This window comes from Natator depressus, chromosome 1, assembly GCF_965152275.1.
Source record: "Natator depressus isolate rNatDep1 chromosome 1, rNatDep2.hap1, whole genome shotgun sequence".
In the NCBI taxonomy this organism is placed as follows: domain Eukaryota; kingdom Metazoa; phylum Chordata; order Testudines; family Cheloniidae; genus Natator; species Natator depressus.
The window spans coordinates 145,052,693-145,124,781 of NC_134234.1; the positions used below are offsets into that span (position 1 = coordinate 145,052,693).

A 72,089-nucleotide genomic window follows, 5' to 3' on the forward strand; every position below is an offset into this window, starting at 1 on the left:
ATGGTCCCTGCTCCAAAGAGCTTAAATTCTAAATGGACTACAAAGGATGGTATGGAACAGAAAGCAAGTGGTTTTGCAATAATGTTTAGCTTCTGCATCACTGATTCAATAGTGTTTGCTTGTTCAGTTGTTTTAATAGTCATCATCTGTTTTACGTGCTGGGACAAGAAGGATCTTCCAGGTGTAAGGGACACAGGGAGAAAGATGCAGAATTGAGTGAGAGAAGAATGTTTAGTCACATAGCTTGGGCAGGGAGATAAGAGGAACTAAAATAAATTAGCAGGAAAAAGAGGTAAGGGAAAAATTGTGCAATACTTTGAAGATGACAACAGAGAGCTCAGCCATATTCTATGTACTTTATTCGAAGCAGCCTGGTCTCAGTTTGTGCCCCCACTCCTTACTATTACTGCTAATTATTAGCTATATTAAATGAGGCCCCAATCAGGATTCAGGAGCTGTAGCGGTGCAAGGCTTACCACCATGGCGCCTCCTGCTGGTGGTTCTGGAATTAGCTCAAGTTCTTCCTCAGGGCACCCTCCTCTAGTGGTGTCTCACTTGCCGTTACTCCCGCTTTGCTGTCTCCACCATTCTGGGACCCGCGTCGCTCCCCAGACCACGGTGTCCTTTTCTGGGCACGGTGCTCCTGCTGTGCCCCCACTCCAGTATCAGCAGTCCTTAGTCCCACCACTTGCCTCAGCAGCCAACTGCAGTCCAAGGTCCATCCCCTTGCCTCAGGGGCAACTGCAGTCTTGATACCGGCCACTCTCATCACTGGCAAGTGTGGTGCAAGGGGGAGGGGGGACCCAGGCCCGCCTGCTACTCTGGATCCCAACCCAGGGACCCTATAGCCTGCAGCCACCTACTTTTCTCCTCCAACTTGCTGCCTATTTTCCCTGGGCTACTTCCCCCATAGCCCTAGCACCCTCTCAGCCACTGTAGCAAGGCCCCAGCCTGGCAGTGGTCAGCCAGCAGCTCACCCTTGCACTCTGCTGCCCCTGCCCAGCACTGCTCTATCTAGGGCACTTCTTCAGGCAGCCAGTCCTCCTCCCTTCCCTTCAGGGAGAGACTTCTCTCTAGAATCATAGAATCATAGAATATCAGGGTTGGAAGGGACCTCAGGAGGTCATCTAGTCCAACCCCCTGCTCAAAGCAGGACCAATCCCCAATCAAATCATCCCAGCCAAGGCTTTGTCAAGCCTGACCTTAAAAACTTCCAAGGAAGGAGATTCTACCACCTCCCTAGGTAACGCATTCCAGTGTTTCACCACCCTCCTGGTGAAAAAGTTTTTCCTAATATCCAACCTAAACCTCCCCCACTGCAACTTGAGACCATTACTCCTTGTCCTGTCCTCTTTTACCACTGAGAATAGTCTAGAACCATCCTCTCTGGAACCACCTCTCAGGTAGTTGAAAGCAGCTATCAAATCCCCCCTCATTCTTCTCTTCTGCAGACTAAACAATCCCAGTTCCCTCAGCCTCTCCTCATAAGTCATGTGTTCCAGACCCCTAATCATTTTTGTTGCCCTTCGCTGGACTCTCTCCAATTTATCCACATCCTTCTTGTAGTGTGGGGCCCAAAACTGGACACAGTACTCCAGATGAGGCCTCACCAATGTCGAATAGAGGGGAACGATCACGTCCCTCGATCTGCTCGCTATGCCCCTACTTATACATCCCAAAATGCCATTGGCCTTCTTGGCAACAAGGGCACACTGCTGACTCATATCCAGCTTCTCGTCCACTGTAACCCCTAGGTCCTTTTCCACAGAACTGCTGCCTAGCCATTCGATCCCTAGTCTGTAGCTGTGCATTGGGTTCTTCCGTCCTAAGTGCAGGACCCTGCACTTATCCTTATTGAACCTCATCAGGTTTCTTTTGGCCCAATCCTCCAATTTGTCTAGGTCCCTCTGTATCCTATCTCTGCCCTCCAGCGTATCTACCACTCCTCCCAGTTTAGTATCATCCGCAAATTTGCTGAGAGTGCAATCCACACCATCCTCCAGATCATTTATGAAGATATTGAACAAAACCGGCCCCAGGACCGACCCCTGGGGCACTCCACTTGACACCGGCTGCCAACTAGACATGGAGCCATTGGTCACTACCCGTTGAGCCTGACAATCTAGCCAAATTTCTACCCACCTTATAGTACATTCATCCAGCCCATACTTCTTTAACTTGCTGACAAGAATACTGTGGGAGCCTGTGTCAAAAGCTTTGCTAAAGTCAAGAAACAATACATCCACTGCTTTCCCTTCATCCACAGAATCAGTAATCTCATCATAGAAGGCGATTAGATTAGTCAGGCATGACCTTCCCTTGGTGAATCCATGCTGACTGTTCCTGATCACTTTCCTCTCGTGTAAGTGCTTCAGGATTGATTCCCTGAGGACCTGCTCCATGATTTTTCCGGGAACTGAGGTGAGGCTGACTGGCCTGTAGTTCCCAGGATCCTCCTTCTTCCCTTTTTTAAAGATTGGCACTACATTAGCCTTTTTCCAGTCATCTGGGACTTCCCCCGTTCGCCACGAGTTTTCAAAGATAATGGCCAATGGCTCTGCAATCACATCCGCCAATTCCTTTAGCACTCTCGGATGCAACTCGTCCGGCCCCATGGACTTGTGCTGAGCAGCCCTTTATATATGTGTGACGTTCCACTGTGTTATCTGGACTGGTGATCTGCTAGGTCACTCCAATCCTTGACTCTGGGAGCCAGCCTTACCCTGCTGTGCTGTGAGAACCCCCACTCCCGGGCTGTTCACGCACAACCTCTAGCCTGTAAGCTGATCCCAGCTACATGAATGATCACTTTTGGCCAGCCACTATGTGGATTGTGCAACCGAATGACACTAGCCAATATCTCCGGTCCCAGACACAACCCTAGGAACCTCCGTCTTGCAGTGTTCAGTTATGCCTACTGGATGCAGCAAGCTTATATGGGTTTTTCAATTTAACAAAGAAATTGATATGTACCAGGCTTGTTGTGCCAAGGGGAGTCTCTTACACTCTCCAGACCAAATGCACTGCTTTAGGTAGAATAAACACACAAATTTATTAACTACAAAAGATAGATTTAAGTGATTATAAGTCAAAGCACAACAAGTCAGATTTGGTCAAATGAAATAAAAGCAAAATGCATTCTAAGCTGATCTTAACACTTTCAGTGCCCTTACAAATTTAGATGCTTCTCACCACTGGCTGGCTGGTTGCCCTTCAACCCCTCTGAGGCTCTCCCCTTTGGTCAGCACTTCAGTCGCCTGGTGGTGGTGTCTGTAGATGGAGGTGGAGGAGAGAGAGAGAGCATGGCAAACGTCTCTCCCTTTTATCATATTCTTTCTTCCCTCTTGGCTTTCCCCCCCTTCAGAATCAGGTGAGCATTACCTGATCGTAGTCCCAAACTGATGGAGGGAAGGGGAGTGACTCACTCAAGAGTCCCATAGATCCTTTGTTGCTGCCTAGGCCAGTGTCCTTTATTCCTGTGAGGCTGGGCTGGGTTTGTCCCATACATGCCCTGATGAGGTGTGAACTGCCCCTCTTCTCCTGGAGAGTTTTTGCCTGGGCTTGTTTTAAGTCATAGGGACACATTTTCAGCCTCATAACTATATACATGAAATTACAACTTATAACATCACTAAAACAACAATGCTCAGTGCATCATGAGCCTTCCGAAGACACCCAACATGACAAACTTTGCGTTGGATACTACACAATCATATTATAAGGATGAACATGGGAGAACAGGGTGTTCCTCTGAGGTACAGAGAGTGAGAATATGGCCCTTGCCAGCCCTGACTGGCTGCTCCAGCAAGTCTTCCCTCTATTGGTGGGCTCAATACACCCTTTCCTGATTAGTGGGTTCTGCGCAGCCTCTCTGGTGCTGCTTTTAACCCCTTCTTCTCCCTGTGTGGAGCAGCCACCCCACCACAGGGGACCATTGGGCTGGATACTGTACAAAAATATCAAAGAGGTAATGCCTCCTAGTGTTCAGTCTTGAAATTAGTGTTTGGGAATTATATAGGTGCTGATTTTTAAAGTGCTGTACAAGAGAGCATATAAATGGAGCTTGTTAAGAGTGTATAAGGTAAGTAAATATTGTCCCTGTTTTATAGATGAAGGAAACTGAGACAGTGAGGTTAGATTACTTTTCCCATGGTTATACAGCAAGTTGCTGCCAGACCTGGGACTGGAACTGAGGAACACTTGATTCAATTTCCCACCTCTTGTCTTTTTTATTGGTATTTTTATTGTTTTCATAAAAATATAGAATCCTTTCCTGAGCAGTTCTCCACGTACGGAGGGCTACCGCTTTCTTCTCATTCAAAAAATTCACATCGTTTTTTTTTAACAAACTAAATTGTTTTTCATTCCTAAAATGGATAACACAAGTTTTAATAAAAGCTTAAAATATCTGTTTTCTCCTTCTGTCCCAAAGCCGCCCCCCCCCTTACTTTTAAGACTGTCACTGATGAACACTGATTAATATTTGCAAAGCGGGAAGGAAAAAAGAAGTATTCCCATTGAAATTGTGTATTCTGATGAAGTGGAAGAGAGAGGTGGTAATGAAATACCACACACGGAAATGAAATCAAAAGTTAAGCTCCTTTGTGACTGATTATGCTGCTTGAGCAGGTGCCACACTCTTATTGGTTTAATATCTGGCAGCAAAGGTACTAGACAAGAACTTCCTCTGGGGACGATGATTCTGCTCTTGTTGATATGTTTAATGAGGTGTTACTAATTTCCTCCATGCCTTTTGATAACAGTATACATATCTTCTCCTATTTCATAGAATATACTTAATATTCTAAGTGAATGTCTGATAAGTGGAACAGGTGTCTGCTATGTGCATGTCTTCTGCAGAATTATCTTAACTAGACAGAATTTGAAGGGATTTGTCTTACTACTTTTTAAGGACCCCTAGCCTGGACATGCACTAAAATAATCATTGGTCCCAATGGCTGTGCCATTCAGACCAAATTTGCCTCAGATGTTCTTGGTTCACAGTGGCTCTGCAAGCCTTAGACTGCATAGCTGTAGTGGTACTCAGCTAATTGGGTTCTTCTCTTGAAGTGAGGTTTTAAATGGTGTAACTAGCTCAGGGAGGAAGGTAACAGAGGGGACATATTGAGCCAAAGAGTTTCTCAGCTGTTCCTCCCTCATCCCCAAAAATGGACATTAAAAAAGGTTAAGAGAGTTTCTTTCCTCTTTTCAATTGGGATAGTCCCAAAAGCAAAGTGGGGTGGGAGAAAAGTAGGAACATCTTTCAGAGACCCCCCGCCCCACTCCTTCCTAGCAATCAGGTATTCAGCCACTCACTGCTATCAAGTTTTTTTTTGTTTGTTTTTTTCCCACCAACATTGTCTCCTGTCTCTACAGAGTCATCTGGGTGTAAGGCATCCCTAGAGCTTTTGTAACTTCTGCATGCTGCTCTTCTTTATGGGGTTAGAACTGACCCAGAACACAGCTTGTGGTGTGCAGGAGGCAAAAAGCTTATGTACATAAGCTCTCCTTCCCGAAGCAACTCTGTACCCTCACCACCATATGGAAAGGCATATGTATTTATATTTTACTTATGCAGCTGGATGGCCTGTTTCTTCAACATGGTGACCTGTTGCAGAGCCAGTATCCATCACTCAGAAGGCCACAAATATTTTAGCCTAGATAGAGTCCTGGATTACAGGACAAAGATTCTGTTTATGAAGTATTTTCAGATCCCTGAATGGAGGACACCATGTTAGGGCCGTGTGGGTTTCTAATAATTTCTATCAGATGCCTATAATTATGAATTCCACATAACCAATTTTACTTCTTGGTTGAGGTCCAGAAATTATAGAAGGCTATCCCTGGACCTGTGAGTGGTAAGAGTTAGTGTCTGTCACCAGTTTGCCTGGCTTAAGTCAGTGCTATGAATCCTTTGTTTTCCTAAGAATCAAATTACATCCTCATTTAAAAAAAAAAAAAAGCTTGTGGCATAACACAAATCAGTATTAATGTCCCAAGTTATAAAATTTCTCTATTTTTATTATTTAAAATACTAAAAAACCTCAAAGAGAAAAATAATGCACCAGTAAGGTAAGCTTCACATTCACAAAGGTTTTACACTGGAGTCAGTATCTTATTGTATTTAATCTTGATAACATATACTGTGCCCTGTATAAATATATGTGCGCGTGTATAATAACAATATATCTTTCCCTGTGAAGTAATAAGCCTTAAATAGCAGTAAACATCCTGATGAAATAGCAGCTGAAGCAGTAGAGCATAAAATTAATATGCATCAAATGGCAGATGATTGGTTGATAGGCTGTTCCATAAAGTTTGCATGAATAATTTAAACAAATCTGTTTAGCAGTTTGTGGATCTTACAGTTATAGCGCTGTTTATTGCTAATGCATGAAATCTATCTGTTCAGGTAATAATATAGCATTTTGCCACAGCAAAATTTAAACAGTTCAGCTATCAAATATTTGGTACAAGCTAGCATACCTTCTGGTCTGCCATCTAGTGTCTTAGTGCTGTAGAAATCCCTTTCTGGGTTAAGGTATATCTCAAATGAATCACTTTCTGTGTTCTGTGCTGTCTGTTTTCACCATTTTCTTCTAAAAATTCTCCACCACAGTTGTATGGCTTGATGGCATTGCGGAGACTCAGGTTTGGGAGGTGCAGGCAACTTACATCATATGCTTCCTAGGTTAAGGGAACTCAGGCAAATGAAAGTTAACAGGCTTGGCCTCTGCAGTGGAGTGGAGCGGAGCTTAGTTAACTCTAGGGTTGGAAGTAAGTTCATTGCACAAGCATCCACCAGGTGATCAATCAGAGAGACGCTTCGGCATCCAGGTAGGTCTGTCCTTCCCCAAGAATAAGTAGGGACCATATCACCATCCAAAAAGAAATGAGGGGTGGAGGAAATGGGATCCCAAGAATACAGTGTTAGGGGACACTTTAATAAATCTTTCTGATCAATTTTAACTGAATGCTAGATGTTGTGAATTAAATTTGAGTGTGCAAGGAGAAAGTGTCTCCACAACACAAAGCTTCTATCTATGTCATTCTACATATGAAAAATGTGCTGTCTACATTTCATATTGTTTAGTGCAGTTTGTCATAGGTTCTCAGAAAAGGCCACATACATTCCTGATACTCCTGATAATGATGCTTTCTGTTAAAACTCTTCCACCTACTTTCATTCACTTCTTCTGAAGCGAAAATTCTTTCTTAAAAGTGCCTTATTGAGTGATGGAAGTCAGCCTATTGTAAAGTTGTCTTTCAATGTTAAACGGCAGTCATTTATAACTCAGGAACATTTGAAGTAGTGTTCTGAAAACTACAACAATTTTCAGGAATGTAAGTTGTAGGGGCGGGAAGGATAATACAAAAACAAGATCTTTACTGAGCTGCCCCTTTGTAGTCATCTTGAGTTAATTTCAAGTGGGAAAATTCTTCCAGTACAAAAAAATGGAAAAGTGAGATTTTTAATCCCCTCTTCGGAAAAGATTACTGACTAATTAGCAATGCTGAAGTAATTTTCTATATATACAGCATTAATATCTTTATTTTGCTAAAAAGAAAAAAGAAAAGGAGTACTTGTGGCACCTTAGAGACTAACCAGTTTATTTGAGCATGAGCTTTCGTGATAAACTGGTTAGTCTCTAAGGTGCCACAAGTACTCCTTTTCTTTTTTCTTTTTACGAATACAGACTAACACGGCTGTTACTCTGAAACCTTTATTTTGCTATTTATTAATTAAAAATGAAGAGATCAGTCTTATAGGACTACTTAGTGCAGTTAAAAAAATTTAGAGAATTCACTACACATGAAGAGCATGGATTTGACAGGAAACTTGGTGCCAGATGCTGTATATCACAATATGGAGCTTGGCACATTATGTTGTTTGCATTTGATATTTTCTGGACCAGAGCAGCCAATGTTTTCCTAAATGTATACACTTTGATTTTTCTAAAAAAGAAAAGGAGTACTTGTGGCACCTTAGAGACTAACAAATTTATTTGAGCATAAGCTTTCGTGAGCTACAGCTCACTTCATCGGATGCATTCAGTGGAAAATACAGTGGGGAGATTTAAAACACAGAGAACATGAAACAACGGGTGTTATCATACACACTGTAAGGAGAGTGATCACTTAAGATGAGCTAATACCAGCAGGAGAGCGGGGCGGGGGGTAGGTGGGAAGAAAACCTCTTGTAGTGATAATCAAGGTGGGCCATTTCCAGCAGTTGACAAGAACGTCTGAGGAATCGGGGGGGGGGGGGGAATAAACATGGGGAAATAGTTTTACTTTGTGTAATGACCCATCCACTCCCAGTCTCTATTCAAGCCTAAGTTAATTGTATCCAGTTTGCAAATTAATTCCAATTCAGCAGTCTCTCGTTAGAGTCTGTTTTTGAAGTCTTTTTATTGTAATATTGCAGCTTTTAGGTCTGTAATCGAGTGACCAGAGAGACTGAAGTGTTCTCCGACTGGTTTATGAATGTTATAATTCTTGACGTCTGATTTGTGTCCATTTATTCTTTTACGTAGAGACTGTCCAGTCTGGCCAATGTACATGGCAGAGGGGCATTGCTGGCACATGATGGCATATATCACATTGGTAGATGTGCAGGTGAACGAGCCTCTGATAGTGTGGCTGATGTGATTAGGCCCTATGATGGTGTCCCCTGAATAGGTATGTGGACACAGTTGGCAACGGGCTTTGTTGCAAGGATAGGTTCCTGGGTTAGTGGTTCTGTTGTGTGGTGTGTGGTTGCTGGTGTGTATTTGCTTCAGGTTGGGGGGCTGTCTGTAAGCAAAGACTGGTCTGTCTCCCAAGATCTGTGAGAGTGATGGGTCATCCTTCAGGATAGGTTGTAGATCCTTGATAATGAGTTGGAGAGTTTTAGTTGGAGGCTGAAGGTGATGGCTAGTGGCGTTCTGTTATTTTCTTTGTTGGGCCTGTCCTGTAGTAGGTGACTTCTGGGTACTCTTCTGGCTCTGTCAATCTGTTTCTTCACTTCAGCAGGTGGGTACTGTAGTTGTAAGAATGCTTGATAGAGATCTTGTAGGTGTTTGTCTCTGTCTGAGGGGTTGGAGCAAATGCGGTTGTATCGTAGAGCTTAGCTGTAGACAATGGATCGTGTGGTGTGATCTGGGTGAAGCTGGAGGCATGTAGGTAGGAATAGAGGTCAGTAGGTTTCCGGTATAGGGTGGTGTTTATGTGACCATCGCTTATGAGCACCATAGTGTCCAGGAAGTGGATCTCTTGTGTGGACTGGTCCAGGCTGAGGTTGATGGTGGGATGGAAATTGTTGAAATCCTGGTGGAATTCCTGAAGGGCTTCTTTTCCATGGGTCCAGATGATGAAGATGTCATCAATGTAGCGCAAGTAGAGTAGGGGCATTAGGGGATGAGAGCTGAGGAAGCGTTGTTTTAAGTCAGCCATAAAAATGTTGGCATACTGTGGGGCCATGCGGGTACCCGTAGCAGTGCCGCTGGTTTGAAGGTATACATTGTCCCCAAATGTGAAATAGTTATGGGTGAGGACGAAGTCACAAAGTTCAGCCACCAGGTTTGCCGTGACATTATCGGGGATACTGTTCCTGACAGCTTGTAGTCCGTCTTTGTGTGGAATGTTGGTGTAGAGGGCTTCTGCATCCATAGTGGCCAGGATGATGTTTTCAGCTTGACAGAGCCAGAAGAGTACCCAGAAGTCACCTACTACAGGACAGGCCCAACAAAGAAAATAACAGAACACCACTAGCCATCACCTTCAGCCCCCAACTAAAACCTATCCAATGCATCATCAAGGATCTACAACCTATCCTGAAGGATGACCCATCACTCTCACAGATCTTGGGAGACAGGCCAGTCCTTGCTTACAGACAGCCCCCCAACCTGAAGCAAATACTCACCAGCAACCACACACCACACAACAGAACCACTAACCCAGGAACCTATCCTTGCAACAAAGCACGTTGCCAACTGTGTCCACATATCTATTCAGGGGACACCATCATAGGGCCTAATCACCTCAGACGTTCTTGTCAACTGCTGGAAATGGTCCACCTTGATTATCACTACAAAAGGTTTTCTTCCCCCTTCTCCCCCCCCCCCCCGCCCCCGGCTCTCCTGCTGGTATTAGCTCATCTTAAGTGATCACTCTCCTTACAGTGTGTATGATAACATCCATTATTTCATGTTCTCTGTGTATATAAATCTCCCCACTGTATTTTCCACTGAATGCATCCGATGAAGTGAGCTGTAGCTCACGAAAGCTTATGCTCAAATAAATTTGTTAGTCTCTAAGGTGCCACAAGTACTCCTTTTATTTTTTGCAAATACAGACTAACATGGCTGCTACTCTGAAACCTTTGATTTTTCTGATTTCTAGCCTAGTAATCTTTTTCTTGGCCCCAGAATTTCCAAAGAGGGCTTTAAATTCTGAAAATGGAAATGTAGCAGTACCAAAATCTCAAGAAATGGTTAGATTCTTACATTGTACACACTCATATTATTGGGCTCCTTCTTAATTTGAAAGTATAGGATGAGCATAGCATAGGAAAAGATATGTGTAGCAGTTTACTATAGAGCCACATAATTTTTGGACAGTAAGTATTGCTGTTAGCTAATTGGTAAAGTGTGATTTAACTAACATTGCATTTTATAAATCCCCTGAGTAATTAAATGGAAGCCATTGTGGTGAGCTACAGTATGCAGGGACAGTACAAGAGTTGTTGCTATTAGTATTTAAATATCAGTACTGTACCATGGGAATCTTTTTAGTCACATTTAAAATTGCATAATTTCCCTATCCAGCAGTGGTAAGGAAGAAGGGTATTATATGGGAGGGAGAAGCATCTTAAAAGAATCTGAATGACCAAGAGACCAACATAATTTCTTGGCTGACTCAAGATTTATTAATTAGAAAAGAATATCAAAGGGAAAGTGTGATTCAAAAATAGAATCATAGACGTGTAGGACTGGCCATCTAGTCAAGTCCTTTGCACTTCAGGCAGGACTAAGTAATAACTAGACCATTCCTGAGTGGTGTTTGTCTAACCTGTTATTTAAATTCTCCAATGATAGAGATTCCACAGTTTCCCTAGGCAATATGTTCCAGTGCTTAACTACCCTGACAGGAAGTTTTTTCCTAATGTCCAACCTAAACCTCCCTTGCTGTAGTGTAAGCCCATTGCTTCTTGCCCTATCCTCAGAGGTTAAGGAGGACAAGTTTTCGTCTACCTGCTTGTTAGCAACCTTTTATGTACTTGAAAACTGTTATCATTGTCCCTCCTCGGTCTTCTTCTCCAGACTAAACAAGTCCAATTTTTTCAATCTTCCCCTCGTAAGTCATGTTTTCTAGACCTTTCATCATTTTTGTTGCTCTCCTCTGGCCTTGCTCCAGTTTTTCCACATCTTTCCTGAAATGTGACACCCAGAACTTGACACAAAACTCCAGTTGAAGCCTTATCAGAGGCCTTATCAGAGCTGTGTAGAGTGGAAAAATTACTTCTCATGTCTTGCTTACAACATTCCTGCTAATACATCCCAGAATTATGTTTACTTTTTTTTTAAACAGTGTTACATTGTTGTCTCATATTAAACTTGCGATCCACTATAACCCCCAGATTCCTTTTTGCTCCTTGCTAGGCAGTCATTTCCCATTTTGTAGCGGTGCAAATGACTGTTTCTTCATAAGTGGAGTTTGTCCAGGTAATTTTGAATGTTAATCCTATCCTCCAAAGCACTTCCAACCCTTCCCAGCTTGGTATCATCCACAAACTTTATAAGTGCCCTCTCCATGCCATTATCTACATCATGTATGAAGATACTGAATGGAACTGGACCATAGACTGATCCCTGTGCGATCCCACTCAATATGCCTGCCAGGTTGACTGTGAACCACTGATAACTACTTTCTGGGAATGGTTTTCCAACCAGTTATACACCTACCTTATAGTAGTTCTATCTAAGCTATATTTCCTAGTTTGTTTATGAGACGGTCATGCGAGTCAGTATCAAAAGCCTTACTAAAGTCAAGATATACCATGTCTATCTCTTCCTCCCATTCACAAGGCTTCTTACCCTGTTTAAAAAAAAAAAGCTATTTTGTTGGTTTGACATGATTTGTTCTTGACAAGTCCATGCTGACTTTTAATTATCACTTTATTATTTTCTAGGTGTTCGCAAATTGATTGCTTGATTATTTGCTCCATTATCTTTCTGGGCACTGAAGTTAAGCTGTCTGTCTGTAATTCCCTAGGTTGTCCTTATTTCCCTTTTTATAGATTGGAACTATATTTGCCCTTTTCCAGTCCTCTGGAATCTCTCCCATCTCCCATGAGTTTTTGAAGATAATCACTAATGGCTCAGATATCTCCTCAGTCAGCTTCTTGAGTATTCTAGGACGTGTTTCATCAGGCCCTGCTGACTGGACGACATCTAACTTATCAAAGTAATTTTTAACTTGTTCTTTCCCTATTTTAGTCTCTTAGCCCTTTTTAGAGTCTACCTCATTTTCACTGACATTCACTATGTTAGACGTCCGATCGCTACTAACCTTTTTGGTGAAAACTGAAACAAAAAAGTAATTTAACACTTCTGCCGTTTCCACATTTTCTGTTATAGTCATTCACCCCTCATTGAGTAATGGGCTTACCCTGTCCTTAGTCTTCCTCTTGCTTCTAATGTAGTTTTAGAAAGTTTCTTGTTACCCTTTATATCTCTAGCTACTTTAATCTCATTTTGTGCCTTGGTCTTTCTAATGTTGTCCCAACACGCTTGTGCTGTTCTTTTTTTATATTCTTCTTTCCTAATTTGACCTAATTTCGACTTTTTGTAGGACTCGTTTTTGAGTTTCAGGTCATTGAAGATCTCCTGGTTAAGCCAGAGTGGTCTCTTTCCATACTTCCTATCTTTCCTAAGCAGTGGGATAGTTTATTCTTGTGTTCTTTCTAATGTCTCTTTAAACAACTGCCAGCACTCTCAAATTGTTTTCCCTTAGACTTGATTTCCAATTGTGTCAGTGTAGTCTGATCCCAGTATTACCTAGGTAGCTGCAGAATAGATCTTACAACTCCCGGGATGCTGGACGGAGACCTCCTGTATAATTTACTTTACATGGGACTATGCAGAGCCTAGAGACATCCTGAATGGAACTCTACTCCCCATCTAGTGGCTGGACTTGCAATATATTTATCCTGCTTCTCATATCTCAGCTCACTCAAGGAAAGGTGTTAACCTTGTCTCAGCTGGAGTTAATTCTGTGTATCTTACTTGGAATTCTTTACGAAACATTTAACAGCTGGGGGTGATATCCTGGGTATACTGAGTTCAGTGGGAGTTCTGGTATTGACTTTTATGTGACCATCATTGGTGGCAACCATTGGTATTTACTTGTTGTCAAGGTTCCTTCCCCACTCTGAACTCTACAGATGTGGGGACCTGCATGAAAACCTCCTAAGCTTACTTTTACCAGCTTAGGTTAAAACTTTCCCAAGGTACAAACTATTTTACCTTTTGCCCTTGGACTTATCGCTGCCACCACCAAACGTCTAACAGGGATATAATTTGGAAAGAGTCCATTTGGAAACGTCTTTCCCCCCAAAATCCTCCCAAACGTTATACTTGTGCATTGCAGAAAGTAACTCCATGTATTCTGCCTTTCTTAATAACATAGAATCTCTTTCTGCTGACTATAAAGAGATTGTTAATATTACAATGTTAGAGAGACTCCAGAGTTTGTCTCTCTATACATTTATTTTCCTGTGCTTTTTTTTTGCTGAGATAGGATCTTTGTCCTCTTCTATTTGCTTTTTTGTGGTAAACATTCCATTGTAATAATGTGCCATGTTCAATGGAATTGCATTCAGCCATTTAAATAATTGAAATTGTGATTGAATGTGCTTCTTGTGAAGAACTCATGCATTTATAGCACAGTATATTTCCAGAAACATTATAGCAATGAGTCTGTCAGCTACAATTCACCAGGACACCATTACAAACATATAGAACTTATGGAATTCTTTCAGTCACTTACTCTGGAGGTAGATGTTAGGTTCTGGGGTGCAATCCAGACAGATGAAGAGTTGTCATCTCTTACCCTGTAACCCTTAAGCACCTTAAAGCTTTGCTACTGTAATTCTCTGCCTGGGACTCCCACAGTCAGCAGCAAGCATGCAATCTGTCTATATATTGGGCAGCCCTGGTCCAGTGCTTTGGATCCAGGAGCCTGTCTGCAATATCACAGACTTCCATTGGTCTCCCCAAACCCTGCTTAATAACTAGTAAGCTGGTGCCACACTCTCTCCAGCCCTAAATTTCCCCAAAACTTTTGTTCTGAAATGTTCAGTCCTGTCTCAGAACAATCAGAGAAATGTTAAGGTTCATTGCTCCTCTAAAGAGTCACTATCCAATAGTTTGTTACTTTAAACAGTTACCAAACAGTTCAGTTCAAACACAGCACTGGACTGGTCTAAATTAAACATAAAAATAAGCGTATTTCATTCCAAAGAGAGAGGTTTTAAGTGAGTGCAAGTATAAGGTTTAAAGTCAGACATGGTTACAAGAGAAATAGAGATAAAACACTTTCTAGTAACAAAAACTTAACAAGCTAGAGGTAAAATTCTCATGTAATGTTTCCATCAAGATGGCTGACCCAGTTCTTGGATCAGGATCTATCCCTCAAAGTCAAAGGGCCGAAATCTTTGTCATCTTAGGTGAAAAATAGATAACTTGAGGTTTCTTTGCCCTTCTACTTTATCGTGACCCTTTGAAATGGATTCTTCTAAGGGTTACCCCTAGATAAAGTTCATTCAAGCTGTCAGGAAGGTGACATGAAGTCTCATGGTGAAGGAAGTTTCTTGCTGGAGTTGTCTGCTAAAATGCAAATTATTTAGATCCTGCCCCCTCCGGTGTAATTGCATGAACATTAAATATGTGATTGTCAATCTCCACCCACACTGTGATAGTGTGAGGTTTGCCTCCACCCCTTGTTAGCTTGATGGGTCTGTTTATGTAATATGTAAATACATTCTCATTGTCTTTCAAAGTACTTTGTCAGTTTCTCCCTGGGGAAAAAACTACATTCCTCTGTCTAGGGTGGAGTAACTTCGAGTTGGCTGGCAAACACATTTTAAAAATTATAATTTCAGTTTATGTCCTTAGCTTTGCATCAGTTGCTTGCACCTACATTAACAATTATATTAATAACCAATGAGTCGTGAGCTTTTCATTGACCCCTTGCATGACAGTTACATTTCATAACGTTAAAGAATTGGCGTACACTTTAACTGGTTAACTCAGCTACAATTCATTACAAGCTATCTGGTTTGCCCTTTGCCCTTGGCCTGTTCTTTAGTAATAGCAGAAGTAAAGAAAATGTCAACTATTTTGCACACTTCAGATCTGGCCTGCAGCCTTGAGCTGTGACCACAGCAGAACTTTCAAGATGTGCAGGGCTGCTTGGAATTTGGGTGAAAGGCCTCAGAAACATCCAAGTGTCATCCCAGCATTTGGTGCTCGTGATTCATGAGGTAGCAATCTTCCCTCTGGGCTGCTACTGAACTAATACCCTTACACTGTGGTAGGGGACACTGTGTGCTGCTAGAGGGCTTACCTTAAAGATGAGAGGTGAAATCCAGTTCCTTGCCAATTGAAAATTCCATGGTATGAATTTAGTAGGAGGAGTGGTAGCCCTAATGTCTTGACTAGATTCCAATGCAAGCAATTATAATATATTCTTCCTGCTTGATTTTCCCCTGGAATTTTCCAGTTGGGTAAGTTAGCACTGCTCTAGAAGTTAGCACTGTTGCTATAGAATAGCTGTTGCTATTTGTAAGGTATCAGTAATGGCACAATGCCAGAGCTTCCTTATTAAACATCTCTTAGGAGTATTCTAAGAGGATGTGGCTTTCAGAGTGGTGTGATAGTATGTATGATAATTACAAATTGTCCAGGCAACTAAAATTCAGGTCAAGCCAGATTTAGAGATAAAACAGAGTTTATCTCTAAACTGACTATGACCTGAACTATAAAGGGTAAGGACTGCATCATAACTGTAAGCATTTTCAGCGTGTTGTGAAGGTGAATGCAAAAGATTACAGTATGACCTAAACCACACCATTCGCTGAAGCTGCTGTGGAACCCACTAGACAATGATGTGAAGAGGAATTAAGTTGGGCTGCCCTGGGGCATGATTTTAAAAATCCTATTTTCAGGTGCTAACAGCATGCCTTGGTAATTGGGTTTAACATTACCTTGCAATCTGGAATATTAGCTCCGTTGGTAACACATTTGCCACTTTGGCAAGATTGTGTTAAGCTCTTCAGATATCAAGGAGAAGTTTTATTGAGTGATGTCATGCTGCAACATTGCACTAAAGCTGAAAAGTGAATGTAATGTCCTTGAGAATGGAGTGCTATTGATGTGCTGTGACTCCTGTGCAAAAATCTATCAGTCACATCAGATCCTGAGCTTGTGAAAAAGACTGACAATAAGGTGCACATTTTTAACAGAGTAATTAACTCTTGGAACAATTTACTTAGGGTCATGGTGGATTCTCATATAGGCAGACTTGGAATAGCTAGAGGCAATTCATATCTGCTGTCAGCACCAATTCCGGAGCACGAAGTGGTTTCACTTTGTGCAAAATGTCAGTCTCACAGAGACCTGGCCTTCCTTCAATCACTCATTATATTCAAAAGTGGCGTTGCATGGTCTTTGGCCATGTTGCCAGGATGGACAAAAAGACTCCGGTATACTGTGCTCTCAAACTCTGTATTGACGAGTGCAACCTGTAGGGCTGCCCCAGAGATTCAGGGATTCACAGGATGGGGCCAGGTTTGGCAACGTTACTAAACAATGACTGGTGTGATACCACAACCTTGGTCACTCTGACTGGTGCAATAGTCCTCAGCTGACTATGCGTGCTTGATGATTGTGGTAAGGATATGGTGGATTCTCCATCAATGACAATTTGTAAATTGAGATTGGATTTTTTCTAAAAGACATGCTGTAGGAATTATTTGGGGGAAATTCTATGACCTGTGTTATACAGAAGGTCAGGCTAGGTGGTCACAATGGTCCCTTCTGGCCTTGGAATTTATGAATCTATAAAAAAGAACTGATAAAGCTCCATTGAAATCAATTTTTCTCCTGTCTTTTGAAAGTTATTGAAATCAATGGAGTTGTGCTGATTTACACCAGCTAAAGCTCTAGCCCTATATTGGTAGCCAGTCTGTATTGCTGGTCCATCATCTTCATTCTGGAATTAGATTGTGGTCATAGTTTAACTGTGGTTTAACTGCAGTCATAGTTTTCTACTTGACACTGTATTAGGATAAGACAAATTGCATAATATGTATCCCAATAGCGAACAATAACCATACCAAATAGCATGGAAGCAATAAGACTCATACTTTAAGTATCAGATGTTTATGAACACACACAATTCATTTTTAAACAGATGTTGCTTGAATTGTCCCAGTCTACCCCCAAAATGTATAGATGGGGTGATAATTGGAAAGATTATCTGTGGTGAGAGAGGCTCCTTAATCAAAGGTCTAACAAATGCTTCTTTAAAAGATACTGTCATCTTGCTGGCTTTCAAGAGGGTAACAATCATCTCCTATAATGGCTACAGTTCTTCCCCGTTGGCTGTCCACAGGCAGTAAGGAAATTGATCTGACCTGCCAGAGCATAGCTTGTGTGCTCATTTCACAAGCTGAAACCCAGGCAAGCAAGAATCTGAATTTGTCCCATTATCCTGGAGGCAGACATCACTTCAGATCTGAGATATCTTATCTGCAAAATAATTTGAAAACTCCAGAACAAGAAACATTCTACATTGTGACAAGACTCAAACTGGATGAATCCAATTGTTAGCCTTTTGGAACAGTTCTGTTGACTGGCATTGTGTGAGTCCTATGCTGAACACAAAAAATCTTTCTTTGCCTTCTATTCAGACACGACATGAGATTTCATGACATATGCTGCAGTCAATCTAATTCAGAGCAAGACTTCCACCATTGATGCTCTGCTGCTCTTCCTTCATAATTCATCACTCACAGATCATATGAATACCATGGTGACACATGGAGATGAATCTTGATGTAAAGGGCATTATAGGTGCCTTTGTATCATTGAGCAAGGACTACAAATCATTATAAAGTACCAAATCACTAATAAAATGTCTGTTGGCAAGGCAATATTCTTTCTTCAACCTCTTGAAAGCTAAGCATTCCATTAGGTTAGAGGGTAGTCCTTTGTCCTGATGGGAGAAATATACTCTGACCTTAAAACAAAGATAGTGATGTCTGCCCATATTAGTTCACTGGTCAATATAATGATCATAAGATTCTGAATCAGCCCACCGGAGTCACTATTTATATGATCTGTATAAATCATCCATAACCATTAGTCAATGTGATATCATGATCATTGTGGAGAGGGATTCTAGGATGCAGTAAGGAAAATTTTTACTATAATACTAGTTCCATCTTAACCTATCCTGGCACTTACATATTAGTTAGCTCATGAAATATATTCCAAAGCTTTGTTTTATATGTGAGGAGACTGTCCCAAGTAAAGTATTCATAGATAGGAATGGATTTTGGTCCTGACTTTCAGAAGTGTATATGCAGTCACTATACTTTCATGTATAAATGGACAGCTATGTGCATAAATGAATATTTGCTTTTGAAACGATCTGATTTCCATGCACAATCAGAGTAATTGTATATACATGCTGCAATTGCACAAAGATAATGTAAGTAACACAGAGGGGTTTTTTGCACAGGTAAAACACAAAATAGCATCACACCAATATTCATACACAAAATATTTTAGAGGGAGCTGGTTTTTACATTGAACAGAAAAGAACTGGCTTAAGGAGTGCTCAAAAAAAAAGACTATGAAAATTGAAAGATGGCATAGAAAGTAACAGCTAATGAAACTGTTGATTCTAGGAAGCAGTGTTATGAAGTAAAGGGATTTTAATGTTCACTGTGCAGATTCCTAAAGCACCTGTATGTGTTTTAAAAACTAAACTGGCTGTTTGATGCTCAAGAGAGGAGAGAAATAAGCACATTATTGAAAAATACACTGAAAAGAGGGCTTCTGATAGTATCAGCATGGTTCCCATTCCTCTTTCACAGCCATACGGTGAATGTTGATTAATGTAACTTCCTTGACATCAGTGGGCATGGCTCGGGGCAGGGGAAGAACACCTTGTTTACACTTATGTAAGTGTGATCAGAATCAGGCCCTAGAACTTTATTTTTCATCAGTTCATGGTATTTCATAGGACCTTTCCTTTGTCCCAGACATAGAATGACCTTATTTTTAGATGGAATGGCCTCACAGATCCTGGGAGACAGGCCAGTCCTCGCTTACAGACAGCCCCCAAATCTGAAGCAAATACTCACCAGCAACCACACAACAAAAACACTAACCAAGGAACCTATCCTTGCAACAAAGCCTGTTGCCAACTGTGTCCACATATCTATTCAAGGGACACCATTATAGGGCCTAATCACATCAGCCACACTATCAGAGGCTCGTTCACCTACACATCTACCAACGTGATATATGCCATCATGTGCCAGCAATGCCCCTCTGCCATGCACATTGACCAAACTGGACAGTCTCTAAGCAAAAGAATAAACGGACACAAATCAGACGTCAAGAATTATAACATTCAAAAACCAGTCGGAGAACACTTCAACCTCCCTAGACACTCAATTACAGACCTAAAAGTCACAATTATTCAACAAAAAATCTTCAAAAACATACTCCAACAAGAAATTGCAGAACTGGAATTAATTTGCAAACTGGACACCATTAAATTAGGCTTGAATAAAGACTGGGAGTGGATGAGTCATTACACAAACTAAAAACTATTTCCCCATGCTAATTTTCCCCCTACTGTTACTCACACCTTCTTGTCAACTGTTTGAAATGGGCCATTCTGATTATCACTACAAAAGTTTTTTTTCTTCCTGCTAATAATAGCCCACCTTAATCTATTAGTCTCATTAGAGTTGTTATGACAACCCCCATTTTTTCATGGTGTGTGTGTGTGTGTGTGTATACACACACTGTATTCCTACTGTATTTTCCACAGCATGCATCTGATGAAGTGGGCTTTAGCTCACGAAAGCCTATGCTCAAATTAATTTGTTAGTCTCTAAGGTGCCACAAGTACTCCTCGTTCTTTTTGCTTATTTTTAATGTTGACTTAGTTTTAAGCATAAGAACATCCATTCTGGATCAGACCAATGGTCCATCTAGCCCAATATTCTGTCTCTCACAGTGGCCAATTCCAGATGCTTTTAGCAGTTGGAGGTGTAGGGACACCTGGAGCATGGGATTCCATCACTGACCTTCTTGGCTAATAGCCATTGATGGAGTTATCCTCAGTGAACTTATCTGATTCTTTTTTTAACCCACTTATACCTTTGGTTTTCACAACTTCCCCTAACAATGAGCTCCACAAGTTGACTGTGTGAAGAAGTACTTCCTTTCATTTTTTTAAACCTGCTGCCTATTAGTTTCATCAGGTGACCCCTAGTTCTTGTGCTATGTAAAGGGGTAAATAGTATTTCCTTGTTCACTTTCTCCACACCATTCATGACTTTATATACCTCTATCATATCCCCCCTTAGCCGTCTCTTTTCTAAGATGAACAGACTCAGTCCTTTTAATCTCTCATTGTATGGAAGCTGTTCCATACCCCTAATCATTTTTTGCCTTTCTCTGCACCTTTTCCAATTCTAATATATCTTTTTTGAGATGGGTCGATCGGAGCTGTACGCAGTATTCAAGTTTGGGCATACCACAGATTTAAACAGAGTATGTCTTATTATCTATCCTTTTCCTAAAGGTTCCAAACATTGTTAGTTTTTTTAATGCTGTTGTATATTGAGCAGATGTGTTCAGAGAACTATCCACAATGGCTCTAAGATCTCATTCGTGAGTGTAACTGCTAATTTAGAAACCCTCCTTTTGTATATACAGAATCATAAAATTGTAGGACTGGAAGGGACTTTGAGAGGTCATCTAGTCCAGTCCCCTGCACTCATGGCAGGACTAAATATATCTAGACCATCCTTGACAGGTGTTTGTCTAACCCTCCAGTGATGGAGATTCCACAACCTCCCTAGGCAATTTATTCCGGTGCTTAACCACCCTGACAGATAGGAAGTTCTTTGTAAATCTCCCTTGCTGCAATTTAAGCCTATTTCTTCTTGTCTCACCCTCAGAGGTTAAGAAATACAATTTTATCCCTCCTCCTTGTAACAACCTTTTATGTATTTGAAAACTGTTATTGTGTCTTCTCTTCTCAAGACTAAACAAACCCAATTTTTTCAATCTTCCGTTATAGGACATGTTTTCTAGACCTTTAATCATTTTTGTTTCTCTTCCCTGGAATTTCTCCAATTTGTCCACATCTTACCTGAAATGTGACACCCAGAACTGGACACAGTACTCCAGTTGAGGCCTTATCAGAGCTGAGTAGAGTGGAAGAATTACTTCTGATGTCTTGCTCACAATACTTCTGCTAATACAACATCCCAGAATGATGTTACACTGTTGACTCGTATTTAGCTTGTGATCCACTATAACCCCCAGATACCTTTCTGCTATACTCCTTCCTAGGCAGTCTTTCCCATTTTGTATGTGTGCAAATGATCGTTCCTTCCTAAGTGGAGTACTTTGCATTTGTCCTTATTGAATTTCATCCTATTTGCTTCAGACCATTTCTCCAGGTTTTTATGATCCGCAAACTTTATAAGTTTCTAAGTGTACTCTTTATGCCATTATCTAAATCATTGATGAAGATATTGAACAGAACTGGATTCAGAACTGATCACTGCGGGACCCCACCTGATATGCCCTTCCAGTTTGACAGTGAACCACTGATAACTACTCTCTGGGAACAGTTTTCCAACCAGTTATGCACCCACCTTATAGTAGCTCTATCTAGGCTATATTTCCCTAGTTTGTTTATGAGAAGGTCATGCAAGACAGTATCAAAAGCCTTATTAATGTCAAGATATACCACATCTACTGCTTTCCCCCTATCCACAAGGCTTGTTACTCTGTCAAAGAAAGCTATTCAGTTGGTTTGACATGATTTGTTCTTGACAAATCCAAGTTGGGATTATTTTTTCACATGTGCATTATTCGCACTCATCAACATGGAAGTTCATCTACCATTTTGTTGCCCAGACACCCACTTTTTATGAGATCACTTTGTAACTCTTTGCAGCAGGTTTGGACTTTAACTTTCTTGAGTAATTTTGTATCACATCTGCAAATGTTGCCACCTCACTCTTCACCCCTTTTTCCAGATAATTTATGAATATACTGAACAGCACAGGTCTCAGTATAGATCCTTAGGGGACCCAGCTATTTACCTCTCTTCATTGTGAAAATGACCTTTTATTCCTATTCTTTGTTTCCTGTCTTTTAAACAGTTACTAGTCAATGAGAGGACCTTCACTCTTATCCCATGACTGCTTACTTTGCTTAAGAGCCTTTGATGAAAGACCTTGTCAAAGGCTATCTGAAAGTCCAAGTGTACTGAATCCACTGGATCAACCTTGTCCACATGTTTGTTGACCCTCTCAAGGAATTCAAATAGATTGGTGAGGCAGGGTTTCCTTTTACAAAAGATGTGTTCACTCTTCCCCAACAAACCATGTTCATCTATGTGTCTGAGAATTCTGTTCTTTACTATAGTTTCAACCAGTCTGCCTTGTACTGAAGTTAGACTTACCAGCCTGTAATAGCCAGGATTACCTCTGAAGCTTTTTTAAACATAGGCATTATGTTATCTACCTTCCTGTCATCTGGTACAGAGGCTAATGGTTCTGCAACTTAAGTATCTTGATGATGTTAATTATTCTTCAGGGGAAATGGCAGTCTGTTATTGGAGGCAGGGCTGAGATTACAGTAAGGCCCAGGATCCCTGTAAGAAGGAGCTGTGGGAGCCTCTAGGAAAACACAAGCAGCAATCGCTGTTTTCCACAGAGCTCTCATAACAAAAAAATGTTCAGAATGCTTTTGATTACCTGATTGTGATGAACTTGTTATGGCACCACTGTGCATTTCCAAGACTTGAAACGCCCCATGTCCCTTCACCACATATGGGAACTGCCTTCGACAAAGTATTGCAGGGAGATGTGGGGAGAAGAGACCTGCTGTGTTGCAGATTCTGTCAGCCTTTAAAACAGCCATCATCTGCTTTTATCTCTCTTGGTGCTGTTTCTAATCTTGCAATATTCCTAATATATAAAAGATCATGCTATTTTGAAGTAAAGGTCTGCAGTAATTATAGTGTTTAACTTCTGACATAAGGCATTCTTTATTGTGCATGTTGCAAACAAAAGAGACTAGCTGCTTTAATGTTCTTCTCTGAATGCTAATTCCACTTGAACTGATATGGTAGAAAGGTGCTTGGCACTTTCCTTTTTTTAAAATCATCCATTAAAAGAAGTTCATACACAAAGAGACAATGGTACTTGCTGATATTGTAATGAATTGCTTACCTAATACACTTCATAGAATCATAGCAATTAGACACTGAAAATACCTATTCAGTCATCTTGCCCACACTCAATAGTTCACACATCTTCCCTAAAAGGTATTCTTAATTGTTTTCCTGGTCTAGTTTTTATATTTTCAAGTGGATAAAATTGATGCTAGAATTATTTTGAGGATTTCTCCTCCCAACAAATTCTACCATGTGGTATTAGAGGAAATGTTCTGATTTGCCAGATTAAACAAATACAGCTGTTTAGAATGTTTGTGACTGCAGTCAATAAGCATAGTTCATTGCACTATGGCTGCAAAAGCAAAGACTGCCTAGAGGAATGTAGTTGACCAGAATAAAAGTATTAAGAGAAATGAAATTGCCTTATTGCCTGTAAAAGATAAACTGAGCTATTTAGGAAAAATTGATCAAATGGGATACATGGATTATAAAAGTTATATAAATGAAAAAGCAGTATGTACACATACTGTAATTCATAACCTACAATGGACTGTCACACCTCTGCGGCCTTACTTTATTTCTTTGTATTTTTCACCCTCACTTTTAATAGCTATATTAAAAAAAATTGTAATGTCAACAGTTCTGTTTATTTAAGCATTAATTTCCCTCATATAATCACACACTAAAGGAACACCTGGAGACTGGGCTTTTTTTTTTTTTTCTTGAGACAAGATGATACAAAATGGAGAAGCTTGGAAAAGAAACAGCCTGTGACACAGTATGTTAATTAGTTCACCATTTGCTCCTCCCAGTCATAGCATTCCACCTCATCAAATCTAAGTTTCTTTGCCATAAGTATTTATAATCAAAGCTATATATTTTATTTCCTAGGTACAAATTCCTAAGTACAGTCACTCCTAGGTATTTTACATGTTGTCGTGCATTTGCTCTGGTAAGGCTATCTCTGGTAAATCCAAAGTCATTTGGGTTTTTCTGTGCTTAATTTTTACCTTCTTTAATTGAGGTTTGGTGGTCAATAGGGACAATAGAATAGATTGGGATCTTCTAATCAGCATGAGTCCCCACTTGGACAGTGATAAATATCATTACCTTTTTCTGGAATCGGTGAGCATTTTCTGTGTTTAAGGATGGCAGGATCAGTCTCTAGTGAAATAGAATGTATAGTGGCATTTATTTATTTGTGAACCTTTTCTATGCTGAGTGAAGGGATCTAGATATAAAAAATGCAAGGGAGAGCTGAAGCATACTCAGTTTGTACTGTTTTGTAGTTTGAAGTAGGCAATTGGTTTTAGGTCAATGGGTGTGGCTATAAAAACAGATTAAACTAACACAGAATCATAGAATCATAGAAAATCAGGGTTGGAAGGGACCTCAGGAGGTCATCTAATCAAACCCCCAGCTCAAAGAAGGACCAATCCCCATCGAAATCATCCCAACCAGGGCTTTGTCAAGCCTGACCTTAAAAACCTCAAAGGAAGGAGATTCCACCACCTCCCTAGGTAACGCATTCCAGTGCTTCACAACCCTCCTAGTGAAAAAGTTTTTCCTAATATCCAACCTAAACCTCCCACACTGCAACTTGAGACCATTAATCCTCATTCTGTCATCTGCTACCACTGAGAACAGTCTAAATCCATCCTCTTTGGAACCCCCCTTCAGGTAGTTCAAAGCAGTTATCAAATCCCCCCTCAATCTTCTCTTCTGCAGACTAAACAATCCCAGTTCCCTCCCCCTCTCCTCATAAGTCATGTGCTCCAGCCCCCTGATCATTTTTGTTGCCCTTCAGTGGACTCTTTCCAATTTTTCCACATCCTTCTTGTAGTGTGGGGCCCAAAACTGGACACAGTACTCCAGATGAGGCCTACCAATGTCGAATAGAGGGGAACGATCAATCCCTCGATCTGCTGGCAATGCCCCTACTTATATATCCCAAAATGCTGTTAGCCTTCTTGGCAACAAGGGCACACTGTTGACTCATATCCCGCTTCTCGTCCACTGTAACCCCTAGGTCCTTTTCTGCAGAACTGCTGCCTAGTCATTCGGTCCCTAGTCTGTAGCAGTGCATAGGATTCTTCCGTCCTAAGTGCAGGACTCTGCACTTGTCTTTGTTGAACCTCATCAGATTTCTTTTGGCCCAATCCTCTATTTGTCTAGGCCCCTCTGTATCCTATCGCTACCCTCCAACGTATCTACCACTCCTCTCAGGTAGTGTCATCTGCAAACTTGCTGAGGGTGCAGTCCACACCATCCTCCAGATCATTAATGAAGATATTGAACAAAACCAGCCCCAGGACCGACCCTTGGGGCACTCCGCTTGATACCGGCTGCCAACTAGACATGGAGTCATTGATCACTACCCGTTGAGCCCGATAATCTAGCCAACTTTCTATCCACCTTGTAATCCATTCATCTAGCCCATACTTCTTTAACTTGCTGGCAAGAATACTGTGGGAGACCGTATCAAAAGCTTTGCTAAAGTCAAGGAATAACACGTCCACTGTTTTCCCCTCATCCACAGAGCCAGTTATCTCGTCATAGAAGGCAATGAGATTAGTCAGGCATGACTTGCCCTTGGTGAATCCATGCTGGCTGTTCCTGATCACTTTCCTCTCCTCTAAGTGCTTCAGAATTGATTCCTTGAGGACCTGAACCATGATTTTTCCAAACATTGAGATGAGGCTGACTGGCCTGTAGTTCTCCGGATCCTCCTTCTTCCCTTTTTTAAAGATGGGCACTACATTAGCCTTTTTCCAGTTGTCCGGGACCACCCCCTCAACATAGTTGAGGCCTAATACAAATATTATGAACATCACTGCTGGGAACGTCCCTTCCACTCTATTGAACGTTTTTGCTGCATTCATTTTGGTGTGCATTTAGAATGATAATTAATATGCATATTGTTAACCAGTGCTCTGTTCCTCATAAATGCCTTGATTGTTAGGTTTTTCCAGCAAATATTTTACAATCAAACTTTAGTCTTAAAATTGGGCTATATCAAATGATCTTTGGAAGAAATGAAAATGGTGGCTGAGAAGACTATTTAGTGGCTTCCCCTTCTTCAAGAAAACTACTACCGGCTTGTCAAGAAGAGAAAAATGAATTATTCCACAAATTTGTTCTAGTTCTCATTTCAGGCTTGGGTACCTTTCCAGATGCAGAATTACTGTAGCTTCCATCATCTGTACTAGTTTACCCCATTTTCCATTGTTTTCTTTTTAAAGATAAAATTGGAAGAAGTTGATGTTAGAGAAAGTGATAGAGGAAGAAAATTATTAAATTGAATTTATCCTAGCGATAGGAAAAAAGGACAAGATTTCCAGCGGCTGTAAGTTGGCATAGCTCCATTGACACCAATGGCAACCATTAACCTCTGATGAAGATCTGGCCTGTAATGTCGCCCTCTTGTGTTTTTAAATTTGGAAGTGCAGTTCTACTCTGCAAAGATTGGTTATGAAAGTGTGGGGCTCTATTCAAGGTAAACATGGCATTTTCTTACTGAACAGATTTTCTTCCTGAGGGTATTCAGTCATATTTGCACTTCTGAGAAAGAAATAAGTTTTTACTCCTAATAATCCTGAAAAACCAATACAACTAAGAGGGAGTGGACTAGGCTGAAGTCTTTCTCCTTATGTATCATCAACAAAATTGTTAACAAAGTTCCACTTAATTGCACATATATAAACCTATTGAAGATAATTGTGCGAGAGTTCTGATCTGAAAAACATTGAGGCTAAATGGAGAAATGGAATTGTGGGCCTGATCCTGGGATGAAAGCTATCATCAGTCTTCCCTAAGAGTAAAAATTTCCTCTCTGAATATCCATCTCTACTCAGAGTGGTTTAACAACACTGAACCTCATTTTAGTGATGCCTTTTATTGCTTTTTAACAGCTTCCATTGTATATATGTCTAATAAAGGGTATGAGGTCAGCTGTATTAGTTTAGTATATTGAGGTTAGCTGGCTGCCCGTTAGTAATCATTGAATCATAGAAATCTAGGGCTGGAAGGGACAACGAGAAGTCATCTAGTCCATCCCCCTTGTGTTGAGGCAGGACCAAGTAAGTCAAGAGCATCCCTGATGGGCATTTGTCCAACCTGCTCTTAAAAACCTCCATTGTTGGTTCATGTACATATACAATTGATAGTCTACGTGGACCTCTCTGTCGCCAGCAAGACATGTGTCTGCTTGGGCTCCTGTGCCTTTGGCAGGCTTGCATGGACTCAGCATTGTGTTGGCTAACTTGTTCTCTTTCTGGAACAGTTTTCCTTCTCCAGAAGAGACCCTCCAACCTCACAAACCATAAAGCTAATCTTACTGGGTTTTGTTATTACTATTACACTAATTCCAGGGTTAACTTGTTAAAAATCTATATGATGCTGCTATGTTATCATTTGCTGTTTTATCTTGTACACATCAGCGTGTCTGTGTGTATGACAGAGAGAGAGGGCGCAACTTTTCTGAGGGGTACGGGAGGATATGTATATAGATATGCACTACAGTGTATGAGACAAAATAGTAAATGATAACATAACAGCAAAAAAGCAATGCTTTTTTTAAGTTGAGCCTGGATTTAGTGTTGTAATACATTGATAATGTAACCATGCACAGACTTAAATGAGTGTGTGCCTGTATATACATTTATATGAGTGAGTGAGAGATATACACACACACACACACACACACACACACACTTTCTCTCTCTCTCTCACTCACTCATATAAATGTATATACAGGCACACACTCATTTAAGTCTGTGCATGGTTACATTATCAATGTATTACAACACTAAATCCAGGCTCAACTTAAAAAAAACATTGCTTTTTTGCTGTTTATGTTATCATTTACTATTTTGTCTCATACACTGTATATATAAGTCTATACCATGGTGTGTATGCATAAAAGATTCTGGATCACATCCATTGCTGGCATAAACCGTTACAATTCTATTGATTTTAACAGAGTTGCACTTATACCAGCAGTAAATTTGGCCTCTTACTTATTTTCTGGTGTTAAGTATTTGTCCATACTGTCCAGCTTATAGCTTTATGTCCGCATTAGTCTTGTTTAACTTTAACTTAAATGTCTTTAAACAATCTACAATTTAGAGCTGCTCTAGTGGTTTTGACTCTTTGAATCTATCTTTTGTGCATCATAAATGCAGAATGCTTGATTTTGATCATGTAACAAAGCTGGAGGCTGCATGTGCTTCACTGATCTAACAATGCCTCTCCAAATTTTAAAAGGGCTTATTATAGTATTTATTTGCATCTGTCAATTATTATCTTTTTGTTTTTCTTGGTGAAAGACTGCTAAATAACTTAATGGCTTTCTGAAGGTTTTTAAATGTTTACTATAATGCTAGAATGTCCTCTAGAGGAAGTACTTCTGTCTTTAAACAGACAAAAATGAATGACAACTATTAACAGATTCAATGCGCTACACACACTCATTTCAGAAAATACACACTTTATTTACACGGCCTCTTCTTTGGGTACAAAATAGATATTGCTCAGTTGATGTTCATAGTTTATTTGTAAGAGCAAACGGCTGAAAAAAAAAGTTGAAAATAAGCTATTAGAAAGATTACCTGAACAAAGGTTATACATTAAACTAGAAAACAGAAGATTAAGAATAAATACCATTTAATTCTTATCTATAAGAAACATTCTTAACCAGGTTCACTGAAAATATGAGGTTTCTTGTGATTTTTACTTTCTCAAATCTCTTCAGAGGAAAGGGTATCTCCCAAGAGTAACCCCTGCTGAATGGCACTTTGTGATTAGAAACTCACTATTGCTAGCATTGCACTCCTGAATAGAAATGCTGGGTATCTAGGTTGGGGTAGGTGGCAATAGCTATTACTGGGCAAAATGGACAGCAGTGACGTTATCTAGCAGGGACTGTCACCATGAGGATTGCTAAATAAAATTTGTGGAAAGGCTGCTTTCAGTTTGAAATGCCTGTGAAATATGTGAGCTCTGGGGAACTGTGCTTATGAGGAGAGCAGTGCTCAGGGCACCAATGTTAGGGAGAGAATAATGGATTCATTTAAATGTGCCTGGGAATAATGTCAATATGTACATTAGAATGTTAACTAATATCCTCTATATGCTTCCTTTAGGAGCATTCTAGAAAAGGTATCCCGACTCCAATTATTCTAACACTCCAGATAATTAAGCCTGGGTTTTTTTGGTTTGTTTTTCCTGGAACTGCTCTTCAGAGCTGTACAAGCATATCCAAGGACGAGATTGTATCCTTGTAATGCCCAGAAGATGATGTTTTCCCCCCAAATCCCACAATGTTTTGCCACATTGTTTAGCACTAGAATGGCATTTAAACGGTTTTTATCAAAATGTCTGAACACTGTTTACATATTGTGGGCCCGATCCTGTGGATCTGACATGAATAGTTCCAATGAAGTCAACAAGACAACATGAATAATTAAAAAAACAAAAACAAATTAAAAAGGCCGTTCTTTTGGGAGCCTAGCTTCTCCCAAAAAAACACTGACTTTTTTTTGTCAACAAAAACAACACATTAACTATGCTCCACCTATGTGGACATTGAAATATAATTTGTTAAGTCCTTTAGTAAGCTCATCTCCAAAACATCTAACTGGTATAGCCCTTTTACTTAGCTTAGACTCTGCCCTTGACAGGTGTTTCTGTAATATTGCTTTTGGATGCACCAGAGTTGCTTCATTCTGACTGTAAGGTAGATGTCTGTCTAATGAGTGCAGGACGCTGTTATGAGAAGGCTCATTCCTTGTATTCTCACAGAAGAGGCTCAGTCGGAAGTAGTGAGCTGCGTTAGGAAACCTGGTACGATTGCTGACCCAGCCCCTTTCTACAGAAAGTCACGTGTCAATATGTGGTGCAAAAATGTCTCTTCTCCCTCCCCCTTCCCCCCCCAAAAAAGTGACAGGAAATATTTCCCTGTGACCATGAGACCCAGCTATTATAATTCCCTCTAAGTAAGGTTGCCAATAGGTCTCCTCTGCCACTTTCAGCTAGAGCCGAACATTGTAGCTAGCATGCCTGTTCGCAAGAGTGAACAGCTGTGCTCGTGTTATACCCACCCTGTATTCTGTAAAATGAAGTGATTTTGAACTTAGGATGTTTAGGTTCCATAGCCCTTAAATTGGAAGCATTCTGGTGGGCTTCTGCACTCAATCACCACCTGTTGGCCAGCAGTTCTACCATCGTGCCTCATGTCTTATGGATTTGCTCCTATGTGGTGCATCTAGTCACATGCTTCTCTGTTCCCACCCCACCATCCCTGTGAAGAGGGCACACTGCACGGAAGGGTGTGCTGTGTTGGGGCTGCATGCACTAGTGTCCATGGAGTGTTCAGGTCTGTCAAAATTCTTCCTTCGCATACAGCCTGGTTACTCGCCATAGGCTTGTGCGCTGGGGACAGCATTTGTTCCTTTGATACTTGTCTAAGTGACTGGCCTTGGTCCTTCACGATGAAATAGAAGCTCTTTGTGCAAGGAGCGAAGTGATATAATAGAGCTTTTTTTTTAAAAAAGACCTGAATTTGTGAAGGGGGAAAAAATTGCCATGTCATATTTTCATAAATGCAAGAAACAGTTTTAAATGTTTCTGTTTAGTGTGCATGCATATATCTCTCAGGCAATTTTCTAAGGTGTTGGCTTATAGGGCTTCCTTGGAACCCCCCCCGCCCACCTTCCCAAGGTCCCTGTTTGCCATTTTTCCCATTGCCCTCTGATTCAGGGACTCCCTACAACTCCCACTCACACTCTCATGCTGGTGGCTATGTGTCCCCTTCCCCACTCCTTCCCACTCCAGGGGCTCTGTGTGCCCTTCTTCCCTCTCTACCATATGCCAGCGTTCCCCATTTTCTGCCCCCATGTCAGGGGCTCTGTGTTCCTCCCTCAACTCCTTCCTCCCCATACCAGGGTCCCTCCCAACAGGAGTTCTATGTGCCCTTCATTTCTGCTTCACCTATATCAGGGACTCTCATTCTCCCTTCATTATGGCAGGAGCTCCATGTGCACCCCCATTCCCTTCCGTACCAGAGTCCCCTAACCGTCCCTTTGCCAGGGATTCTGTGCTCCCCTTCCCCCATATCAAGGTTTCTATGTGTACCCCTGTTCCCTCTTCCTTCCCTCCCAGGGGCTCTGCCCTCTATTCTACCTTTTGTCCCCCAGCCTGGAGGCTCTGTGTATCCCCAATCTCCCCCATCCCTCTATCAGTGTCCCTCAATCACCTTCCTGCCAGGGATCCTGTGTGCCCCATTCCCACATGCTATGGGCTGCGTGCACTCCCCATTTTCTTCCACCCTTACTGTTCTCTGTCCGGAAGATGTCATTCGGGTGTTAACAGGTTATGCTCTATTGAGAAGATGGGCAGAGATGAGCTATGGGTATTGTTATGCTGAAAGATGTTAATGGCTGCCTTCAGCCAGTTCTTTGATCTATAGACAATGGCAGAGGCATTGTGGATCTGTGGATCCAAACTGTGGATCTGCTAACCAGAGGAAAGGGCAATCTGTGCCCCTCCTTCCCACCCCCCCCCCACACACACACACATTTATAGGGTTCTTCCCATTGATGCCGAGAATGTTTCCTGATATTTTGGAATTGATCAGATACACCATTCAAAAGTTACCATGGTACAGACAGACAGACACAGAGAGAAATTCCAGCAACTTGAGCATTAGGCCTTTGAAAATTCAGCCAATTATTCTAAGATTGTACAAACTATTTTACAGATTTGTTGTTGGTATATTTAGCTGTCCGTTTATCTTAGGAACTTAAGAACCTGACTGTGCATTTAAGACACAGGCCAGGACTAAGTGATGCAGAGCATCCTCTCTCCTGAGGAAGCTCCAGAGGAGACGGTCTCTCAGGAGACACAGTCCCTGCCAAAGCTATGTAGCACACAAAAGGAGCGTGCAAGCTGTGCTATCACTCTTTGCGGGAGGGACTTTTTGTTCTGTGTTTGTACAGCACCTAGCACAATGGGGTCCTGGTCCATGATTGCAGCTCACTGGCACTCCAGTAATACTATTACTACAAATAATAATTCATTTGGATGCAGACTACAGGCATTGAGTTTTACTTTTCCCCAGGGGGTGTTCCATCCCAGCTCTGGCACAAGGCCCTGCCCCACTCTACCCCCAGCCCCCACCAAGACTCTACCCTCGCTTCACCTCTTCCCACCTCCACTCTTCCCCCTCTCTCAAGGTCCTCCTCTGGCTCTCCCAAGGTCCTACCTCTTCCCACTCACCACCGCTCCGCTCCACCCCCTCCCTGAGACTGCCACTCGCTGCTCTCCGCCCTTCCTCAAGTCCCTCCCTGAGCTGCCAAACAGCTGTGGCTGGGTAGGTGCTGAGCATCTACGTTTTGGTTTTTTTCCCCATGAGTGCTCCAGCCACAGAGTCAGCGCCTATGATGCAGACTGCTCCTCGACCAGTCCCTGCCTTTCCCTGGGCAGAGGGGCTGTGATTATCCCTGGCCCTTGCATGGGGTGTACCGAGGTTGGGGTTAACGAAGACTTTGTGAGTTCCCCACCACCACCACAGAATAACATTCATGAGGGGTAGGCACACCCTTACCATGTTTTAAGAGGTTTTACAAAACACATGGCAGTAGGAGAGGTTATTACATAAAGTTTCAGTTCCAACAGTGATTGGCTTTGTTTAGATTGAAGCACTTCAGCTCAATTTTTCTCCTTCCCCTCCACCCCCCTCACTTGCTACTGGAAAAAGCGGGAGAGAATTGACAAGGGGAGGAGAAGGAAAATCAACACATGTTTTTCTTTCCCAATTTTGTGAGAAAAACAGAAAATTTTAAACCAATCCAAAGAGGCCCTTTTCAACACAAAACATTTTTGTTGGGAAAAATTTGACCAGCTCTAAAAGCCACCCCTTACATAGCCAGCTGTAAGTGGGTATAGGATGGGATCTTCCTTGAATAGCTGTGTAAGGGCTAATCACCAACAAGACCATTATTTTTGTTGAAAGAGTTCCTTTTAATAAATAGAAAGCCCATAGTAACAGAAGCAACGTCAGCCCCCACCTAAACCACTTAAAGGTGGGGAAAAAAAGATCATTTCATGATATGTTTTAATTTACCTTTTTGTTTGCAATGTTGTTGTAGCTGTGTTGGTCCCAGGGTATTAGAGAAACAAGGTGGGTGAGGTAATATCTTTTATTGGACCAACTTCTGCTTGTGAAAGAGACAAGCTTTTGAGCTACACAGACCGTTTCTTCGGGACTGCATAGCTTGAAAGCTTGTTGCTTTCACCAACAGAAATTGGTCCAACAGAAGATATTACCTCCTTGATCTCATCTCTTTTTAATTACCATTTTGTAAGAAATACATTTTGACCATTCGTTTTTATATTGTAACCCCCTCATTATATTTACCTTTGTCATTAAATCTTGCTGGTAAAATGGTATTTAGCTCAAAAAAATCTGCAAGAAAACTAACATTATAAGCCCCCATTTAAACTAGGAAAATGATCCATTGCCGATAATGACTGTCACCAATATGTTTTCTCCAACCATGCCAACTCTCCTCTTCAGCAGGTATTGGAAGTGCCTAGTTAATAATAGAGATTGGATAAAAATTCCTTCAACATCATCCTTGATAGTTATCATACTTTTCCTGTTGAAAATGTTTTTCTTTTGTTTCCTCACTCCCCCATCTACATTAAAACTAAACCATTTTCAGTGGCCAGGAGAACTTATTGCAGCTAGCCATTGTCAGCAGTGGGTTATTGTCCTAGCATAGAATGGGGCCTTAATGTTATATGCCTTTCAAACTTTTGCTGCAGAGCGCTGGGACTGGGTGAGATCAGAGAATGGGAATGATTTGCTATAGGGAACTATTCACATTAGCAGAAAGGTGGACTACATGATTTAACAAGTCTTTTTTTCATTTTCTGACTTTATGATTTGTCTTTGATAATATAAACAAACTACCGGAGAAGGAACAAAAAGAATGTTGAGGGCACAGCACATCCCTCGGCCCGTGCCACTTCCTGCAGCCCCCATTGGCCTGGAGCAGCGAACCACGGCCAGTGGGAGCCGCGATCAGCTAAACCTGCGGACACGGCAGGTAAACAAACCGGCCCGGCCCATCAGGGGCTTTCCCTGAACAAGCAGTGGACCGGCTTTGAGAACCACTGGGCTAAGACAAGCAAATAAGGAAAATGAATTTAATTTAAAGCCTAAGTGAGACATGTATATGTTACTAAACACAGTGGGCCAGATTCTGATTGCAGTAACAGTGATGTAAATCCAAAGTAACTCCATACTTTCACAAAAAGAAAAGGAGTACTTGTGGCACCTTAGAGACTAACAAATTTATTTGAGCATAAGCTTATACTCCTTTTCTTTTTGCGGATACAGACTAACACGGCTGCTACTCTGAAACCTCCATACTTTCAGTGGAGTAATTTTATGTTTCCACAGGTGGAACCAAGATTAGAATTCAGTGGGCCAAATTCTGGTTTTTATAGCAAATGCCTAGGGGGGAAATAAATCAACTGTCTGTGGTATACCAATAGTTCTTATGGCTTTGTAAAGAGTTTCCTGTGTTTAGAAGACTGAGTTCTGTTTCCCCCAGAGTCCAACATATGTTAAATTTAACATTTTGCCACAGGCATTGGAAGTATCTGAACTACTCTGAACAATCAATTTTGAAATGTTTGCAACACATTATCTAAGGGCTTGTCTACATGGGAAAATTGACTGGAATAGTTATTGTGGAGTAATTTTTATGGTAATGAACAGTCATTTTTTCCAGAATAATTACTCTGTTTTAGAACCATACTAATTATTCCATAATAAAGTGACTTTATTTCACAATAGAGTGTCCACAAAAGGAGCTATTGCAGAATAATTTATTGTGCAATAGCTATTCTGGTCAATTTCCCAATGTACACAAGCCCGTAGGTAAATGGTTCCCTTAACTATTCAATACAGACCTCATCCAAAGCCTGATAAAGTCAACAGAAAGACTTTACTGACTTCAGTGGTTATGGATAAGTCCCATAGTTCAACTATAAAGATTGCTGTAACTAAGGTATCTTATTTAATGTAACTGAAATGTGTAAAGTAATTTGGCTCTTTTATCCTATTTTTGACTCTCTAAAGAAATGTGTTAAAATGTAAAACAACAATGCTTTGGGGAAAAAGTGGGGGTTGCTCATTTTGAAAACGTAACACAGGTCAGCCTGACCTTTATTCAAAGACAGAGAATATTCATCTCACTTTGGAAACTAAAACTCTTCATTAATGGTTTAAAAAGCATATATTTTCATGGCTGTACATCCTATTCTGAAAACAACAAGTTTAATAAAAATTAAATGTCAGAACTTGAATATTTTATTATTGAATACAAAAATACTATCTATGTAAAAATAATAAGTTAGTTTATTTACAGTACTTTACACTATTCTGCTCTAGGACTTCCTTAGTAATGGATTTATTTGTATACATGCCTTTATAACTTTGCACAAAGCATCTCCAGCAGCATGTCATCCATGTTCACTGTTCCAATGATGGGCCTAAAGAATAGTTCGGCAATTACGTTAGCATTAATGGATCTTAGCAAGGAAAGAACAACATTCAGCTTGGCAAATCTGGCCTGGTCCCCTCGATGTATCAGTCTGACGTGTTCATTTAGAGCTTGCTGTGCTTCCCTCTGCAGTCCCTGGATATACTGTACACACTGCAGCCCTGGCAGATCTGAAAGAAAAACAGGAAACTAAATGTCCGTTTACAAAGTTTTTATCTATAAAACAACTCATGGAAGTTGGCCATCCTGCAGCATGCCAGCTAACTGGTAACTCATAAACATCAATATGAAATTTCTTAGATGAGGAACAAGCCAAACGTAATTACCTTTCTGCATTAAAATGATTCAGCTAGAGATATTATATCCAACTTGCATGTAGATATGCACAGATTTTAACAGTGCAATGCAAAATCTCACCGCGTTGCTGTTCTGGACATGCAGTGCTTCTCTTAGTTATGCAACAACAAATTTAGATTGCAATGATTTTCCAATATTCATATTTTTTAAAAATATATAATTTGTAGGTGATAAAATATGGATGACCAGCATGGATTATTACCTTGATCTTCAAGGTGCCAAATATACCATGTAAATAGTAAAGATAACAATAAAAGGAACAATTTTGCTAATAACTTGTTGACCACTAGGAAATGCTCTACTCATATTAATGTGTCCTGCTGACAGCTACATTGGAACAAGCTCCACATTGCAGATGATAAGCAAGTTATCTCCAAGGTGTGATAGGATGTTTGCTTTCTAACTAAACAAAATAGGGGAGTTGGAGTTGTTTTCAAGTTCAGTACCTTTCCTTCTTGGTCTAAGTTTGACAATATTAATTAAAACATTCCAGTAGTATATCTGAGCACAACAAGCTGTTATATTTCAGATAGGTTTTAAAAATAAAAATCAACTGTTAACATATCTGACTTTATTGTGAGATTATATAAAAATATTGCTTTTTAAACAAACTATGCATACATATATACAAGCTTTCCTCATTTAATCTAACCAGATTCTGTTTCTAAATCTTGAGATGATAATTTTTTATTCTTTGAAAACCTTATCTAGCACACTTTGTTTGATCCATTAATTTTTCTTAACTGCAGTTATGAATTACCACCTGATTATTTTAAGAAACCAAACCATAATACTTACCGTATGGCTTGTGGTGCAGCTGTTGAATTTGCAAAGTTGCAAGTTCAGAAATAAAAATACAGTGACTATTACTATCACTAACCAACCTCCATGGATTAATTTTTTGTAACAAAGAAAGTGGGCAGAAGGTGTAATCCTCAGAAGCAATTATTTAACACAAAATAAAAAGCACTCTAGCTAGTTGCTTAGTCGTCATGTATGAATTGTAACTGGAAAGATCCCTATCAAACGCCTGGACGAACAGGAAAGAGGAGAGATTTTTCTCATAGGATGAAACAGAAATAAATGTATACTGCCCACCCCACGCGACATGTCATTTAGTACTAGTGGCTTTTAGACTCTAATTAAGCTGGACAAAGCGCTCTCCAGCTGAAAAGGATCCCACAGCACCACCTTCTATTCTTCCCTTCTCTCCCCAAGCACCGCAAAGGGCTTGTCTACACTTCAAATGCTAAAGCAGCACAGCTGCTTCAATGTAGACACTACCTGTGCTGACAGCAGGAGTTCCCCTGTTGCTGTAGTTAATCCACCTCCCTGAGATGCCCCAGCTAGGTCCACAGAAGAATCACAGGGACTTAGCTTGGTTTAACTATGCTGCTCAGAGGTGTGGATTTTTCACACCCTGGAGTGATGTAGTTAAACCAACCTAATTTTCCTAAAAAGAAAAGGAGTACTTGTGGCACCTTAGAGACTAGCAAATTTATTTGAGCATAAGCTTTCGTGAGCTACAGCTCACTTCATCGGATGTAGCTAACGAAAGCTTAGGCTCAAATAAATTGGTTAGTCTCTAAGGTGCCACAAGTACTCCTTTTCTTTTTGTGAATACAGACTAACACGGCTGCTGCTCTGAAACCTAATTTTCCTAGTGTGTGGCCCAGGCCAAAGTTTTCCAATTGTTGGGAGGTTGGCCCTGTAATGGAAAATGATAGTCTGCCCCTCTTCTAGGGTTGCCACCTCTGAGATAGGAAAAAAAAACCCAAAAACCCTAGCACCCCAGGCTGCTCTGAGCCCATGAAATGGGACAGCTGGCAGTGCCTACTGAGCATCCTTACAGATTTCCCTGGACAGCTTCCTCCTGGGCAAACCTGGCAAGGTGGCAACCCTACCCTCCTCCTTTTCCTTCCCCTGAGTGCATGTAACGCAAGCTCCCTTCAACAGAAAAAAAAAAAAAAGCTCCAGCTTTCAAGTGTTTCCCCTTGAATAAAATGCTGTCAGCTCCTTCTGCCAACCTCCCTCCAGTCCCGCTTGGCAAGGGATCAAACGGGGCAATGCCCAGGCGGTGCCGCTGAGAGGGGAATCCCCGTCCTGCAAGGCGCCGGCGGCAGCAGCCCCGGTTACTCACCCGGGTTGAAGAGCACAGTCCCCTTGAGGTAGGCGTACTCCTTGGTGCTGATGTCCAGGCTCCAGCACTTGGCCAGGAAGCCTTTGATGGCCTGGATCTCGCCGGCCGAGGGCAGCTGCGGGCTGCTGCTCGGGGGGGGCTGCTGCTGCTCCTGCCGCCGGTCGGTTAGTAGCCGCTGCAGCATGCTGGGCTCCGCCGTCTCCACCGTCTCGAAGTGCACCCGCTCCTGGGCCAGCCCCAGCACCAGCAGGGGAGCCCAGCAGCTGCGCACCAGCACCAGCTGCTCGTCCAGCGGCAGCTCCTGGAAGCAGGGCACGCTCTTGACGAAGCGCAGGGTCTTCACCAGCACTGCCGAGGCCGCCTTGCCCGCCACCTGCGGGCTGCGCAGAGCCAGGCGCCGCCGCGAGCCGCACGAGCAGCCGGGCCCCGGAGCCGCCTCTGGCGGCGGCGCCCGCGGCAGCGGCGGCGGGGCCGCTGCCTCCTTCCGCTCCTCGCTCTTGAGGATGTTGTAGAGGATGCTGCTCTGCCTCCGGCGCTCCGTGCAGCAGCGGCAGCCGGCCACGCACGCCATGGCGCCGCGGGGGGGGCGAGGGGGGCTCCCCTCCTGCCTGCTGGGCTGAGCCAGACGGGGAGCTCCCGCTGCTTGTCCCTTAACTTATTTATACCGTGTGCGTGCGTGTGCAGCCGCGCTGTGGCTCAGCCGTGCCAGGGGGCAGACGCTCATTACTGGCTGAGAGAGAGAGAGAGAGGGGAAAAAATCCTCCTCCTGCTGCTGCTGCTCTTGCTCGCCTCCTCTGCTGCAACTGCGGTGGCTAGAGGGAGCCTGAGAGCTGCTGGCTCCAGGTTGCCCCTGGCTTGAGGGCTATATTCATAGGAGATTAGGGTTGGAAGGGACCTCAGGAGGTGATCTAGTCCAGCCCCCTGCTCAAAGCGGGACCAACCCCAACTACATCATCCCAGGGCTTTGTCAAGCCGGACCTTTAAAAACCTCTAAGGAAGGAGATTCCACCACCTCCCTAGGTAACCCATTCCAGTGCTTCACCACCCTCCTAGTGAAAAAGTTTTTCCTAATATCGAACCTAAACCTCCCCCACTGCAACTTGAGACCATTACTCCTTGTTCTGTCATCTGCCACCACTGAGAACAGCCTAGCTCCATCCTCTTTGGAACCCACCTTCAGGTAGTTGAAGGCTGTTATCAAATCCCCCCTCACTCGTCTCTTCTGCAGACTAAATAACCCCAGTTCCCTCAGTCTCTCCTCATAAGTCATGTGCCCCAGACCCCTAATAATTTTTGTTGCCCTCTGCTGGACTCTCTCCAATCTGTCCACATCCCTTCGGTCGTGAGGGGACCAAAACTGGATACAATACTCCAGGTGTGGCTTCACCAGTGCCAAATAGAGGGGAATAATCACTTCCCTCAATCTGATGACAATGCTCCTACTAATGCAGCCCAATTTGCCGTTAGCCCTAACGAGGGCACACTGCTGACTCAGATCTAGCTTCTCATCCACTGTAATCCCCAGGTCTTTTTCTGTAGAACTGCTGCTTAGCCAGTTGGTCCCCACCCTGTGGCAGTGTATGGGATTCTTCCTTCCTAAGTGCAGGACTCTGCACTTGTCCTTGTTGAACCTCATCAGATTTCTTTTGGCCCAATCCTCCAATTTGTCTAGGTCACTCTGGACCCTATCCCTACCCTCCAGCGTATGCTCCAGCCTTACTCGCGGATCGCTCCCTGCCTTGCTTTCAGGTGTCTGTGGGGGGGGGGGAGATGAAACATTTTACACCCGTTCCTCCCCCTTCCCCTTTCCAGAGGCGCTCTCTGAAGTGGGGCAAGGGGCTGAGCTGCCACGCGCCTCTTCCCAGAGCACTGGATGGTGCCACCTGCCTCTGCCCGCAGGTGCTGCTCCGCACAGCAGGGGCCCCGCAGAGCGCTGGTTACATCCGCAAGTTTGGGGAAGGGACCTTTGAATCCAGCACCCCATGGAACCTGAGCTCAGGGGCCACGTGTTGGTAGACAGGCAGTTTCGCACCCAAGAGTCCCTGCAGAGTTTTCCCCAATCTCTCTGCGGGAGGGGCCAGGCGGGGTGGGAATTCCCTAAGGGAAAGGCAAGGCTGGGGGGAATTCCGTGGGGTATTCCCAAAGGAGGGAGCACATGGGGCACATAAATATAGGGTGTTACACCGGCACCAACTGAGAATTATATGGTGGAAATGTCTCCATTTATGCCAGTCTTCGTTTTTTACATTCCCAGTGCTAAATTAACCTGAGGCTCTAGGCCAGTTTCCTCGAAGAAGGGGGTAAACAGGTGCAACCTCCCCTACACTATGGGGTACCGAGGAGAGCAGAGCTGGAAAGTGGCTGCGTAGGCTCAGTAATCTCTGCCAGCAGAGCTCCTATAACACACTGGGTGAGATTTAAAGATGCTATCCCCCAGCAGAAAGCTTGAGGAAGGGAAGGGTAGGGGGTGGCATACCCCCACCATCACAAAAAGGTCGATCAATTTGGCACAGGAAGTTGAATGTTCACTACCTTTCACCGGGTTTGGGTAAATCTGGCCCTATGTATTTTATATACCTATTTCATCTTCCTATGGTGTTGTTTGTGAACCGTCCATCATCTTAAACAATTATGTCTTCTCACCTTCTGCCATATTATTAAATCAGTTCAATGCCTTTTTTGTTTCAGTTTTCACCAAAAAGGTTAGCAGTGATCAAGTGTCTAACATCCCTGTAAATGGGCTAGGATCTGAGGCTAAAATAGAGAAAACACAAATTCAGAATTATTTAGACAATTTACATATCTTCAAGTCATCAGGGCCTTACAAAATACATCCTGGAATACTTAAAGAACCAGCTGAAGAGATCTCTGAGGCAATAGCACTTATTTTTGAGAACCTGTGGAAGACAGGAGAGATCCCCAACTGTAGACCACTCAGCTTAACTTTGGTACCCGGAATGATAATTGAGCAAATCATCAATCAATTTGTAAGTGCCTAGACGATAAGGTTATAACTGTCAGCATGGATTTGTCAAGGATCAATCATGTCAAACCAACCTAATATCCTCCTTTGACAGGGTAACAGGCCTTGTGGATGGGGGGGGAGGAGGGAGCAGTAGATGTCATATATCTCGACTTAGCAAGTGATACTGTCTAAGATGACCGTCTGATAAACTAGGGAAACACAGCGTAGACAAACCTACTCTAAGGTGGGTGCACAACTGCTCAGGAAAGCCTACTCAACTACAATCAAGCTGGAAGGGCATATAGAGTGGGTTCCCACAGGGATCTGTCCTGGGTCTCGTTCTATTCCATATTGTCATACATGATTTGGATCGTGGCCTAGAGAGTATATTTGTAAAGTTTGCAGCCAGTACCAAGCTGAGAGGGGTTGCAAGCACTTTGGAGGACAGGAATAGAATTCACAATGATCTTGACAAAGTGGAAAAATGGTCTGAAACAAATAGGATGAAAGTCAACAAAGACAAATGCAAAGTACTGCATTTATGAAAGAGATTATCTGGGATGCTCCCAGTTCCATGCATGGGGCCAGTTAGACAGGCAGAACTGCAGAGTCTCAATGCGTGGATGAGATGATGGCTTAGATTTATTAGGAACTGGGGAAACTTTTGGGATAGGGGGAGCCTATACAGGAAGGATGGACTCCACCTAAACCAAAATGGAACCAGATTGCTGGCACTTAAACAGGTCATAGAGCAGTTTTTAAACTAAGAGCTGGGGGAAAGCTGGCAGGTGCAGAGGAACACATGGTTCGGACATCCCTTAGGATGGGATCCCTTAGCAGGGTCTGATCAGAAACAGTCAAATAAAAAAGATTCTCATTTAATTACATTGTGTAATGGCAGACAGCTAAAAGGAGACAAGTTTTTAAAGTGCTTATATACCAATGCTAGAAGTCTAAATAATAAGATGGGTGAACTAGAGTGCCTCGTATTAAATGAGGATAGTGATATAATAGGCATCACAGAAACTTGGTGGAATGAGGATAATCAATGGGATACAGTAATACTAGGGTATAAAATATATGGGAAGGACAGAACAGGTTGTGCTTGTGGGGGAGTGGCATTATAAGCATAGAATCAAATGAAGTAAAAATCGTAAATAAATCAAACTGTACCATAGAATCTCTATGGATAGAAATTCCATGCTCTAATAATAAGAATATAGCGGTAGGGATATATTAGCAACCACCTGACCAGGATGGTGATAGTGACTGTGAAATGCTCAGGGAGATTAGAGAGGCTATTAAAATACAAAACTCAATAATGGGGGATTTCAATTATCCCAGTATTGACTGGGTACATGTCACCTCATGAGGGGATGCAGAGATAAAGTTTCTTGACACCTTAAATGACTGCTTCTTGGAGCAGCTGGTCCTGGAACCTACAAGAGGAGAGGCAATTCTTGATTTAGTCCTAAGTGGAGCACAGGATCTGGTCCAAGAGGTGAATATAGTGGACTGCTTGGTAATAGTGACCATAATATAATTAAATTTAATATCCCTGTGGCAGGAAAAACATTTAATTTCAGAAAGGGGAGCTAACACAAAATGAGGAGATTAGTTAAACAGAAATTAAAGGGTACAATGCCAAAAGTGAAATCTCTGCAAGCTGCATGGAAACTTTTTAAAGACACCATAATAGAGGCTTGACTTAAATGTATACCCCAAATTAAAAAAACATAGTAAGAGAACCAAAAAAGAGCCACCGTGGCTAAACAACAAAGTAAAAGAAGCAGTGAGAGGCAAAAAGACATATTTGTAAAAGTGGAAGTTAAATCCTTGTGAGGAAAATAGAAAGGAGTATAAACACTGGCAAATGAAGTGTAAAAATACAATTAGGAAGGCCAAAAAATAATTTGAGGAACAGTTAGCCAAAGACTCAAAGAGTAATAGCAAATTTTTGTTAAGTACATCGGAAGCAGGAAGCCTGCTCTATGATCAGTGGGGCCACTGGACGATCAAGGTGCTAAAGGAGCATTCAAAGACAATAAGGCCATTGGGGAGAAACTAAATGAATTCTTTGCATCAGTCTTCACGGCTGAGGGTGTGAGGGAGATTCCGGAACCTGAACCATTCTTTTTAGGTGACAAATCTGAGGAACTGTCCCAGATTGAGGTGTCATTAGAGGAGGTTTTGGAACAAATTGATAAACTAAACAGTAATAAGTCTCCAGGACCTGATGGTATTCACCCAAGAGTTCGGAAGGAACTCAAATGTGAAATTGCAGAACTACTAACTGGAATCTGTAACCTATCATTTAAATCAGCTTTTGTACCAGATGACTGGAGGATAGCTAATATGACGTCAATTTTTAAAAAGGGCTCCAGAGGTGATCTCGGCAATTACAGACCTGTAAGCCTGACTTCAGTACTGGGCAAACTGGTTGAAACTATAATAAAGAACAATATTGTCAGACAATAGATGAACATAATTTGTTGAGGAAGAGTCAACATGGTTTTAGTAAAGGAAAATCATGCCTCACCAATCTACTAGAATTCTTTGAGGGGGTCAACAAGCATGTGGACCAAGGGGATTCAGTGGCTATAGTGTACTTAGATTTTCAGAAAGCCTTTGACAAGGTCCCTCACCAAAGGCTCTTACACAAAGTAAGCTGCCACAGGATAAGAGGGAAGGTGCTCTCATGGATTGGTAACTGGTTAAAAGATAGGAAACAAAGGGTAGGTATAAATGGTCAGTTCTCAGAATGGAGAGGGGTAAATAGTGGTGTCCCCCAGGGGTGTGTTCTGGGCCCAGTCCTATTCAACATATTCATAAATGATCTGGAAAAAGGGGTAAACAGTGAGGTGGCAAAATTTGCAGATGATACAAAATTACTAAAGATAGTTAAGACCCAGGCAGACTGCGAAGAGCTACAAAAGGATCTCTCAAAACTGGGTGACTAGGCAACAAAATGGCAGATGAAATTTAATGTTGATAAATGCAAAGTAATGCACATTGGAAAGCATAATCCAAACTATACATATAAAATGATGGGGTCTAAATTAGCTGTTACCACTCAAGAAAGAGATCTTGGAGTCACTGTTGATAGTTCTCTGAAAACATCCACTCAATGTGTAGTGGCAGAAAAAAGAGAACAGAATGCTTGGAATAATTAAGAAAGGGATAGATAATAGGACAGAAAATATCATGTTGCCTTTATATAAATCCATGGTGCACCCACATCTTGAATAGTGTGTGCAGATGTGGTCGCCCCATCTCAAAAAAGATATTTTGGAATTGGAAAAGGTTCAGAAAAGGTCAACAGAAATGATTAGGGATATGGAACAGCTTCTATATGAGGAGAGATTAATAAGACTAGGACTTTTCAGCTTGGAAAAGAGATGGCTAAGGGGAGATATGATTGAGATCTATAAAATCATGACTGGTGTAGAGAAAGTAGATAAGGAAGTGTTGTTTACTACTTCTCATAATACAAGAACTAGATGTCACCAAATGAAATTAATAGGCAGCAGGTTTAAAACAAATAAAAGGAAGTATTTCTTCACACAACGCACAGTCAACCTGTGGAACTGCTTGCCAGAGGATGTTGTGAAGGCCAAGTCCATAACAGGGTTCAAAAAAGAACTAGATAAATTCATGGAGGATAGGTCCATCAATGGCTATTATCCAGGATGGGCAGGAATGGTGTCCCTAGCCTCTGTTTGCCAGATGCTTGGAATGAGTGATGGGGATGAATCATTTGATGATTACCTGTTCTGTTCATTCCCTCTGGGGCACCTGGCACTGGCCACTGTCGGAAGACAGGATACTGGGCTAGATGAAACTTTGGTCTGACCCAGTAGGGACATTCTTATGTTCTTATGTAATAATCAATTGCACAAATACAAAATGGGAAATTACTGCCTAGGAAGGAGTACTGCAGGTGGGGACAATAGACAGTCACTAACTAAATATGAGTCAACATTGTAACACTGTTGCAAAAAAAAAAAGTGAACCTCATTCTGGGATTTGTCAGCAGGAGTACTTGTAAGCAAGACATGAGAAGTAATTCTTCCACTCAGCACTGATAAGGCCTCAGCTGGAGTACTGTGTCAAGTTCTGAGCACCACACTTGGGAAAGCTGTGGACAAATTGGAGAAGACGTAATGGACAAGAGGTATTGGATTTAAATTGCAGCAATCGAGATTTAGGTTAGACATTAGGAAAAACTTCCTAAATGTAAGGGTGGTTAAGCACTGGAACAAATTATCTAGGGAAGTTGTGGAATCTCAGTCATCGGAGGTTTTTTAAGGACAGCTTAGACAAACACCTGTCAGAGATGGACTAATAATGTATAAATCCTGCCTCGGTGCAGATGACTTATCAAGTTCTTTTCAAGTCCGACATTTCTAAGATTATAGTATGAACTATATCACCAGTAAACACAAATATTCCCTTTAACCCCAACTTTCCAGCTTTCCAAAGATCAATGCTTTGGGAATCAGTGTAATGAGGAAATAATCATTACAGAAATCTGGGGAGGGGGAGACCTAATGTGCACCTTAGGGAAGATGAATATTCTATATAAACCTGATTTTCTTCTCTTTCTGAACGAGCCATAAGTAATTGTGCTTTCTCAATCAGACTAATTTCAATTAATTATGTGCTATAAGGAATATTGTAATCCATTTAATAAAGAGTTAATTATCTGTGTGCTGCACAAGAAGGAAACTTTGTGAGCTATTGTTCTATTGACTAGAAAAGCCTTGGAATAGATTGAAAGGGAGTTGATTGTTGTAAGCGGTGCTCTCCACCTGTTGTCTCAGTAACTGATTTGATCTAAAGAGCAGTCTAAACTGGGAATGAGCTTCTTGAAAATACTTCCTGTTTTCAAATAAAAGGAATAATTTGTTAAGGAAATATAAGTACATGCTTTCTATTTCTGAGAAAATATAAGCCTTGGGTAAGACTCAGCCTTCAGTTACACCCATGATTCTTATCCAACTGAATGGACATTCGTGGGTACAGTTGTGGGCAAACATCCCTTTATCTATAAATATCTTGGGCTTAAGAGGTTATATGTTTTTCGTGCAGTACTGTATAAGTGCAAGTTATTTACTATGAGTAAACACCAATTTTCCAAATGCATATTATCCAAAATTTAGGTTATCCAGAAGCCCCCTGTAGAATCTAAAATTAATTTATCTGTAACTCTGTAGTTAACATTTTTGACATCCCCAAGACATCATATATTTTGCACCTGCCCAGCATTTCAGATCACTGTTGACTCAAGAGCCCTTATCCAGTTTTCCAAAGACCTGGTCCATGACCTATTTATTTGCTTATAATATTGGCCATGTATTACTAGATGCCTCAGATAATAAATGATTGCACACTTTATGGCCAAGCATGTTGTTTTACTGCAATGGAAAGATTATGAGGGAAAACTTCACTAGATATAAGAATTTCATATTTGACCCTCTATAACAGGCACCCAAAAAAGGCAAATTTGTAACAATGTCATTAATTTTCTCCTTCTTAATTTTCATCGTAACACAGAAGTTAGGTATGAAAAATGCCTCTCTGGTTATCTAGTCCAATGGTTCTCAAACTGTGGGTCGGGACCCCGAAATGGGTCGTGATCCCATTTTAATAGGGTCGCCAAGGCTGGCTTAGACTTGCTGGGGCCCAGGACTGAAGCCCAAGCCCCACTGCCCATGGCAGAAGCCCAAGAGCTTCAGCACCGGGTGACAGGGCTTAGGTTACAGGACCCCTTTTGACGTCCCCCCCAAGGTGGTAGAGCTCGGGCTTTGACCCTCACACTGGGGTCGGTGGGGCTCAGGTGGGCTCAGTCTGTGGTCCCGCCTCCTGAGGTCGTGTAGTAATTTTTGTTGTCAGCAGGGGGTCATGATGCAATTAAGTTTGAGAACCCCTGATCTAGGCCATTCCCTTTGCCAGAATCAATTGTTCCCTAAGATATATTCTCTAGAGTTTTTTCCAATGTAGTTATCATATCTTTTTTTCTTCTCTTCTGTTTGTGATTCTTTGGGCCAAACTCAGAGGTGAATCTAATCAAGTCTTAGAAAATAGAGGGGTGGGTCTAAATTGGTGTAATTTATATTTTCTTCTGATTTCTTTAAATTCTGTTAATTTAGACCCCAATGCTGAATTTACACATGCTTAACTTTACTCACATTAATAGTTTCATTCACTTCAATGGGACTCCTCACATGACTACAGTTAAGTATGTGTGTAAGTACTTGTAAGACCAGGTCTTTGGATTCCCATAATCTTACGTATTTAGTTCTAGATTGTGACTTGGACTACATGCACAATCAGAGGTGTAAGGTAGAGTAAAAGCCTCCCTTAAAAATCTGCAAGATTATATAGAATTTGGTCCCTTAGAAGAGGTGGGTGAGGACTGAGGCAGAGCCTTGATTACAGGTATAACCTGGCAGCAAATTCTACCCCCAACCCTCGGAAGCAAGGAGGCAGCAGGGAAAGAATTATCTCTGAGCGGTGTCTCTGAGGCACAGTTCTGTACTATTCCATTTCAGGTACTTATGCCCCCCACTGCTGCCATACCTGAGTGCCTCACAATTTTTAATATATTTATCTTCACAACAGCCCTGTGAGGTTGGGAAGTGCTATTTATCCCCATTTTACAGATGGGCAACTGAGGTTACAGAGAGGCTAAATGACTTTCCCATGATGACACAGGAAGTCTGTGGCAGAATAGGAATTTGGTCCCCTAAGCCCTAGGCTAGTGTCCTAACCACTTCAGCATCCTTTCTGTCCTGACGCAGGTGCAGCTTACATATTATCCCTTGCTCAGGGCTGTGCATTTAAGGTACAATGTAGGCTTCAGATTAAAAAGGTCAAATTCAGAGGTGATGTGTACATTATGCCAGTCTACTCTCGCAAATTTTGCCAGTATAGCTATACTGGTTGCAATATTTCTGGTGTAGATGCAGTTTTACTAGCATAAAAGCACTTTTGCTGGTGTATCCTATTTTGCTCTCTGAATTAGTATAAACTATACCAGCAAAAGCACTTTTTTTTGCCAGTGTAAACTGCATCTGCAGTGGAAGGGTTTTGCCAATACAGATGTACTGGCAACGTTTTTAAATGTAGACTCACCCTAGACCCCAGCTGCCCTTGACATGAACTTAGAGCCCACTGTGAATGCTGAAACCTCTACCAATGTCTACATGAAATTACACATACCTGCTGAGGAGCTAAGCTCTCATCCACTCCTTATTTTCCCTCCACTCATCATGATGTGTCTAATTCTAGATAGCAAGCTATCCAAAACCTTCATAATCTGTTTCCTCCGTAAAGCATCTAGCATGCTTCTGTGCACTGGGAATATTTAGGAATACAGATCTAATCAGGTACTCCTCATATATATATTTAGTATAAACTTTATACATTCTTTACTCTTCAGCCTTTCTTTTGTATTATACATTTGTCTTTAATACTAAGTTTTCAAAGCCAATGCAGGTTTTTCCTTAAAAAAAAAAATTACAGCACCTATCTTTTAATATATAAAGTTACATAGCCAAGAATAAGTGTTTCTGCCAAAGGATCTAATGTTACCTGCATGTGAATGAATACCATATTGTCTAAACATGAATAGACTTATACAAAGACATTAAAAAATAGCAGCCTTGAATATAAAGGTGATATGCTGCATTCTTGGCAGTCTTGTGCTTTCATGTTACTCTTCAGTGTCTATATAGCTCATTGGATAGCACTCTTGTTTCTTGGCCAGAACACAGAAAGTTAAATTTCAGAAAAGGACTGGCATTCATATTTAATGCTGTCACAGCATAGATAGTAGCAGGGAGATACTTCACTGTTAGGGGCCAGATCCTGAGAGCTGCTGAGCACCTCTACTTCCCACAGATATTCTGTGTTGAGCAACACTGAAGTATACACTAGTTTTCAGCCTTCAGATGAGATGTTAAACTTAGGCCCAATCTGGTTGGTTACCCAGGTGGAAGTTAAAGATTCTCATGACTCTTTCTTAACAAAAATCATTGAGCCTGGTACCTTGGCCCCCATTACTTTTCTCAGTGGATTAGGTCATAATCCACCAGACTGCATGTGTTTTTCTGAACTGCTAGGGATGAACAGTTAAAGCAGTGAATAGGGATTTAGCTGCATGACAATTTGTTTTCCTCACAGATCCCTTTCAGTCTTACCCCCATATGGCTGTTGTGTGTGTCTGTACGAGTGTTTCTCATCCTTTTCAGGTTGGCAATCCTTTAGTCAAAGTCAAACATTTTCACAATCCGCTTACTTTTATAGGAAATGTAAGAGTACAAATGTATCAATGACGGCATTAATAAGCCTATATAATTTATTGGTGTGTATGTTTTGAGAGATTGACAGAAAATACTTGATCTTGAAAGGTAACAGTGTATGGGGATTGCAATATTCATTGCTTTTGATTGTAATAAAAATTTTAATGCCTGGTGACCCCCCCGCCCCCCGCCATCCTGATTGCCCTTCATGACCCTGCTGGAAGCAGGGCTTGCGGCAGAGCTGGTCTCCAAGCAACCTAACAAGTGCAGCTGGCTTGTAGTAGGCTCCCTGGTTGGTTACCCTGTACTGACACACCGGCTCTTAAGCCCAGCAGCAGGAGCAGTTCAGAGGCTGCTCAGCATTTGTGTATGGATGTGCTAGCACCTGCTTAACCCCACCCTTGCCCCTACCTTGCCTTATTCCAGGTTAACCCAGTCCAAATTTTTCCATTCCAATTCCTGACTTCTGACTTCTTCAGCTCTGATCCTTGGCTCTGGTATCTGACCTCTGACTCCAGTTCTTACCCTCACCTCTGGCACTCTGCCTCTCACTCCAGTTCTGACTCTGGGTTCTGATTCCTGGCTACTGACTCCCACCCTAACCATTAGGCAGACTGCCCATGTCCTGGTCACGTGACACCAACCTGCAGCCCCAGGTCCTCAAGGATGTTAAAAAGAATATTTGTAGTTAATTATGAGCTGAAAGTGTGTTTCTTGGGCCACATCCTGCAACTTTTAAACTGAAGCATGTTTGAGTCAGTTCCATTGCTATAGGAAGGAGGTAGGAAGTGCTTCCTTCCCTTTGCATGCTTCCCAACCCCATAAGCAGCTCTGGTATGAGCCAGCTGTGCACTAACCAGCTGCTCTCCCTTCCTTTCTGCAGTGGCTTAGCAGCAACTGTGCTGCCCACCTGCTTACGGAGGGAGGTGAGAGTAACTCTGGCTCTCTATTTTCCTGCCCGGCTGTGGGATGCTCAGGAAATGCAGATTAGGAGCTTGACTGGTTCTGTCTGACCTAGGGAAGTGGCTAATGTGGAATGTATCCCTTGACCCTGCACATCCAACCCAGGGCAGTCTAGCAGAAAAGAGAGAAAGGAGAAACTCAGAGCCAGTTACAGCTTCCTGATTCTTTGCCGTGGTCCATAAATTATGCCAGCTGGAACAGTCCTCAAAAGAGCACACACCAGTGGCACTTTCCAGCCACTGTCCTGATCTGCCTGCTGATCAGTGTATAGTTTGTGAAGAGGCGCTGACTCTGTGGGTGCTCCGGGGCTGAAGCACCCACAGAAAAAAAATAGTGGGTGCTCAGCGCTCACCAGTAGGCCCTGCCAATCAGCTTCTCCTCCTCCCCGACAGTGCCTCCCTCAGCTCCTCTCCCTCCCACCCGCCACTGTTCAGCTGTTTGACAAGAATGGTTTGTTTGACAAGACGGTTTGACAAGAATGGTGAAACTAGGAAATGGAAGTCAGAGAAAGCCTAAATCTATATCACTAGAACTTTGGCAAACCAGCATGTTTGAGCAAAGTGTAGAAGCAGGGGTAATTTCTATCTGCTCTCTAGAGACCATAGTAGATGTGTATAAACATATGCTGGTGGAACCCTTAAGTGGTCAGTCTGCAATTGGTAAATGATCTGAAAATGTTATATGCAGGGCTGGCAAGGAAACAGTTTTCCCACCCCGTGAGAATTTTTGACATTTCCAAACATGTTTCCAATCCCAAACTGAGACTAATAGTCAAAATCTCAGGAAAGGTAGCTATTACCAGCAGGAGAGCGGGCGGGGAGGATGAGGGAGGGATCCTTTTGTAGTGATAATCAAGGTGGGCCATTTCCAGCAGTTGACAAGAACAGTAGGAGGGGAAATAAACAAGGGAAATAGTTTTACTTTGTGTAATGACACATCCACTCCCAGTCTTTATTCAAGCCTAAGTTAACTGTATCCAGTTTGCAAATTAATTCCAATGATTGAAGTGTCACATCATTTATTCTTTTCTCTACGTAAAAGAATAAATGGACACAAATCAGACGTCAAGAATTATACCATTCAAAAACCAGTCGGAGAACACTTCAATCTCTTTGGTCACTCAATTACAGACCTAAAAGTCACAATTCTTCAACAAAAAAACTTCAAAAACAGACTCCAACAAGAGACTTCTGAATTGGAATTAATTTGCAAACTGGATACAATTAATTTAGGCTTAAATAAAGACTGGGAGTGGATGTGTCATTACACAAAGTAAAACTATTTCCCTAGGTTTATCTCCCCCCGCTGTTCCTCAGACGTTCTTGTCAACTGCTGGAAATGGTCCACCTTGATTATCACTACAAAAGGTTTTTTCCCCCCCGCTGTCCTGCTGGTAATAGCTCACCTTACCTGATCACTCTCGTTACAGTGTGTATGGTAACACCCATTGTTTCATGTTCTCTGGGTATATAAATCTCCCCACTGTATTTTCCACTGAATGCATCCGATGAAGTGAGCTGTAGCTCACAAAAGCTTATGCTCAAATAAATTTGTTAGTCTCTAAGGTGCCACAAGTCCTCCTTTTCTTTTTATAGTACAATAATACTGTAGACAATCAGTTGATTCAACTGCTTATTATTTGGGGTTCTGACCCCGTGTTCTCCCCCACAGGTGTCTGGACCCTGATTATCACATGTATCCTCCACAATATTTGGGGATGCTCCATGCACTGCCTGCTCTGAATTTAACCCAGATATTGCATTGCAATGTTTACTCCATGTTATTGCATCATCATGAGATATCATCACCACGTGTACTAGCAGTACAATACAGCAACGGATTATCATAGGTCTGCTATTCGAAGTGATAGCTTCTCTCTTTCCTTTCCTTTCTATTTCCCCCAGCTGCTAAAATGTGCCAGGAGTAACTGAGAGGCCCCAGCAGCTTCAATTTATTTGCTTAGTGCCTCCCACTGTTTAGCATGTGTTAAGCAATGCGAGGAGCAGTAAGAGTCCTATCATTGGACTTAGAAAAATAAAATAAATGCATACTAATCTTCATTCTGGGAACCTCTCAAAGGCTGATTGTTTCACAGTTTAGCTGCCTATTTAATATTTCTATCCAGATCCATGCAGAAGCAGTTGCTTGCTCATGATATTTTGGCACAGGCCTCACGATTTTGGAATGCATGAGGTTGGCTATACTGTTAGAGTAGAGAAATTTTCAACAGTGAAACTAAACTGATGTAGCTACACCAGTGCAAACTCTTACCATAGACATGTAAAACTGGGCGTGCACTAGTGCTGCAAGTAGGCTGCTTCTATTTGGGGTTTGCAGTCGTGTCGCTATAGTTATGTACTTATACAAGTGCAAATTTCTTTAACATGGACAGAGCCCTAAAGGGTAGTGTCTGTGTCTATCTCCGCCTAGTCAAATGTTCTCTCTTTCCAAACACAATAAGTGGTGTGCAACTAGTTTAACTGAGCAGTATCTGTGAACACACATAAAGAGATATTTATATTATGCATCTAGCAGAGAGTTGACAAAGGTGAAACTAGAGCTCCAGTAGCATTAATTTTAAAGTTCTACAGTACAATTCAGTAAACCACTGCATTTATATAACGTTGCTTCCTTTCTTTTCTGTGAAAGGGTCAGTCGATTCATTGTCACATTTTTGTTAGAAGATCTTGTATTAGTCATCTGTCTTCTTGAAGAACATGTGAATGGGGTGTCTAATCTTACTGTATCTCTGATTCAGCCCTGTCTGCACTAGAAAAGACATGCACATACTGAGGCATGATCTATCCTAGAAGTTTTGCTGTTCCATCTATATCCATTAGGACTGTGACAAAAATCACACCCTGCCCAACATAGCAATACTGATATAACTGCATCCGTACTTTGTCTTTTGCCAGAATAGCTATGTTGATTAGGGGTGTGATTTTGTTCATCCTCCTAACTGACATAGGTATGCCAGAAAAACTTTTATGTCAGACTTGGCCTCTGTGTGTGTGTGTGTGTGTGTGTGTGTAATGCATGTACAGGAAAGAAGAAAATAAAAGAAATATATTTAAGCTCGTCATGACTGAACTGGCATGAACAACTAAGTTATTTTGGTAATATACCCATATTTATTAATAGGCAAAAATAACTTGACAGACCCCAACACTGCTGTTGCTTCACGTGTATAAAATTGAACTGCTAGGCCTGATTTTTCTTGGTTCACTTTGATCCGGGCTACTGGGCCTGTACTCCTGCTCTATGGTGCAGCAAGGGCACCCACTCTCAGGCTTCCATCTCCCCTAGTGGTCACCTCTCTTGGGTATAGACTCACATCTCTCCACCTACTGACAGAGGTATCTCCAGGCTGAACAGTTCCCTGCCAAAAACAGGCTGCCTAAGCAAGCTTCTCTTGCCGTCTCTTCAGAGACTAATAACAGAGTGACTGCCACCAGTTATAAATTATCACAGCACGTCTAAGAATAAAATAGGCTTGCACAAAGTAAAAGCATTACAGAGAAAATATATTAAAAACAATAAAAGAACATTTACATGCAAGCCAATAAGCTTATCTAAGATCACCCCACCTCTAACATGGTCTCTCACCGAATCATTCCTTCAAAACCCCACAAAAAGAGAAGGTAATTAGCATATAATTAGTTCCTCTCCTCTGGGCATAGCTTCAAATGGATGGAGTCCAAGTAGGTCATTTTCATTCCCCTCACCCGGAGGTATTTCTGAAGAAATCCACTTTACATACATTGTCCCAAAAAGTCCTTTGAAGTTCTTAACATTTATATTAGTCAAGACCCTAGAAAAGTTATATACCATTCTACAATAAAATATAAACAATTGCATTTTTAATACAATGGATCCCAAAGGTATTAAACCTAATTTAATAAAGTTAATGTTAATTCCACAGAGTTTGTCCAAGATATTACAGGATATTGTCTGTCTGTCACACACTTCGCAGAATATTCTTGAATCACTACAAATATGAGCACAGTAGCTCTCAAAACAATAGTATAAATCTCCCTTAAAAAAAACAAGAAGCATGTTTCAGTTCATGTTCATCTAATCAATATGGATGCCAGAGGCTATTGATTTAATCCTGATTACACAGAAAGAGGCTAATTGTGTTCTTCCATGAACAGCAATAAAGCAATTTATATAAGAAATTAGAGAGCTTCCATGAGAGAATGCCATAATATTTTAAATTATGTTTATTTGTCATTAAAAGATGGCAAATATACTACATCTTTTAATGTCTATATTCTTTTGTCTTGTTTCATTTAATATACCGAGCTAAAGCAAACTAATTTTTTCTCTTCTGTTGCTGTATGTAACTCTCCACTAGTAATATGGGCTGTCTTGCTATCTATCCCCTTTATATTTGGTTAACATTAAGGATTTGTTGGTTCCACTATAATAGCAATGTGAAGAAACTTAGATTTCGGGGGTTGAGGTAAGTAGGAGTGACCCCCCTTTACTGCATTCTTTACCATAGTATATGAGCTCCTGCTGGGGCAGGGGTGGCCAACCTGAGCCCAAGAAGGAGCCAGAATTTATCAATGTACATTGCCAAAGAGCCACAGTAATACATCAGAAGCCCCCCATTAGCTCCCCGACCCTGCTCCCAGTGCCTCCCACACGCCAGCAGCCCCACCGATCAGCACCTTCCCCTCCCTCCCTGCACCTCCCAATCAGCTGTTTCGATCAGCTGTTCCATGACGTGCAGGAGGCTCTGGGGGAGAAGCGAGGGCACAGCAGGCTCAGGGGAAGGGGCGGGAAGGGATGGAGTGGGGGCAGGGCTTGTGGCAGAGCCAGGAGTTGAGCAGTGAGCACCCCGCGGCATATTGGAAAGTTGTCACCTGTAGTTCCAGCCCCGGAGTCGGTGCCTATACAAGGAGACACATAATAACTTCTGAAGAGCTGCATGTGGCTCCGGAGCCACAGGTTGGCCACCCCTGTGCTGGGGGGTTGTTGCATCAAACAGGGAAGATGAGAGAGTTACAGGTAGCTGTGAGAAGGTGGATAAGAAGAAAGGAATATGGATAGTGAGGATTAGAAGATATAGGACAGTGAGAACTAGGAAGAAAGTGACTGTAGCATGCATATGAGATACTCCTGGGGGAATTCTGCACTAAAAAATTAAAAATTCTGTGCAAAATATTTTAAAATTCTGCAAAATTCTGCATGTTTTATTTGTTAAAATAATACAATATTATCACACTGGTTTCAATTATTTTGGTAATTTATTTAAACTACAATACAATGGATGAAGAATAGGAGTAGGGAGCACTGGAGGAAATCCGCAAACCCACTCTTTCTAATAATAATATAGCTAGTACTGACCCTTTATTCTGGTTATTAGTCAACAAATATATGCAGTCATATGCTCAGTGTTACATCATAGGCAACTGAAGAGCAAGCGAGGGCTGGGGACTCAAACTCATAATTTATATTGGCTACTGACCATCTCCAGAAAGGTCAGTAGCAAACAGTTCAGGGAGCATATTTTGATAGGAAATTTTTTTCAGTCCAAAAATTTAGATCAGTTCTAATCACTAAAGCACCATAAGCATCTATAAGACCACCCTGTCCTTTAGAATAAGGCTCCTTTACACCACTCCAGCAATGTAAAGGTGCCTTAATGGCAATAATTCACTAAGCAGGCAAGCTTCTACATTCTGAGGGGACAGAGCCTGCCCCACACCTACCTCCCCAGAAACACCCCAAAGCCCTGCCCCTCCATGCCGAGCGTGCCACAATAGCGAGCAAGAGGGACAGAGTGTCTCTCTCTCTCTCTCTCTGACACATGCCTGCCCAGCCCTCCTGTCCCAGTGGTGATTTATGCCAGAGGTGACCCTGGCAACTACAGGCCAGTAAGCCTCACTTCAGTACCGGGCAAATTGGTTGAACTATCGTAAAGAACAAAATTGTCAGATACATAGATGAACATAATTTGTTCAGAAATAGTCAACATGCTTTTTGTAAAGGTAAATTATGCCTCACCAATCTAGTAGAATTCTTTGAGGGGGTCAACAAGCATTTGGACAAAGGAGATCCACTGGATCTCGTGTATTTAGATTTTCAGAAAGCCTTTGACAAGGTACTTCACCAAAGGCTCTTAAGCAAAATAAACAGTCATGAGATAAGAGGGAAGGTTCTCTCTCAGATTGGTAACTGGTTAAAAGATAGGAAACAAAGGGTACGAATAAATGGTCGGTTTTCAGAATGGAGAGAGGTAAATAGTGGTGTCCCCCAGGAAGTTGTACTGTGCCCAGTCCTATGTAAAATATTCATAAACAATCTGGAAAAAGGGGTAAACAGTGAGGTGGCAACATTTTTCAGACGATACAAAACTACTCAAGATAGTTAAGTCCCAGGCAGACTGCGAAGAGCTACAAAAGGATCTCACAAGACTGGGCAACTGGGCAACAAAATGGCAGATGAAATGTAATGTTGATAAATGCAAAGTAATGCATACTGGAAAGCATAATCCCAACTATACATATAAAATGATGGGGTCTAAATTAGCTGTTATGACTCAAGAAAGAGATCTTGGAGTTATTGTGGATAGTTCTCTGAAATCATCCACTCAATGTGCGGCGGCAGTCAATAAAGCAAATGGAATGTTGGGAATCATCAAGAAAGGGATAGATAATAAGACAGAAAATATCATATTGCCTCTATATAAATCCATAGTACGCCTACACCTTGAATACTGCATGCAGATATCGTCACCCCACCTCTAAAAAGATATATTGGAATTGGAAAAGGTTCAGAAAAGGGCAACAAAAATTATTAGGGGTATAGAACGGCTTCCATATGAGGAGAGATTAATAAGACTGGGACTTTTAAGCTTGGAAAAGAGACGACTAAGGGGGGATAGGATAGAGGTCTATAAAATCATGAGTGGTACAGCGAAAGTAAATAAGGAAGTGTTATTTACTCCTTCTCATAAAACAAGAACAAGGAGCCACTAAATGAAATTAATAGGTTGCAGGTTTAAAACAAACACAAGAAAGTATTTTCTCATGCAACGCACTGTCAACCTCTGGAACTGCTTGCCAGAGGTTGTTGTGAAGGCCAATACTATAATGGGGTTCAAAAGGGAGCTAGATAGATTCATGGAAGATAGGTCCATCAATGGCTATTAGCCAGGATGGGCAGAAATGGTGTCCCTAGCCTCTGTTTGCCAGAAGCTGGGATTGGGTGACAGGGCATGGATCACCTGATGATAACCTGTCTGTTTATTCCCTTTGGGACATCTGCCATTGGCCACTGTCAGAGGACAGGATACTGGGTTTGATGGACCTTTGGTCTGACCCAGTATGGCCATTCGTATGTTCTCTACTGGCTGCTCCAGGAGTCCAAACTGACCTGCCTGCACTGGTTGGTATGACTGCTCTTGTGGTTTCCCTTTGCTTCCCTATCAGAAGTCATTTTTCTGCGGGAAAGCAAAGAAATCTGTGGGGGCCATGAATTCTGTGCACATGTAGTGACACACAATGCCCCCAGAAATAAATAAGAGGAACAAGTAAAGTAAAAAATGAGGAATGATAAACGAGAGAGATTGAGAAAAGATAAATACAGAAAGCTGGGTAAAGTAGAACACCAAGATGATGGGCAGAGAATAAAGAAGGAGAAAGAAAAGAGCAAGAAATATAGTAGGGCTTGGAGCATGAGAGAGTCCTTGTTAAAAAAAAAAGTGGGGCAGAAAACAGAGTGAAAGGATGGGGTCCAAAGAAAGCAGAAAAGTGCGCAAGGTCATAAATATTATTCCCTCCAAACTCCTTTTTCTGTAGTGTGTTCTAATGTTACTTTCTGAAAAGGGCAGGGAAGGGAGGGATCAGCTGGGTTGCAGTGAGAAGAAGGAGTAGAAGACATTTTTTCTTTCCCTTCCCCAGCTGTCCAAACAATCCCACATGCATCTCCCTGATTACAGTAAAATTTCTCCCCCAATCCTGTCACCATCTTGATAGGTAATTCTAGGTTTTTGCTTTGAAAAGACGGTCATGTTTCAAGAATGAAGGGAGAGAGTTTGCTTCCGAGGAAATAAATCAAATAAATAATGAGTCTCACTATTTATTTTGTGCACCAGCCACTTGTGCTCAATGTATATTACATATACCAATTGCAAAATAACATTTATTCTGAGAGGAAAAAAACCCTAAAAGGTCATTATTGAGTGACCACTCCAGTGTCTTATTTCTTCCATACAAAAGGTCTTTGAGTTCAAATCTTTTATTCTCCTCAAGGACCACTCTTCTTTTTACACTTTTAACACTGCAGATCATATCATTTCCTTGAACTGGAGAGTGATGGTACTATTGACAGCATCTGTCCTCGTGCCCCAGTTCCACTAGTGGAGGCAGATCCTTGTGGAGTACCCATAGAAGGGCTTCTATAGGGTTGGGAACAAGAAGCAAGGGAAGATGCAAGGTGGAAAGACACACAAAGGGAAGAAGGAATTAGTGTGATGGTCTAGTGGCATCAGAATTCCAAACTAGGACTGGTCTCTCACACCCAGGGCGGAGCTGGAACTAGATGTACTGCAGATATAGAGCACTCTGTGAGTATGTCTACACTGCAATAAGAACACGCACAGATGGCCTGTGTCAGCTCTTACTACAGCATGAAGTCCCTGCTAGCCTGAGTGGAGGACTTAATGTGTGGTGACATTCCTTCATAAGGGTGCATAGCCCTACTGCTGGGATTTATTACCCTTAGAAGGGGGGAATCTGTATGGCCCAAACCTAGGAATACGTTCACTTTTTCCTCTTAAATATAATTGCTTTGAATATAGAAGTGGTATGGAGGAGACGGGGTTGTGGTTTTTTTCTTTATCCCTGAATTGTGCAAAAAAGACTTGAATTTTTTATGCTAAACACGGAAAGGAGCACACACACTCAATTTCTTCACAAAATTGTATGCAATATATTTAATTTATAGTCAATTGTCTGCTCATAATTCAGCTTTAAATGGTAGTCCCTATAATAACCTGTTTTGTTGGCTTATTCAGTAAACTGGTAGAGGCATGTTCCAATTTTATGAGATTTATTACCTGTATTGCCAGATGACCTTAGCATCTTGTTCTCTTTCTCCTGGTGATGAGAATTAAGAGTTATTACTGAGAGCACTGGGAACTTCTGAAATTGTTCCAGCTTTAAATGGTGTGACTCAACAAGCAAGTTAACCTTTCATTTTTGTTTGCATTGTAGCAATTCCCTAGGATTTCATAGACACTTGCAACGGAATGACATAATATTTATACAGTGTCTCATAATTATTTCCCTTGCATCTTGCAGTATAGATTCCTCTGACTCCTACCTTTTGCCAAGTAGCGAGTCATTATATTGCTGGAACAATGCAAGTACTTCTGAAGTAGCTCTTGCATATTCAGAGCATGGCTAATGGTCTGAAAAGTTCATGACATGGTGACTACTGAAAAAGGTGCATGTTTTCTGAAAAGATCTCATGCTGCAGTGGGCAACATAGTCATACTCATGCACTTGATTTGCTCTGGAGTCCACAGATCTTCTCAACACTCTCTCTGCAGGAATTGTCTTTGTGCAATGCATTCTACATTTGTTCAATCAAAATACAATTCCCATTCCCAGTGGTTAAGGGAGTAGCATTTTAAAAAACTGAACTCGCAGGTGGCTTTCACCTGTACACTGATGTTCAAATTACTAGTCTGGGGATGGTCTTAAATCCTTTCATTCAAAAATGAGAGCTGCAAATCAATTCACTGAATCGGAAAATTGAGTAGGAAAAAAGGCAGAATGTGAGTCATTTTTAGGAATGATAAAGACATGAGGGCAGCAAGAGTGATGGGAAACAGATTCATAACCTGCAGGGTGTTACAGACAACTTGTAGTATCACTGAGCTATTTTAAGAAGCTATGATCAACTGAATTTGCTGTCTAGCTCATTTTGTTTGGGTTCAGAGAGAAGAAATAAAAGTAAAGAGGGTGTTTCTCCCTCTACTTACTGAAAAAATTCACGATTGTGAAAAGCAGAAAGCCTGCATTTTTTTTCAATCTAACCATATTGCCCCAACACTTTGTTGCCAGAAGATGGTATTTGCTTTTGGTTCTACTCATTAATCATTGTGGATTAAGTAGATTTAAACATGATTTTTAGGAACATAGAGCCAGTTTTTCAACTGATGTAAATAGGCATAGCTCCATTGGCTTCAAATTCTGCAGAAGGACACAATAATCATAACTACTTTGCAGTCACATAGTGCCTTTCCATCTAAGCATTTTAAAACACTTTATGTATATATGCGGATGGTTCTAGACTATTCTCAGTGGTAGAAGAGGACAGGACAAGGAGTAATGGTCTCAAGTTGCAGTGGGGAAGGTTTAGGTTGGATATTAGGAAAAACTTTTTCACTAGGAGGGTGGTGAAACACTGGAATGCGTTACCTAGGGAGGTGGTAGAATCTTCTTCCTTGGAAGTTTTTAAGGTCAGGCTTGACAAAGCCCTGGCTGGGATGATTTGATTGGGGATTGGTCCTGCTTTGAGCAGGGGGTTGGACTAGATGACCTCCTGAGGTCCCTTCCAACCCTGATATTCTATGATTCTATTATTCTATTTATAAATTAAAATGTCCAATTCCTTCATGCAGTAGGTAAGTGTTGTGCCCATTTACAGAGGAGGAAACTGAGAAAATCACACACAAATTTCTCTGAAATCAATAAGGTGAAATGCAATGTACTTGCACAAGATACTTCATAAAGAAAAATCAAAGGCACAACTACAAAATGGGAAATAACTGGCTAGGTGGCAGTACTGCTGAAAAGGATCTGGAGGTTACAGTGGTTCACAATTGAACATAAGTCAACAACATGATGCAGCTGCAAAAAAAAAAAGCTAATATCATTCTGGGTTGTATTAACAGGAGTTTGGAATGTAAGACATGGGAGATAAGTGTCACACTCTCCTTGGCACTGGTGAAGCCTCAGCTGGAATATCCTGTCCAATTCTAGGTGGCACACTTGAGGAAAAATGTGGATAATTTGGAGAGAGTTCAGAGGAGGGCAACAAAAATGATAAGAGATTTAGAAAACCTAACTTTTGAGGAAAGGTTAAACAAAATGGGGTATGTTCAGCTTTGAGGAAAGAAGGCTGAGGGGGGAACCTAATAATAGTCTTCAGATATGTTAAGGGCTATTATAAAGAGGACTGTGAACAGTTGTTCTCCATGTCCACTAAAGGTAGGACAAGAATTAATGGGCTTAATCTGCAGCAAGAGAGATTTAGGTTAAATATTAGAAAAACCTTTCTAACAATAAGGGTAGTTAAGGTCTGGAGTAGACTTCCAAGGGAGGTTGTGGAATCCCCATCATTGGAGGTTTTTAAGAACAGGTTGGACAAATACCTCTCTAGGTTTACCTGGAACTGCCTCAGCACAAGTGGCTGGACTTAATGACCGCTCCAAGTCTCTTCCATTCCTACATTTCTATGATTCTGTGATGCCTGCAATTTTTTTCTGAGTCACTGCTTCCCAGGATAGAGTCCACCATCCTGTTATAATGTAGTATGGCTTACATTCTCTATTCCTAGACATGTTCATTTACATTTAGCCATATTAAAATACATATTCTTTGCTTGCACTCAACTTACCAAGCAATCCAGATCACTCTGTATCAGTGACCCAACCTCTTCATTATTTACCACTCCCCCAATTTTTGTGTCATCTGCAATCCTTATCATCATCATATGAATACATCATCTGTTTTTATCCAAAATATAGAACAGAAATATTTATTGAACACTTCTGTATGTTATGCATTATTTATAATTCTACCATTTCCATCTAGTAATGGATCAGTACTATGGTTAGGATTCTTTTTGTTCCGAATATACTTAAACTCCTATTTATTGTGCTTAACACTGCTGGCCATAGAATTAACCTTCTGTCCCTTTGCATCCCTTATCAATTTTTTACAATTTCTATCTTCTGGTTTACATTAATTACTATCAACTTCCCCTTTCTTCCATTTGTTATATATAATTCTTTTATTTTTTTATCGCTGCCTTCACTTTATCTCTAAGTCAGTTTCTAACCGATGGAGCCTTCTTCCTCAGTTGTGGGATTTTGGCTTATTGGGCATCTAAAGTTTTCTTAAACAGTTCCCAATTATCATTTGCATTTTTCTGGTTAAATTCTTCTTCCTGGCTGATTTGGCTCAAATGTTTTCAGCTGTGTGAAACTGGCTTTTAAAGCACCACGTATATATATATATATACTGGTTTGGACTTTATTCTGTTTGCATATTATAAATGTGATCCAGCCATGACCACTTGTATCTCAGCTACCATTAATTTTTAGTTCTGTGATCATTTCTCTTTATCTGCAAGACGAAGTCTAAAGTGGAATTGCCCTATGTTTGATGCAACACTTTCTAAGTTATGAAATTGTCATCTATAATGTTTAGAAATTCCAAGGATATTTTAGTACTGGCAGCATGAGACCTCCAGCATATGTCACTCAAGCTGCAGTCCCCATGATCATGTAGCTTTTTTTCCTCTACAGATTATAGCTAGGTTCATAAAAAGCCAGTCAACCTGTTCCCAAGTGTGATTTGATGGTCTGTAGCAGATACCAACGAAGACTCCATCTTGTGATTTATCTGTTAGGACAGAGGTGGGCACACTATGGCCTGTGGGCCACATCCAGACCACAGGACCATCCTGCCCAGCCCTTGAGCTCCCAGCTGCGGCGGCTAGCCCCTGGCCCCTCCTCTGCTGTCCCCCCTAACCCACAGCCTCAGCTCGGCATGCCGCCAGCACTCTGGGTGATGGGGCTGTGAGCTCCTGCCGGTCAGTGCGGCTGCAAGAGCCAGCGGCCTGCCCAGGTGCTCTAGACTGCGCAGCAGCAGAGCTGGCTCCAGCGGGGCAGCATGGCTGGCAGTCCTGGTGCTCTGAGCGGCATGGTAAGGGGGTGGGGAGCGGGGGGGTTGGATAAGGGGCAGGGGATCCCCGGGGGCAGTCAGGAGACAGGGAGCAGGGGGTGGTTGAATAGGCGTGGAAGTCCTGGGGGGCCTGTCAGGGGGCAGGGGTGTGGATAGGGGTCGGGGCAGTCAGGGGACAGGGAGCAGGGGGGACTGGATAGGGGGTGAGGTCCCGGGGGTGGTGAGGGGCGGGGGGTCCTGGGAGGGGGCAGTCAGGGGACAAGGAGCAGGGGGGATTGGATGGGTCAGGAGTTCTGAGGGGGGCAGTGAGGGGGCGGGAAGTGGGAGGGGGCGGATGGGGGTGGGGGCCAGGCTGTTTGGGGAGGCACAGCCTTCCCTACCCAGCCCTCCAAACAGTTTCAAAACCCTGATGTGGCCCTCAGGCCAAAAAGTTTGCCCACCCCTGTGTTAGGACATTGATCCATAAGCATTCAGAATAGAACCCGAACACCTGGATACCTGACTGGAGTCCACCTCAGTATTGGACTGCACTCATATTTTGCACAGATTTATGAAACTATGGAAAATATTCTATGGGAGGAGAACAACTTGGAGGTGTGTAACAGGGCCTACTTCATATTTAAGGGCAAGGCTGAGACCATTTTATGCAAGAACAATTGCTGCAGTCTACTGTGCTGCAATCACACCTCTGATTGCAGTGTGGACATATCCTCAGCTCATGTCCTGCTTCCTGGTTTCACCTCTCCTATCAGCCTTTTTTGTGGGCTCAGCACATGGACAGGAAAGGGCCGCTTGCCTCTCCCTCATCTGGCTTATATTAGTGGGGTCATGTGGGAGTGGCAAGAAGATCATAAAGCAAAAGGCTACAATGGGGCTTTTATATGCATGTTGTTGGCAGCATTGGTCCCTCTGTTACCCATTACTTTGTTTTCAGACATTTAAAAGTAGGTTGGACCAAGCACTAGAAAATGTAGCATAGCAAATGATCCTGTATTTCCAAGGGATAGACTAGATAACCTAATAGTTATTTCCAGCTCTTGTTCCTATGGTTCTATTATCCTGTGGTCTGTAGACCATAAATAGTGAATATTCCATGTTCATCCTTATCTCTAATCATGGTATTAACTCTGGTTTTTAAAGTAAGGGGATTAACTTAATGGAATAGCATTGTTCCTTGCTCATTCTCACTCATTTTCATTGGATCCTCTCCTCCTTGATACTTAGCAGTATTGATTTGTAGCTGGTGATAGATATGTTTCTGTATCTGACAGGTTCCAGTTCTTTGCAGGGCTGTTGTATTAAGTATGATTCATGTACACTGCATATTTGCTACTCACAAAGGCTTATCCACATAAGGGCAAGGCCTACCCCCGCTACTTTTGCAGCTACAGAGGGTTCTGAACACAAACTGGTATGGTTCTCTGTATGTCACCTGAGGTTGGGAGTGGGAGCAGGGCAGAGATGCTTCTGAGAGCCCTAAAGTTTTCTCTGCAACTAATCTTGGAATGTTTCAGTACTAGAGCTTACCAGGCATTACATTCAAGTCAAAATAATTCTCTTCTCTGGATCCTTCATAACCTCAAAGACTGGAGCTTGTTCCTCCTTGTCAAGGTTCCTTCCCCACTCTGAACTCTAGGATACAGATGTGGGGACCTGCATGAAAAAGCCCCTAAGCTTATTTTTACCAGCTTAGGTTAAAACTTCCCCAAGGTACAAACTATCTTACCTTTTGTCCCTGGACTTTTGCTGCCACCACCAGGCGTCTAACAAATATAACAGCGAAAGAGCCCAATTGGAAACATCTTTCCCCCCAAAATCCCCCCAATCCCTACACCCCCTTTCCTGGGGAAGGCTTGATAAAAAATCCTCACCAATTTGCATAGGTGAACACAGACCCAAACCCTTGGATCTTAAGAACAATGAAAAATCAATCAGGTTCTTAAAAGAAGAATTTTAATTAAAGAAAAAGTAAAAGAATCACCTCTGTAAAATCAGAATGGTAAATACCTTACAGGGTAATCAGATTCAAAACATAGAGAATCCCTCTAGGCAAAACCTTAAGTTACAAAAACAGGAATATACATTCCATTCAGCACAACTTATTTTATCAGCCATTTAAACAAAACGGAATCTAACGCATATCTAACTAGATTGCTTACTGACTTTTTACAGGAGTTCTGACCTACATTCCTGCTCTGGTCCCGGCAAAAGCCACACAGACAGAGAGAACCCTTTGTCCCCCCCCCCCCCCCCTCCAGCTTTGAAAGTATCTTTTCTCCTCATTGGTCATTTTGGTCAAGTGCCAGCGAGATTATCTTAGCTTCTTAACCCTTTAGAGGTGAAAGGGTTTTTCCTCTGGCCAGGAGGGATTTAAAGGCGGTTAGCCTTCCCTTTATATTTATGACACTCCTGCTCCTGTTCTTTGCCTACCTCATCAGAGCTCTCTGTTATTCTTTTAAGATCTTTGCCTTGAGCTTGGTTTTCAGTTTTCAGTCATGTTACTTTCCACCTAACTATTCATCAGCCTTCAGGATTCTCCCTCTCTGAAATCTCCCTTTTGTCCTTTGTGACATTACCCAGGGTTCAGCCTGAACTGCTGTGTCCCCTTAGCTCGCCAGCCTCAAATGCCTTTTACACTGCTTTGCTAGTGAACAGCAAACTTCTCCAGGCTCACATCACTCACAGTCACCAGCATGCAAAGTGACTCCCAGCTGAGTACCTGAATGCTGTGCCCAGCAGTCCATGAACAGATACAGGGCAACACCCACACATCCCTCAGTCCCAACTTTGCGCCCCCACCCCACCCCACCCCACCCCTCAAAATGTGCATCTTATGCTGTTCAGTAGCCCACTGGGCCGTACAAGCTTATAAATTAGTTTTTCATGCCAGCAAAGGGTAATGAATATGCACCAGCCTTGTTGTCTCAAGTGAAGTCTTCCCAAACACTTCAATCCAAATACACTGGTTTAGATAAAACAGTAAAACAAGTTTATTAACTAGAGAAAGAGAGATTTTAAGTGATCTACAAGTGATAAGGCATAAAAGTCAGAGTTGATTACAAAAGAAATAAAAAAACCAAACACACAAACTAATTCCTAAACTTTACTAAGGTTAATAAGTTTAAAAGCAAAAAAGGGTTTTCCCAATAGTCTGTGCTGGCTGGAAAAACCTCCAGGTCAGGACCTCTTCACCACAGTTAAATGAGGTCTTTCAAGTGGTCTTCCTGCTGTGAGTAGAGATGGGGGAGGAGAGGTGTCTAGAGTCATTATTCCCTTCTTATACTCTGACCCTTTGTTCTACAAAAGTCTTTGCTGAGTCATGGGGTCAGAAGAGTATAAGTTCCATGGTGCATGTGAGCTGCCAGCTGTCCTTTGGGTGAACTGTAAAATTCTTGTTTACAACTCCCCTGCTGGTGAATCTCCGATTAAGCAAATAATGGCCTTTTAGAACCTAGCTGGCATGCCAGTGTGCCTTTGTCTTTGCGAAAATGGGCTCAGGGCATTACCCAAAACTACAGAATATTTCAGCAACAATCCTAGTAAAATCTCATAGCTCCATATACAATGTTATTACAGGTTTCAGAGTAGCAGCCGTGTTAGTCTGTATTAACAAAAAGAAAAGGAGGACTTGTGGCACCTTAGAGACTAACAAATTTATTTGCACATAAGTGAGCTATAACATCGGATGTTATTACACTAATTTTGACAGGACAATAATGTTCAGTAGATTGAGTTTTCAAATTATCCCTCACAAGGCATACTCAGCGCCGGGTTTACAATGGCTCCAGTGGCTCCATGGAGCTGGGCCCATGCTCAGAAGGGGCGCCAGCCTGTTCCACTTGCACTGCGCCCTGAGACCCCACTGGCTCCCCCCGCCCACCACTTTCTCCTCTCGGCCTGCCCGCTGGCTGGACGAGGGCTCCTCTCAGCCCCCTGGCTGGACCCCAGTGCACCTCTGGCTCTGGGCAGTCTCTGCTTCCCACCACCTGTGGGGCCCCACCTGTCTCCATGGAGCTGAGCTGCCTGGAACTGGTGCAGAAGCCTGGTCAGTCTCAGCCAGGTGTGTGTGTGTGTGTGTGAACAGTGTGGAGGGCTTGACTTGGCCCCTCCAGGCAAGTGCATTTTGAGGGACCCTGGCCAGGGCAGGTCCTGGCCTGGCTGATCATGCCAATCCCAAGAGGCTGGAGCGATTCCTGGCCCTGGGACCTGCCGACTCAGCCCGCAGACACAGACACCTCCCAGCTGGGCTGGTGAGTGAGGCCGGGAGGCAGAGCATGGGGGAGTGGGTCTCTGGGGGGACCTGGAGGGGTGCTGGGCTGTGAAGGGGCAGGGAGGATCTGTGTGTGTTGGGGCACTAGGGAGTGGGGGTTCTGTGTGGGGTGCTGGGCAGTTGTGGTGGGGCTGTGGGCAGCGGTGGTGTTGTGCAGGGTGCTGTACATTTGTGGGTGGGTCTGGGGGACCTCTGGCTATAGGGAATCAGGGGTGTTAAGCGAGGGGGGGGCTATGTGGCGTGGTGCTGTGTGGTGTGGCATTGGCCTGACCCCGAGGGAAGGGGCATTTTGGCAGCACAGGGCCGGGTGGGCCACTGTGCGCCTGGCAACTGCTGGTTTGTAAATAGTGCCCTGGCATTGGGCGCAGCAGAGCCACCCCTGCTATGCCATGTCCCAGTGCCCCTGGCTGGCTCCTCGCTCCAGGGACTGACCTCCCCGTGCCATGCGCCACTGCCTCCAGGGGGGCCCACAAATATGTTTGGCGCTGGGCCCACAAAAGGTTAATCCGGCCCTGGGCATACTTTGTACAAAATAGATCATAACCATATAAAAGTGGTGAACATGGGGTAGGGTGTCACCTGGGGTACAGGCTTTCACACCCTTCTCTTCTCAATGCTGGATTTTAGCACCTTTTTCATGATTAGTACCCTACTCTGAAAACTGTCCCTCTGAAATCAGTGGAGTGACTCACGCTGAATAACAGCACAGGGAGGCAGAATCTGAGCCTCTAATTGTTTGTTCAATTGTACAGAATTTCATAGTATTTGTGTCCCATTCATGTATCTTATACCAGACTTTGCTTTCTTCTCTCAGCCCATGCCCACACTCAGGGGTGAAAGTAACTTAAGGGACTTACTGGTACGCAGGGCAGTCCTGAGCAAGGTGGGTGGGGTGGCTCAACCGGAAGGGGCATAGCCTCGGGTGTAAGGGGCAGGGCCAGACTCCCCTAGCCAGCCCTTCAGCGCGGCCTGGGCAATTTAAAGGGCCCAGGGCTCCCAGTTGCCATTAGCACTATCCCGGGGCTCCAGCAGCGATTTAAAGGGCCTGGGGCTCTGGCTGCTGGCACAGTAGCCCCATGATAGCGGTTGCCAGGCCCCGGGGAAGCTGCTCCTTTTAGCCCCTGTCATCAGCGGCCCTGCCAGTTAGCTGTGTACCAGCTCTTACCAGTACGCTGGACCGGACCAGACCAGCTTACTCTCACCTCTGCCCACACTGTCCCCACACGCGCCCACCCCTTAGATAAGTCACAGCTTTAGTCTTTTACCTTCCTCCTCTTTCTTTGCTAGTTGGGAAGAATTTTCTTTCACTTCAGCCATTTCTCTGAAACAAAATCCAAAGATTCTTGTTATAAATAGAGTGACTCAGAACTTCCCCATGAAATGTGTATTCAGTAAGAGCCAGACCATGGCTGGCCCTAGGATTAGGGCATTGGGGAAGGGTGCAAGGAGTCTTCTCCCATTGTGACCGCCACAAAAAGAGAAGACAAAATGGCATCCCTTCCCTGCTCTTGGGAGGTAGAAATTATGCCAGAGCAGGCTTGATAAAAGAAGGTCTGTGGCCAGTAACACGGAGGTGACCAGGCTACACTGAATGATGCAACTTGGTATACTTCCTCCATGTACCATGGAGCTCAAGAAATGTTTGTGACTCTGCCCCAGAGCCCTCCTTCTGGTGGTCCATCTCCACCCCACTCCCAGCATGGACTGTTGTGCTACTGACCCACTCTCTGATGGATTCTCTTGGTGACCTCTGTGGTATATGTCTTTCAAATTCTACATTAGCTAATTTCTTATCACCTGTGACTGCTCAGTTTTTCCACACGGTTTCTTTCTCCATCTGTTAATTTGTCTTCTAAAATGAAAAAACAGACAAACCATTCTTTCCATTCTGATAGTTTGATGCTGGAAAATCTGTGTTTTGGGATTATTAATATTTTTCACTTTTACAAAATAAACCCAACAAAAATGGTATGAGACTCTGTAACAAATGTTATTATATTCAACAAATCTATATACTGTGCGTAACCCACATTCCCTTTGTTGTGTCAAAATTCACCTCCCTTCTGAAATTTTACTTCATTGACAGTGAATAGCTAGACAACTGTGCTACCTGTCTCCCCAGCGCTGGCTGGTCCTAGGGACCCTACTTCAGGGTTGCTTTGCTTAGCTCAGCTCATGCCTTAGGTCCTCTCAACATCAGATGCAAAATCTCTCTGTCAGCCCTGAAGCCTGCTTCCTCCCTTATCCCCATCTCCTACAGCACCCTCTCTCCAGGCTTGGTTTTGCTGGCTGATGTTGCACAGGCAGGGCCAGCTTCAGCTCCTGCCCCCAGTACAGACCTTGCTACAATGTGGTGTTTGTCCACCCCACGGCATGTATCTTTCATTCAAGGAATTCAGTCCTCTACAGGTAAACTAATTGTCTTGCTACTCTTCTGCTTGAAGAAATTACAGTCCAGCAGTTCTCAATCTATTTACCATTGTGGGCTGCATATGCAGCTCTCTATGTGTTATGAGGGCTGCATCCACATAATATATATGTGCTACCTGTATGACCCTCAAGATGTGATGTGGGCCGCAGCTGTGTGCTGATTGGGCCACAAGCCGGCCACAGGTTGAGAACCACTGTATTACACCCATTTAATTGCTGGGGGAAAATGAGGTTCAGAAGTTGAGTGACATGGCCAATGTCACACAAGGACCATAGTGTGTGTTTTACATATCGCCTCTAGGCACTTGATGGTATCATAGGTTGAAAAACGCAAGAAAATCTCCATACTGTTTCAACAAAATCTAACCATAAACTGACTATTTTCTACTAACTTTATTTTTGTTCCTTTCTTAAAGAACAGGCATAAGAAGCCCTTTTTCCAGAAAATGTGTGAGAACATGAAATTGGGGCTTATCCTCTGGTTTTTTTTACAATAAACAGAAGGCGGATTTTACTTGATTTACAACAGTTGTCTGATTTCAGTAGTATTGCTATCTCTATTACTAAGAGAATGATCTATTAGGATTTTCCTTTTCTTTCCCCCGGAGAACATTAAGGAAAAACACCAAGGACATTTTCAAATAGGTAGAATTGTTTAGACACTCTTATCCACAGTCGATTGTAAAACTGCTCTAGTTTTCTCTTATTTGCTTCCAAACCAGCCCGTTTTTATAGCATCAGTAAATGGCGAGCAAATTCCACATGTGTAAGTGCAGAAACTGCAGTGGTTCAACAAACTCCCTCGTACTTCCAGATAGGCAGCCATGGAAGACTTCTCCCCATCTTATATGGAAGCTCTGGTGTTCTAGTTCTGGAACCTTGCTCTGGGGAGTACCCTTTCCCCTATTCCTGCCACATCTACTTCTCGAGAGAAGAATTTTGTAAACATACTGAAGGAAAAAAAGCCACATGAAACCTGCAGCTGGTTCATCACTGAGCAGTGTACTTCCTAAAAGTGTGTCAAAGACCATAGTACATTTATGACCCGTAGTCTTAACTGTCTATTATTATTATTCATTTTATTTTTTTTCATTTTATTGCTAGCACTTATAGGCCTCAGCTGAGATTGGAGCCCAGTTAGCTGGTCACTGTGCTAAAACATGTGGAGATCTGACCCTGCCGTGAAGAGTTTACAATCTAAACAGACATGATAAAATGTGGGAGGAGGAACAGAGGCACAGAAATGAGAAGCGACCTGCCCAAGATCACCAGCAGAGCAAGGAGTTAGAGCCCCAGTTGCTTGACTCCTAGTCCAGTGTCCTAGCCATTAGACCATGCTGCCTCCCATGAACACAATTAATTTCAAGTCTTCATCTCCAGAGCTTTGAGTATGCTAGAGTCTGGTTGTGTAAAATGTTCTGCTCTCACTGCACTTAGAAAATGGTAGCTGTTTCTTTAATCTTCATTGGCAGCAGAAGAGCATTAAAACAAAATCCATTCACCAGCCAAGAAATCAACACTCCAATAACAGGAACGTGGCAAATAAATGCTTATTACATATAAGTCACCATTAAGTTTTATGTCCATGCACATGCAGTGGGCCACGCATAAAAGACATTTTTTTTGTTCTAATTAGTTTGTGCTTCTGCTGGCTGAGGCTT

General features: G+C 42.3%; 1 protein-coding gene across 1 annotated transcript; it reads right to left on the reverse strand.

Moving 5' to 3' along the window:
- Window positions 1-28,987: 28,987 nt before the first annotated feature.
- NR0B1 (nuclear receptor subfamily 0 group B member 1) lies at window positions 28,988-39,264 on the reverse strand. The gene is made up of 3 exons (XM_074946188.1): window positions 38,563-39,264; window positions 35,989-36,235; window positions 28,988-29,059 (listed from the first exon to the last, which is right to left on the reverse strand). Exons 1-2 carry the CDS (start codon window positions 39,131-39,133, stop codon window positions 35,991-35,993), a joined length of 816 nt encoding a protein of 271 aa, XP_074802289.1. The 5' UTR covers window positions 39,134-39,264; the 3' UTR covers window positions 28,988-29,059; window positions 35,989-35,990.
- Between the last annotated feature and the right edge of the window lie 32,825 nt (window positions 39,265-72,089).

What these genes read in the sequence shown, in the direction of transcription:
- NR0B1 (XM_074946188.1), bottom strand. Translation starts at nt 39,133, where the DNA reads ATGGCGTGCGTGGCCGGCTGCCGCTGCTGCACGGAGCGCCGGAGGCAG. An exon ending in GACTGTGCTCTTCAACCCGG is followed by an intron (nt 36,236 to 38,562) that starts GTGAGTAACCGG and finishes TTTTTCTTTCAG; the next exon opens with ATCTGCCAGGGCTGCAGTGT.